Source organism: Microplitis demolitor, chromosome 2 (assembly GCF_026212275.2).
Source record: "Microplitis demolitor isolate Queensland-Clemson2020A chromosome 2, iyMicDemo2.1a, whole genome shotgun sequence".
Taxonomy (NCBI): domain Eukaryota; kingdom Metazoa; phylum Arthropoda; class Insecta; order Hymenoptera; family Braconidae; genus Microplitis; species Microplitis demolitor.
Genome location: NC_068546.1, coordinates 23291495 through 23363073, shown reverse-complemented (window position 1 = coordinate 23363073; position 71579 = coordinate 23291495). Strand labels below are relative to the sequence as shown.

The 71579-nt window shown below is 30.5% G+C and overlaps 7 protein-coding genes and 1 long non-coding RNA gene across 11 annotated transcripts; 3 read left to right on the top strand and 5 right to left on the bottom strand.

The window, feature by feature from the left end:
• Nucleotides 1–7072: 7072 nt before the first annotated feature.
• LOC103578055 (troponin C, isoallergen Bla g 6.0101) lies at nucleotides 7073–9501 on the bottom strand. The gene is made up of 5 exons (XM_008558998.2): nucleotides 9411–9501; nucleotides 9257–9284; nucleotides 8135–8278; nucleotides 7761–8012; nucleotides 7073–7682 (listed from the first exon to the last, which is right to left on the bottom strand). The coding sequence occupies exons 1-5, from the start codon at nucleotides 9411–9413 to the stop codon at nucleotides 7648–7650; spliced, it is 462 nt and encodes a 153-aa protein (XP_008557220.1). The 5' UTR covers nucleotides 9414–9501; the 3' UTR covers nucleotides 7073–7647.
• An 8862-nt stretch (nucleotides 9502–18363) lies between these two features.
• Nucleotides 18364–33601, bottom strand: LOC103578071 (leucine-rich repeat-containing G-protein coupled receptor 5). 2 transcript variants are annotated; one of them, XM_014445265.1, is made up of 8 exons: nucleotides 33523–33601; nucleotides 23345–23844; nucleotides 22416–22638; nucleotides 21971–22110; nucleotides 20347–20499; nucleotides 19046–19226; nucleotides 18827–18966; nucleotides 18364–18750 (listed from the first exon to the last, which is right to left on the bottom strand). In XM_014445265.1, exons 2-8 carry the CDS (start codon nucleotides 23691–23693, stop codon nucleotides 18473–18475), a joined length of 1464 nt encoding a protein of 487 aa, XP_014300751.1. In that variant the 5' UTR covers nucleotides 23694–23844; nucleotides 33523–33601; the 3' UTR covers nucleotides 18364–18472. The 2 variants fall into 2 exon arrangements, with proteins under 2 accessions (XP_014300751.1, XP_014300752.1); XM_014445266.1 differs by lacking the exon at nucleotides 33523–33601 and adding an exon at nucleotides 24063–24139.
• Nucleotides 33602–37857: 4256 nt separating this feature from the next.
• Nucleotides 37858–42210, bottom strand: LOC103578054 (sodium- and chloride-dependent GABA transporter 1-like). Its single transcript, XM_014445261.2, has 10 exons — nucleotides 42138–42210; nucleotides 41136–41586; nucleotides 40706–40834; nucleotides 40474–40609; nucleotides 40041–40412; nucleotides 39744–39960; nucleotides 39415–39567; nucleotides 39124–39327; nucleotides 38802–38972; nucleotides 37858–38295 (listed from the first exon to the last, which is right to left on the bottom strand). The coding sequence occupies exons 2-10, from the start codon at nucleotides 41572–41574 to the stop codon at nucleotides 38158–38160; spliced, it is 1959 nt and encodes a 652-aa protein (XP_014300747.1). The 5' UTR covers nucleotides 41575–41586; nucleotides 42138–42210; the 3' UTR covers nucleotides 37858–38157.
• Nucleotides 42211–44503: 2293 nt separating this feature from the next.
• Nucleotides 44504–50222, bottom strand: LOC103578053 (uncharacterized). Of its 2 annotated transcripts, none has more exons than XM_008558996.3 (8): nucleotides 49978–50222; nucleotides 48026–48125; nucleotides 47648–47768; nucleotides 47350–47560; nucleotides 46236–46979; nucleotides 45917–46150; nucleotides 44979–45194; nucleotides 44504–44784 (listed from the first exon to the last, which is right to left on the bottom strand). In XM_008558996.3, exons 1-8 carry the CDS (start codon nucleotides 50051–50053, stop codon nucleotides 44633–44635), a joined length of 1854 nt encoding a protein of 617 aa, XP_008557218.1. In that variant the 5' UTR covers nucleotides 50054–50222; the 3' UTR covers nucleotides 44504–44632. The 2 variants fall into 2 exon arrangements, with proteins under 2 accessions (XP_008557218.1, XP_008557217.1); XM_008558995.2 differs by lacking the exon at nucleotides 49978–50222 and adding an exon at nucleotides 48346–48741.
• A 1103-nt stretch (nucleotides 50223–51325) lies between these two features.
• Nucleotides 51326–53304, top strand: LOC103578051 (cell cycle checkpoint protein RAD17). The gene is made up of 5 exons (XM_008558993.3): nucleotides 51326–51630; nucleotides 51705–52267; nucleotides 52331–52922; nucleotides 52984–53102; nucleotides 53186–53304. Exons 1-5 carry the CDS (start codon nucleotides 51610–51612, stop codon nucleotides 53292–53294), a joined length of 1404 nt encoding a protein of 467 aa, XP_008557215.1. The 5' UTR covers nucleotides 51326–51609; the 3' UTR covers nucleotides 53295–53304.
• Nucleotides 53305–53672: 368 nt separating this feature from the next.
• Nucleotides 53673–56990, top strand: LOC103578052 (WASH complex subunit 4). The gene has a single exon (XM_008558994.3). The coding sequence runs from the start codon at nucleotides 53673–53675 to the stop codon at nucleotides 56919–56921; it is 3249 nt and encodes a 1082-aa protein (XP_008557216.1). The 3' UTR covers nucleotides 56922–56990.
• On the bottom strand, nucleotides 56989–59129 carry LOC103578050 (CUE domain-containing protein 1). Its single transcript, XM_008558992.3, has 4 exons — nucleotides 58751–59129; nucleotides 58510–58674; nucleotides 58052–58454; nucleotides 56989–57984 (listed from the first exon to the last, which is right to left on the bottom strand). The coding sequence occupies exons 2-4, from the start codon at nucleotides 58609–58611 to the stop codon at nucleotides 57770–57772; spliced, it is 720 nt and encodes a 239-aa protein (XP_008557214.1). The 5' UTR covers nucleotides 58612–58674; nucleotides 58751–59129; the 3' UTR covers nucleotides 56989–57769.
• A 411-nt stretch (nucleotides 59130–59540) lies between these two features.
• On the top strand, nucleotides 59541–62469 carry LOC128669003 (uncharacterized). Of its 2 annotated transcripts, XR_008404552.1 has the most exons (6): nucleotides 59541–59741; nucleotides 60016–60132; nucleotides 60361–60898; nucleotides 60972–61054; nucleotides 61367–61503; nucleotides 62007–62469. It is a non-coding gene; the product is annotated as an uncharacterized LOC128669003 (long non-coding RNA). The 2 variants fall into 2 exon arrangements; XR_008404553.1 differs by lacking the exon at nucleotides 60972–61054 and having other exon boundaries at nucleotides 59546–59741.
• The last annotated feature ends 9110 nt before the right edge of the window (nucleotides 62470–71579 follow it).

Genomic DNA, 71579 nt, shown 5'->3' with positions numbered 1-71579 from the left:
ATCGATCCTACGAAATTTTTCATTGATACTAAAATTGTAGGAAATTAAATTTCCTACAATTTCGGTTTCAACAAAAAATATTCTAAAACCAATCATTAAAGAGTTACAGCTGATTGAAGTTTTTAATCATTATAAAAGATTATTTCCAAAAATTAATCTATAGCTTACACCTAAAATAGGGATATCTTCCAAACTATCGATCCTAGAAAATTTTTCATTGATACTGAAATTGTATAAAATTAAATTTCCTTTCCAGTGAGCTGCCTAAACTCCTGTTAAACCCAAAAAATCACTCCCACATAAACAAATTAATTTTTTCTCTATAAACGATATAATAATAAATGACTGGCAATATTGCGGTTTCTTACTTTTCATAAAACTTGTCATGATCGCAGTTAAACCCATAAAATATTCGACATATATTATAATGTCTACTAGATCATTTATTGAGGAGAAAGTAAAACTGCAGCTAGCCAAGCGTGGCCAAGCATATGCTGTGTTTATAAATACCAATAGTTTAAAATATCTTCGATTAAGTACTTTTAGTCCATAGCAGCTCTGCATGCCCCCTCGGAGCTACGAAAATAATAAAAAATAAAATTAATGGTATTGAGGCATAAATTTGATTATTATATATTACCAGTTGAATGTAAACCTGTTAATCTTGCCGATTGTTGACCATTTATCACTTGCGTTTGGCAATCTACATATTAACATTAAAATAAATATAATACTAAAATATATTTTAAATTATATAAATAACTATTTAATTGTTAGGAGATTGTTAAGTCTGTGTACCGTTAAATACTCTGTTGCTTAAGCATTTATCAAAACTGCTAAAGGCGCTCATTGTCCTCCTTGTTTTGCCCACTACCCGAACTTAAATTTATTACTATTTTTTTTTCCATTTTTAATTTAAAAAGTTAATAATTGCAAATTATAAGGCAAATGTTTCTGACTTTGCTATTCATTTGATATTAAATTACATATTATTTTGAATAGAATAATAATTACTCTTCAACTGTAGCACTTTCACCTCAACTCGGTAGTCGGTGGATTAAATGATAAATTACTGGGTTTTCTCAAATAAATATTATTCATTATTTTATTGTACTTTTTTCCCGCGGTCGGTACTTTGAGCTGGGAAAATAAAAATACCTTATTAAAAAAAAAAATCATTTCATCAAAGACTATTTCTTAAAATCTGTATAATTTACAATAAATTACTTTGATTTATAGCTTTATTAAAGTAAATATATACAATTAGTATTAGAGCATTCTCTCAATAATTAACATTCATTTTACATTAAAATATCTGCATTAACAGTAGCAGCAGTTAAATTTTTTTTTAATGAATTTAAATAAAAATTCCGTCATTCTTGTCAATTACCAAATAATTCTGTTCAAAGATCAGCAACATTAAATATATATGAGCATGAGATAATATCCTGTTGCGCGAGATAATTCAAACAAACACACTTTCGAATATCAAATCTACTAATAACAAGACATTAAATATATGTCTATGTACATAAAAAAATGTTTATATTAGCAGTTTTATTTTAAAAATAGCTCCTGTCAAATTTATCTATCCACCGACTCCCGACTACTAGATCAATGATAATTTGAATCAATTAGATTAATAACTAATATAACAAGCAGAATTCATTACAAAAAAAAAATATATATAAATATATGTAATGGTGTGTTCCAAGTACACGCTTTCTGAAATAGAATGTCTAAATATTTGACGTTGAATATATTATGAAATTATAACCGTAGCAGCAATTAATATTTATCTCTTAATATAATATTTATCTTTCATGTTTCCTGCTCTCTGGTATGCTCACAACATATACTTATATTTATATATGTGTATTGACGACAATACAATAGACAATCGACCGAATATGTCGACTGATCATTACATGATTAGTCAAAAAAAAAAAAAAAAAAAAAAAAGGTGCGTTGGTATTTCTTATTGGCGGTGTCCTTCGTGTCGATAAATTACTTAACTTGCACTTAAATGTTACATTATGGCACTTGTTGAGTATCGAGTATTATATTGAGTGTAATAATTAAATGCCCGAGGGCTTAGTCATCGAAAAATTAGTAGAACCCTTGAGTTTTTGTCGGAATTACCTTTCACTGTAAATTAAAAATGAAACCGCGAACCGCGGAATTGTTAAAGAAAAAAATTGCAATGCATATTTGAGGGTTTTAATTAAAGAACTTGAGAGGAAGTTTGCATTTAAAGTTTAAAGTATTAAATCGAGATAAAAAGGTCTTTGAAAGAAGTTCTGGCGTTTGGTGGTCGGCTGTTATTCTCATAAAAAATTCATTATGACACCGATGCAAGATTTATGGTAAGAATAATGAATTTTCGCAATAATTTCATTGGTTTTTATGTATTTATTCTTCAAGTTGAGTGTGGAGAGTTGAGTCTGTAGATTGCTGAGGAATATTAATCAATCGGTGGACATTTTCCTTTCTAAGATGCAGTTGTTTTATTTTATGGGTGATGTCGATGTCTGTATGGGTGGATAACCAGCCGCGAGCATGATAAAATACCTAATGAAAAATTTACTAAGACCGCAAGTATCTGCTCTTAATGACAAGTCCATTTAATTTAATTATTAGCTCAAGTTATGCTGCTGATAAATTCATGTTTATAAATCAACGATCATTATTTGTGGAAATTTATTTTAAAACTATTTAAGGTTTTAATTTTTAAATAAAGGCAGAGTTTTATTTCTCATTAAAAAATTTTTAAAAAAATTCTTTAATAAAAACGAAAATTTTCTTGATTTAAAAATTTTTTTTTAACCAAGTAAATCTTTTTTCCCTAATTATTTTTCAATTAAAAAACAATAAATATTTAAGAATATGAAAAAATTTAAATTGAAACGGCTGTAACTGCAAAACAATTTATTTCACACTACACTTTATTGATACCAAAATTATAGGAAATAAAATTTCCTTTCCAACGACCATACTAGACATATATTTATCTCATATATGTACGCTAATATTAGCAGCTAATAAAAGATGATGCTAAATCCTTATATTAGTGCAGAGAATTGATTTAACTTTTTAAATTAAAAGATGGATTTATCTTGATGAACATTGTGTTTTTATGAGTACATTTTAGAGCCGGTGCACCTTTCAAGGCGTTAAGGAGTGTATAAATTATCCATTTGTATCCATATAAAGTTTTTACTATTACTATTACTATGAAATCGTGTAACTAATAAGAGACAGAATAACATAACATATAACGAACAACTGACTTAACCGCGTATATATATATATATATATGTAATATGTATCTCGCAATGTTTCTCGCATGAGGTAAGATAATGAAAACAAAACAGCACGCCCTGTATTGAGACTTGCTTTTCACTACATAATAATAATAATAATAATATATCTTTCTTTTTTTTTGTATTTTTTATTATTTATACCTTTACTTACTCCGAGAATAATACATAATGCGGTGCTAATTTTGACCTCGAGAACCGCATAACTCGGTTTACTTCAAACATCTACTTATAGATATATATGTTCATATTATAATATTTGAGTACTTGTGCTAGTAATCTATACTATTTAAAGTATTTTATTTCTTGGTCTTAGTCGTCAGCAGATCGTGCTCTCACGATCGCTCCCATCGGGATTAAGTCATTCACTCATTCACTTATCTCCATTGAATAAAACTTTTTTTTTTACTTTACACAGCCGATGTATCAAAGATTATTTCATGCCACTGATCGTTATGATTATCAGTAGAAATTTACATAAATATTTATCAAGATCCTGATTGAAAAAATAACCACAGATTCAAATTTTTTACAAGGCCTATTTTTCCCGCCTTTTACTTTACGTCTCATGAAAATTATTCAACACAGTATATGAACTATTATATATAAATATATATGTATTTGTAATAGGAAATTTTATTCGCCAATTTTTTCGGCGGTAATTTTTGAAATTTAAATCGAAAGCATTTTTAGCTCGGGTGTGTCAAATATCCTGTGAAATTTTATACCGAAAATGGCCTAGTAAAAATTTATAAAATGGCCGAGGACATTACTGATGCATACAAAGAATATTTAGCATTGACGGAAACATTCTGACGATTGCTGGGCTCGAACCCGGGCCCTTCCGATTCCAAGTCCTCGCTACTGCCCACTGCGCTGTACCTCATGCGAGATCGGGTTTCTTATATATATGAAATATTTTCAGCTACAAAAAAGCTATATATATATATATATATATCACTTACATTATTATCGTTAGTAATTATTATTATCTAGAAATTATTCAATTTTTTTTTTTAACAAGTTATAGCATGAGCTGTAACAAGTAATTTTTATGATTGAATAATCCCGTTAATTTGATCGATTATTTTATTGAAGACAGGTTTGATTTGAGAAAGAGAGAAAAGTACCAGGAAAAAGTTATTCAAGCACGTGTGTATAATATGTGTAGTGTACGATTGAGTCGAGTTGAGTAGAGTAGAGTAGAGTATATGGAGTATATATTGAGTATGTTATGTGACGGTTGAACGAACAATTACGACATTGCTCAGTAATGTAGATACGATATATATAATATTGAATAGTGAGGTGTGTAGGTAGAGATAGAGTGAATAGTCGTAGTCGGGTGGTCAGCATACCGGGATTTCTTCTTTTTAAGAATATCAAGTAAAGAAATCGGTCGTCTGACGGATCTAGGTAAATCGTTCGGCCATTACGACCGATTATCTATGGGCAATACGTAATAATTGCTATTAAATAATACTTCAGAGAAACTTTAATTAATTATTGTTGTAAAAAAATTAATATTATTATTATTTATTATAATAATAATCTTAGGATTAAATTGTTATCATTTTTAAATGATTAGACACTGACTAAATGACTTTTATCAACCCTTTGGCTCTAGGCTGCATTTTATTTTTCATGTAATTATTATGGAAATGAGCTTGTAATTATGATAATTTATTCACGGAAATTGTTTTATAATTGTTTTATTACCTATTTTTTTTAGCCGACTATTGGATTTAAATTGAATAGTAACTCGGGTTCAAATCGCCGGATTTGAATTTTAAAAATAAATAAATTATACCCGGTAATTATTGGAGATAAATTTATATCATGGGGGGTCATTAGAAAGGTAATTTAATTTCATACAATTTTGGTATCAATAAAAAATTTGATAAGTTTAATATTTTTACCGTAAAAGCTATTTTCAGCAAAAATTCAAATTCTGATATTTTTCAAAAAATTCTAAACTTTTTTTACAGCCGTAATTTCCTAATTTTATCAGAAATTATTATTGAGATCCAAATCTACATCTTTATACATAAAATTATTAAAACTTTTTTTTTTACAAGGCCCCGAACTTTTTAAAATTTAAATTTCCATAGAAAAAGTTTTTTCTAGGCCAGTATAATTTTCTAAATTTTTGATTAATTTCTCAATAGAGCCAGTCCCTTTTACTTGTCAATAAAAAATGAAAAATCTAATCACAGATCTATTGCCAGTAATTTATCAAAAAATTCAATGCTCCCTAATTTACATATTTTTTTTTTTATTGTAAATTAAAAGCTGAATAAAAATAGATTGACCTGATATTCAATAAAAATAAGAGACAAGGTCACACAGGTGTGTCTAACTCCCGCAGCGTAATTTTAAAATTATTGTCAGTTACCTAACAAAGTCATAGCTAAGTTTTTAAAATAATGAATTAGTGTCCTGATGCAAGCAGTAAGGACTCAATTGTCTCACGTTGCACAAATGTGAGTCACGAAGACGAAATGTCAGTTCCGTCCGACTTTCGATATCTTACATAATAAATAACGAATCTCCGCCCTAATGCACATTAAATTATTTATTTATTTTCTACTTTTTAACGATTAAATTAATTAAACAACCGATTAGCCATTTGAAAAAAAAAAAAAAAAAAATATTTTTTAATCTCGGTAAAAATTTATAATTACATTTGATGGGCAAACATACATGTGGACTCGTTACACATTATTTAATTGCACGTTTAAGTAAGCTAACGAAGCTCAGCTGCCTAATTGATGGAGAAAGTATTACTAGACTTGGCTTTGGCTTGTGTTTATGTTTGAACACAAACTAGATGTTGATTTGACTTTTGTCCGTCGTTAGTTCAATATTATTATTAATATATTTATGAAGAGACGGTGGATTATTAATTATAAATATGTAGAAGAGTTTTAGAGTACTAAATTATGTTATATCTGGAGCATTGAATTTATACATACTAGATATTATCTGTGTATGTATGTAGAGCCAGTAATAAGTGTTTGTATAACGTGGGAATGGTTCGCTGACCAATATCATTACGGTGTCTCGCTCAACGATTCCTATCCCAATTTGGACAATTTCTCACTGCTACAATTATCATACTGTAACGTGTACGTTTATTATTAACCCTATGGTTTTGTTGATTAACGTACTGGATAAAAATAATTACTGTTCTTAAAAATAATTTCAATTGCAAATTTTATTCCTATTTTTTTATGTCGATAGTATTCTTAGGAGTCAAAGAAAATTTATTTTCTGAGGTCTGGACATTTTATTAAAGGAATATGAGGGTGAATTGATTCTGAGTTATGGTATTTTGTGATTTTTTGGATTTTTTCAAAATTTCGAAATTAGGTTATAATTAAAACAGCTGTATCTTTTTAAATATCGGTCTTATGGAATTTTTTGTAAATACCAAATTTATAGAAAATTAAATTTGCTACAATTTTGGTCTCTTTGAAAAATACTCTAAAACCAACCGTTTAAAAGTTACAGCTGATTAAAATTTTTGATCATTATGAAAATGATTTCCAAAAATTCATCTATAGCTTACACTTAAAACCGCCATATCTTTGGAAATATCAGTCCCACAAAATTTTTAATTGATACCAAAGTTGTAGAAAATCAAATTTCCTTTCCAGTGAGCTACCTACAAGCCCACTTGTCCCCATTAATTACCACATAACTTAAAAATAATTTTTAAAATTTAAATTGACAAAATAATAACAGGAGTATAAAATAAAATAAAATTTATTCAAATTAAAATAACATGAATTATAATTTAAATTGAAGGTTTAAACAGTGGTGAAGAATTGTTTTAAATACCCATTGAATTATAAACATAAATGGAGATCATGTACAAGAGTTGAATCATTGCATATTCATGAGTCCGAATAAGTAACCAAAAGTAAACCGACAGTGCATAACATGTCCGTCCTATATCCACATGCATACGTCAGACATGCAAGTACAGATGTCAGTTGATTAAATGATACCCTTATGGTAAAGCCCAAGAATTCGATTATTCAACAGATCGGCGTTAATTTGACGAAGGACCTGACAGCCCCTCCGGTTTTGTTGCTCCACTGCTTTGGCTTTCCCTCTTAGGCTTTGTCCATAAAATAATATAACACGAATTCATGTCACTTTAACAAAGATCCATGACACTGCCGATTTTTAACCGGCAATTTGAGTACCCGGTAAATTTAAAAATCGTCATTTTAATTTATCTTGTGCTTAAGCTTTTTAATTATTTAATTTATATGCGATGACAAGATTTCTCTCACTTATATATTATTTTAAAAGATAATTAGTCATCACCACCAGTCATCACTTCCATAAATTCTGTAATAAAACATTTTAATTTTACGCAATAAAATAAATAATTATAATAAATAATAAATAAATAAATGAATAAATTACCGTCAAAGTCGAGTGTGCCTGAGCCATCGGCATCGATTTCTTCAATCATTAAATCGAGCTCCTCGTTTGTTAATTTGTCATCTAACTCGTGTAGAATATCGCGAAATACGTCTGTTGTTATGTAACCGTTTCCTTCTTTGTCGTATAGACGGAAGGCTTCACGTAATTCTTGTTGCATTGCCTCGGTGTCTTCTTCTACTAAAAATCTTGCCGCCAGGGTACAAAATTCTTCGAATTCCAACTCTCCGGATCCTTAAGGAAATAAATTAATTAACTAATTAATTGGCATATTAATAAATCATTATTACCGGTTGGTTTTTTTAATAAAAAAAAAATTATATAAGTATTTATGGTGACGACAGAAATATATTTACCATCTTCATCTACCTCCGCAATTATTTCGGCCAGTGTGTTTTCACTGAGCTCGTGGCCCAACATCGTTAAAATTGTACCGACCATGTCGGTGCCAATGCAGCCTTTTTTTTCGTGGTCGAATGCATCGAATGCCTTCTTCAAGACTGAAAATTTTTGTTTTGACATTTATTTATTGTCTGAGAATTATGCGGGCTTAAGAAATTACCAAATAATGTGTTTTTTTAAATATTATCTCGAAAAAAAAGTTTTTTTACTTTTTATTTATATTGCGATTAAACTATTGAATTTAAATGAAAAATGGTAAGAATACTTTTTATAGAAAATTTTATTTCCTACAAAATTGATCCTTATCATTTTTTTCATATCTCCAGTAGTTTTATCAAAATTTCGATTTAAAAAATTTGAAAGTGAAAATTTCTATAATGATCAAAAATAAATTTTTTGTAATTCGCTTTAAATTGAAATTCTATCGAAACTATTGAATTTACATAAAAGTCAGTAATGACTTTTTTGTAGTAAATTGGATTTCCTACAAAATTAGTCCTCTTCATATTTCACGTATCTCCAGTAGTTCAACCAAAATTTAAGTTTAAAACTTTTGAAAAGGAAAATTTCTATAATGATCAAAAATAAATTTTTTGTAATTCGCTTTAAATCGAAATTCTATCGAAACTATTGAATTTACATAAAAGTCAGTAATGACTTTTTTGTAGTAAATTGAATTTCCTACAAAATTAGTCCTCTTCATATTTCACGTATCTCCAGTAGTTCAGCCAAAATTTAAGTTTAAAACTTTTGAAAACGAAAATTTCTATAATGATCAAAAAAAAATTTTTTTTATCAACTTTAAATCAAAATTATATGAAAACTATTGAATTTACATAAAAGTCAGTAATGACCTTTCTTGTAGGAAATTAAATTTCCTTAAAAAATGCATTCTATAATTTTTTCCGTATCTCCAGGAGTTTAACGATAATTTAAATACAAAAAGCGAATTAAAAGTATAAAATAATAAATCTTCATGTCAGAGAAATAAATTACGTATCACTATAAAAAAAAATAAAAATTTTCAGCTAGCGGAAGCGTAATAACATAAGTAATAATTTAATGATTTAACTTACGGACGATTTGATCCTTCGTCAAGTCATCCTGTATGAAAATAAAAATAAAGAATAATTAACATAAACACCTTTCACTAGATAATTTAAATAAAATAAATTCTATTAAATAAAACATTATTACACATATGTAACATAAAATTATCGTGGCACTTACCATATTAGAATCTAATGAATATTACAAGTAGTATTAAAATAAAAATAATAAAAAAAAGTAAACCCGACTACTTATAAAAGTGATAACTGGCCGATATGTGCGACCGCGGTTTTAAATCACTCGGTTTTAAAAGACCGCGGGAGCGAGAGCTAAAATACATGATTATAAAATTTAGCCAGTAATTCCTGGCACAGTTGACATATTTTAACAAAATAACAAATATAAACGACAGAAAATCTTATAGTGGTTTTCAAAATTCTCGAGGACGTCTGCTAATTTATTACCACAAAATTCGTTTCAATCATTCGCGCATGCACACTAAATTAATTTTTGGCATTAAACAAGTTCCGTCAAATAAACCAGACCCACACTATAAATTTATACGGATTTAACATATTTTTTTTTTTTTTTACTTAAAAGCTCGAAATAATAAATTAACCGGCGATTGAGTAATTAGCGATTTCTCGGTAAAAAAAACATTCAAATGAAATCGAATGCGATAAGAAAAAAAAATTTACTAATCATTAGAAAAAAAATGCGGTGAATAAATAAATTAAGGAAATGTGGCTTAGACTAAATACATATTAGTTGAATCAACTTTTTTTTTTATTTATCATGAAACTGAATAGGCTCTAAGATAATTTTACTGGTTGTCATTACATAGTTATGCCTTCAAAACCTGGTCTATAACTGCGAATAAATAAAAATTCCAGAGTTGAGAAGAGTGATGTAATTAACAGCTGCATGGATTAATTGCATAACAAAGTTACTCGGGTTATTTTTAATAGACTTGTTCATGGTTATGATTTAAATTATTTTTACAAGATTATTGTGTTCTAATTAGTTGCTGAAATTCATTAGACAGCTTACAGGTTATGGGAGGTTTTTGGAAAGGAAATTTTATTTCCTACAACTTTGAAGCTCATGAAAAAATTTGTAATTTCAATAATTGGAAAGTTACAGCCACTTGAACAATTTGATAATTTTTTTCAAAATTTTAATTTTTGACGAACAATAAAATCGCCATATCTTTTGAAATATTGGGTTTACAAAAATTTTTATTGATACTAAAGTTGTTGGAAATTAAATTTCCTTTCCGAAAACCTCCCATAACATCTATTTATTTCCAATAATTACAAAGATATCGCCTGTTAACCAAAATAATTAAAAAGTTGGAATGAAATAATATTTGAATGAGAAGGAAAAAGAAAAATGAATAAAGTAAAAAGTGAAGGGAGATTGAAGGCAGTCTTATCAAATATTTAATCAATATAACATAATATTTTAAAAGCATATTACAACCCGCGAAATTGTCATATCAAATGCAGGTGCGTGCGAACAATCTTGAATTAATTAATTAATTGAAATGACATTTAATGGCCAATTGCATCAGATATCGACTGATTGACTTATCAATAACTTATAATCGAATGCTTTGAATTTATTGCGCCGGTTTATCATTCATCAATTTTTAGTTTTTTATTTATTTATTTTTATTACAAATACAGAAGTGATATAATATATATAGGTATTTATATTTATGTGGTGTATAAGTTATATTATACGATGATAATTAATGAGTTGTTACAATTTCTCCAGTCCAGGGACAATCAGTGCGTCATCGCCTCCACGAATTCTAAACATACAAAAATTAGATTGTGAAATAATTCTTATTAATGGAATTTTTTATTACGTCATTTAAAGACCTTTTAAAAATTGATCATAATCAAATTCAAATATATATATATATATTTATTTTTCAAACTTTTGACTATGGTCCACTTTTCTCTATTTACAAGGCTACCGACTTCCGTTTACGTTAAAAAATTTTTTATCACTTCCTCTGTAATTTTTTATGTAGAGGAGATCGGGTAAAGTCACAGCGGTCATAATAGACAACTTTTCGAAATAAATACGAACATTGATCAGCGTCGAAAAGGAGGCTATGCCTTCGCGATTCTTCGATGCCGATCTTTACAAATTAACGCTCTGATAATTATACCCAGTCTCCCCTAATTCGAAAATTAAAACCCATAAAAATAATAACCTTCGAAATCCAAAGTCCCGGAACCGTCGGCGTCAATTTCTTCGATCATCATATCCAATTCGTCATCATTTAAATTCTCATCAATTTCACTGAGAATTTCTCTGAAACACTCAGTAGTAATATATCCATTGCCTTCACGATCGTAGAGCCGAAATGCTTCTTTGAGCTCTGACTTAAGTGCCTCGACATCGACGTCCTCTTCCATAAATCTCGATACTATCGTACAGAAATCCTCAAATCTAACTTCTCCGGCTCCTTTACAAAAAAAAATATTTTTTTTAAAAATCACTTCCTTTATAATTAATATTAAAAAATAAATAAATAAATAAATTACCAAAGGTATCAACTTCCGCAATCGCGTTGTCTAAATCCGCAGGAGTTTCTGTTTCAATTCCCATCATGCCTATTATTGTACCAATATCAGAAGTCGCAATGACTCCTTTTTTTTCTTTATCGAATGCATCGAAAGCCGTTTGAAGTTCTAATAAAAAAAAAATTTAATTAAATCTCCATTACCATATTACCCCATTATTTAAATACATACGTTTCTTTTGATCTTTGCTCAACTGTCCTGGTTCCTGTTAACAAAAAAAAAATTAAAAAACTATCACTTCACAAAAAAAAAATGTAATTAAAAAAAAAATACTTTACCATTTTTTGAAAATAATTATAATTAAAAAAAAACTGTAATAATAACAATAACAATAATTAAAGTTGACTCGGGCGTGGATTAAATGAACATAAACGTTTTTCGATGAGCGATCAAACTCTTAATGGCTTTACGATCTAATTGATACGTCAAATTGATCGATTAGAATTAACGCAATCTCGCATACCTAAAAGACAGCTCATTACAAATCATCAGTTGACATTAGATTACTCTTAACTATTTCACAACTAAATTAGGTGAGTGAGACAAGTGCATGACCTACTACCCAATTTGTCAATTTAAATCGATTATCGGTACTCTATAAGTCCTCTAAGAGATCATCAAAATACCGATCAGTTAATAAATTGATAAATTTATTGAGTAATTAATTAATTAATTAATTAATTCGCTGAAAAAATAAAAATATTCGGCGGAATTAAAAATAACATCGAGTGTAGTGTTAAATAAAATGTACAAACAATAATACAATTGTTATAGTTCATTACTGTCATTGTTATAATAATAATGATGATAATAATAAAAGTCAGTAGATATGTAGCTCATTACCAAGTTCTTTTCCTATACTCAATAGACGCGAATTTACTTTGGCAGATTGCCTAAGTTTTAATATATACCAAACTCGACCTGCTTTGCCAATCAAGATTAAAAAATATCAATATATATATATAGACATTAATAAAATATCTTTTAACTTGATGACTAAAATAGACATTAGCAATAGACAACATTTTGTTAATAATTATCTTTATATTTTTATTTTTAATCTTGTGCAATAAAATATTCTATTTTGTCTATTTTTGATTTTGGACATAAAAAAAAAAATGATCATTAATTATTTTTATTAATTATTGATTTTTATGAATTCTAATCAATTAATGGGCAATAATAATTTGAACTTTAATTAAAAAAAAAAAAATTTTATCATGCTCAAAAAAAATATTTTTTCCCGCTTTTTAAAGAAAAATTTGGAAAATGAAAAAAAAAATATTTTATGCAAATAAATAAATTTATTAATTATTTTGAATACATATAAAATTATAATTTCAAAAACCCGACGATGAACTCTCGCTCTCTGCCATCAACAAAGAAACAGTTCTCACACCGTGTAACGGATGTGGCGGCAATGGCGGCGGGCAATTATCAATCCCACTTTCTTCTCTAGCCCCCCCGGCATCTCGTATCGATTCATACTCATTAGCAACAATACCTATCGGCGTCAAATAATCAATTTCGCAGTTGTCTCTCATCTCAAATTTCACCGGTTCACCACTTCCGGTGGCCAAATTACCCACCTTGACGCCTCGCGGCAGTACCATGGCCTCAACGCCCCCGTGTTTAACCATCACCACTCTGCTGCTGCCTTGCAATAAGCTTGGATTGTTTCTGACAATTAAAAAACAACCGGCCGCGCATCCGAGACCGAACAAAACGCTCACTATTGTGTACAGAGACAATACAATTGCTTTGTCTTCATTCGACAGCCACAAATTTTTTTTCCACCCATCATCATCATCACCATTATTATTATTATTCTTTTTAATTAATATACTTTTACAAACGCAATTAAATCCACCAGAGCTAATGTTTCCTTGCTCTGCTCCCATTGCCTCTAATTTCGTTTTATTTAAATTTATTTCTATTAAATCTAACGAATTATTACAAATTATTTTAATTAAACTATTATTATTATCATTATTTATTATTTCTGTGGTATCAGTAGAAGAATTGCCACAAAAATCAGCATCCAAGAATGACAAATTTCTATTTCTATTTGGACCGAAACATTTTGGCATCTCGGTAACCAAATTTGGAGCCTTGATAAGAAATTTTTGCATCCAAATAAATTTACAGTCACATTCCCATGGATTATTTGTCATGGTGACCTTAAAATCCGGATTGGCGATCAGTAAATTAGTAAAAATATTATCCGGAAGTGTGGATAGTAAATTGTTGGTTAAGAAAATTTGCTTGAGACTTTTGCAGGCATCGAAAGTGTCAAAATTTATGTGAGTAATTTTTGAGGAATCCAAGTAGAGAGATCTGAGATTAGGGAAACTTGAAAAGATTTCTTTAGAGAGGATGGGAATATTGTTGCCTTGTAATGAGACTAATTGGACGTTTGATAATTGTCTTGCTTTTGTTGGTTCATTATCGAGGATGAGGCTGGAATTAGAATCAGGTCTGGGACTGGGACTGATACTATAGCTGGTAATGTTGAGAAGAACGGCTAGATTATCAATAGATCGATCCAATTCGATTGTCTCGAGAGTTTCAGCGACATTCGATAGCAAATACCGTTCGGCGGCGTTAATTATGTTGTTCTGTACAGCAAAATTACGCAAATTCGAAAGTTCTTTGAAGACGGATTTATTGAGAACCGAGAGTTTAGTATTCACGAGTTGGAAATTTCTGGTTGTTATAAATAAGTCGGAGAGAAAAGCTTCGGGCTCGATTTTATCCAGCTGACAGTCTTCGAGTCTAATTGACTCGACGGCTAGATTTACGGAGGGGCTTAAATTTATCCAGGATTTGGTCAATTTATTTGAGGGAAATCGGGCGTTTTTGAACACCAAGTCAATTGATCTTCTGAATCCGGGACTCGGGCTTGGGCATCGGTCCTTGAAGAAGAAAAATTTATTAGAGCGTATTGTATTAAATACAAGACGACTTTTATTTTATTTAATGGATGACGTAAATAAAGGAAAAAAATACCTGAAAGACGGATAAGCAAGAACCGATTTGTCCAGGATCGGACGAAAAAATTGAACTAAAAGTAATTGTTTTACATGAAGTAATGATGCAATAACTCTCGGAAGACATTTCAGATCTTGCAATAAGACTTTTTGTGGGAGACGTGATCAATGTTGTGGTAACACCAGTTTTTTCTTGAACTTGCACTTCTTTGCAACAAGTATCCTCATCGCGTGGTCGAGTTCCTGTGCGGTCGTGGCTCCAAAAAAATATCAGTAACAGTCCAATTACCAAGCCAATCATTCCAAAACCAATGGCTTTAAATTCTTTGAACCTTCAATTTCACTTCTTATTATTATTTTTAAATCAATCAGATATTTTTTTTTCAAATATATATAATTTCGTAGTTATTTGAGATAAATAGACGTTATAGGTAGTCATTGGAAAGGAAATTTAATTTCCCACAATTTTTGACTCATTACAAAATACTCTCAGATCAATAATTCAAAAGTTACAGCCGTTTGAAAAGTTTTCCAATTTTTTCGAAAATTACCACAACTGCATTCACAGTAAAAACAGCTGTAACTTTTGAAATATCAATCCCATGAAATTTTTTACTGATACCAAAATTATAGGAAATTAAATTTTCTTTAATTTCGGTCTGATTAAAAAATTTCATAAAATCAATATTTAATGAGTTACACTCCAAGTAAAATGACTCCAAAAATAAAATCACGGAAATCACAACTCTGACGTTAATTCCTGCACTATTTTATATTTTCATCAAACAAGCAGTAAATTAAATTCCTTTTCCTCACCCCATAACGTCAAATTATCAGCTAATTATAATTAATTATCTCAATTAACACAAATTACCTCACGGTACGCATGACTCTGTCAGACTAGAGCATCTGCAGTCCGATAAAACAAAAGTATCTTTTTTTTTTTTTATATAAACTAAAATCAATAAATTATCAATGCCAATGAAATAACAATAATAATTATTGCACATATTTTATTCACTTGGAAGTACAGATAGACAATTTTAATTAATAAGAAACAATTACATATAAATATTTTTGCTGACATTGGGCGATCGCAAACTTGTTTAATTCTTTTAATTAATCATTATTTTAAATATCAGTTACCCAAGTAATCAGTGATCAGTAATAATCACAGTAATTATCATTACTGCCATAGAGTAATTACAATCAATTTAAAATCTAATAATTGATATAATTCACGTAAAGAACAAGAGTAAGATAAAATAGATAAATTTTATATATTTAATAATTTTTTTAAAATTTATTCGTTAAATTATTTTTTATTCAAATACGATCACGCAGATACAATTCACGTGCGCAACAAGCGTTAATTTATAATTTCACTTCCTATTATATATCTGGTACTTATATTATTTATTTATATTTATTTAATTGGGGAGAGGGACGTTCTATCTCAAACTAAAGGAAAATAATTATTTTTATTTAAACGTAAGTATGCAGCCATAAATGCACACTTGGGCATTTTTCATTTATATTTATAATTTATTAAACACTTTTTTTTTTTTTTAATAATTGTAAGACTGTACAAAAATACGCTTATTTAATAATTATAAATTAATTAAATATTTATCCGGCGTAACTCGGGTCCGCCTACGGCAATTCGATATGTCATGACATGGTTCTTATCCTTACTCGTAACTATTTTCCATATTATATTTTATCATATATATATTTTTTTTTTAATATTTAAATGCAACTCGTTATAGATTTGAAACTCACTTATGGAACTAGTTTATTTTTTATGGGATTGTGGGTTAGATAATATGCCGCGTGCGTTTCAAGAATAAATAGGGCCAGCTTGAAATCGCAGTTGGCGTATTTACAAAAAATACATTTTTTTTTTTAAACTAAACCTGGTAAAAATTGTAAACCCTTTGTGACGTCATTCCGCGAGCGTTTGAGAAAATAAATTACAAGGGCTGTAACTTTTGAAATACCTGTCGTATGATAATTTTTCAAAGGACCTTTTTTGTAGGAAATTCAATTTACTAAAAAAAATATTCACAAGTTTTTTTTTAAAACTCAATAGTTTACTCGTGACAAGCGTTCATAAGCCCGACGAAATTTTTTCCAACTTTGAATACAACGAAACTTTCTACCATAACTTATAAACTAATAATCCTAGGGTAATTTTACTATGAACTTTTTTTATTAATCATTAAATTCCCTACAAAATATTCTTACGAATTTTTTTTCTAAAACCAGTAGTTTAGCCTCGACGGCCATTTGAAATTTATTTTCTCAACCTCGCCCTTTTTTATGCGACTCATACTTGGGAAAATAAAATAAAGTTTTCACCCATTTCTCGGGTGAAAATAAAAATATACATTATTTATATATTTTATTATATATTATAATATATACTATACTATATATTACGGCGTAGATAAAACAGATAAATTTTCACGGTTCCCAGTACCGGGAGATATGTTTATGATTTTTATGGTCAAGGTAACTATCATAACTATATTTATCAGACTACAATAACAATATATTTATATTTATGTATATAACGTACTGGAAAACATTTAATGATATGTATAATCGTCCTCGTTTATTAAAGAGGGCTGTGACTTTCATTAAACTCTAAAGTGCAAAGCGTGCTATCCAAACTTTTTTCAAATTTATTTATAAATTACTGATTATTTATATAAATCAATAAACATATATATGTATATAAGTACAAAGTACTTATATAAATATATCGGACTCGTGTTTATTTTAAAAATTAATACCTACGCAAATAAAATCCAGCTGCAAGTATTCGTTTCCTGTTGATTTAAATTATTGAGAGTACAAATGTTACAACTCACGCGTAATTATGTCATTGCTACATATCCAGTACTCTATATATTTATATATTTATTTAAACTTATACTTAATTTATAAATAATTGCGTAATTTTCTTGTTTATTAATTGAGGAGACCGCTAACTTTTTAATGCTACCGCGCGTACGCTTACGAGACTCAAAGGGGCAAAATGGGCCGAGTATTTTCTACTAATTATTTTAATGTAAATTACTGACAAAAAGTCAGGGTAAAATGGGCAGATTACATTTTTTTATTTGATTTTTACTGGCCCATTTTACCCCTTATTTTTGTTTTTAAAGCAGCCTCCAAAAATATCGACTGTCAAAACAAAAATGTTTTTTGAAAAATTGATATGTAGGAATTTAACAATTTTACTAAAAGAAAATACATTTTTTTAAAAATAGTTGGCAACCATTTGATATGTATACGACTTTGTATTTTTTTTTTTCTCTAATTTTTCTTAAAATTTTAATAATTAGTTGCAGATTGTCCGTGTAAATTTAATTGTAATCGTTATGTATTTAAAATGGTATAATTTTTCACGTTAGTTTCTCATTGTCTAGTATAATTGCTTTCTTTACATAGAGGTGAAAGTATCGTGAGAAATGAAAAATTCATGAATGTGTAATAATGATAAATAAACACAAGTTAAGTGGAATATTTGTTTTTGTTAAGAAATAACTCAATAGCATACTAAAGTATTTGTTGAAATAGTAATTGCAACTATAATTGTTGTTGCAGAGCTATTGTTATTACTAAATATATTTATTTAGTGATGTTACTGAAGTAATTTTGAGGTTATAACGTTAACAAAATGGAGTACCAGTATGTGGAGATAGTGAAACGCAATAACATTTGAAGATGATGATATTTTACCAGTTTTACTAACGCAGCCCATTTTCTCGAGAGGTAAATTCTGAAGCACGTACTCACGTCTTTCATTTAACATCATGCAGACTGTACGTTTTTTCGACATTGTGTCGTCGTCTTGACCTTTTAAATTTTTCAACCAGTAGGGAAACCATTGGAGGTCACATGTACAAATTAAAGGATTGTCTGTAATTTAAAAAAAAAAAAAATTCAAAAAAATTCGCGGTTTTACAAAAATGACATTTTTTAAAAATTAATTTACCTGTGATGTCGATCATTACGAGAGTATCGATCATCCCTTCGGTTATTTCTTCGGGAATGTGAGTGAGTTTGTTATTTCCCAAGTTTAATGACTGGAGCGAATTCAAATTGTCAAATATTGTGGGCGGTAAAATTTTAATTCTATAAAAATAATTATTTTAGTTGGAAAAAGTAATAATTGGGTTGGAAGGAGCAGGAAAATGTCTTTTGAGATAATCACAAATTTTTCTGAAGATTGAGAAAGGATATGGAATCGCCGTATCCTGCAAAAGCGTCCTCCGGAAGATATGTTATGTTATTAGATCTAAGATCCAGGTGCCGGAGACGGTGAAGACGTCGAAGTGCATCGCTTGGTATTACGTGCAGATTATTTTCTCCCAGTCTTAGATATTGAAGATTTTCTGTGATAAAAAAGTTTTTTTATTTTAACTCTGAAAATACATTTATTTTGAGATAAGTAGACGACATCGGTGATTACCAAACGGAAATTTAATTTCTTAAAACTTTAGTTCTTATTATGATTTCTTTAGCATTAATTTTTCGATAGTTACAGTCGATTAAAGATTTTGATTATTTTTTCAAAAATCTAAACTTGATTTTACACTTAAAATAGCCATATCTTCTAAAATATTGATTTTACGAAAATTTTAAATGATACCGAAAATGTAGGAAATTAAATTTCTCAAAACTTTAGTTCTTATGAAAATTTTTCTAAAATCAATTTTTTAAAAGTTAAAGCCGCTTAAAGGGTTTGATTATTTGTCAAAAAATATAAAATTTATAATTTTCACTTAAAATAGCCATATCTTCTAAAATATTGATTTTACGAAAATTTTAAATGATACCGAAAATTTAGGAAATTAAATTTCTCAAAACTTTAGTTCTTATGAAAATTTTTCTAAAATCAATTTTTTAAAAGTTAAAGACGCTTAAAGGGTTTGATTATTTGTCAAAAAAATATAAAATTTATAATTTTCACTTAAAATGGCCATATCTTCTAAAATATTGATTCTACAAAAATTTTAAATGATACCGAAAATGTAGGAAATTAAATTTCTCAAAACTTTAGTTCTTATGAAAATTTTTCTAGAATCAATTTTTTAAAAGTTAAAGCCGCTTAAAGGGTTTGATTATTTGTCTAAAAATATAAAATTTATAATTTTCACTTAAAATGGCCATATCTTCTAAAATATTGATTCTACAAAAATTTTAAATGATACCGAAAATGTAGGAAATTAAATTTCTCAAAACTTTAGTACTTATGAAAATTTTTCTAAAATCACTTCTTTAAAAGTTAAAGCCGCTCAAAAGGTTTGATTATTTGTCCAAAAATATAAAATTTATAATTTTCACTTAAAATGGCCATATCTTCTAAAATATTGATTCTACAAAAATTTTAAATGATACTGGAATTGTAAGAAATTAAATTCCCTTTCCAATAATCACCAACAATGTCTATTTATCTCAACTCGTAAAAAAATATGATAATCGATTAAAATGGAGTATTTAAAATTTATTTACCCTCTAATCCGATAAAAGCATCGGGATCAACATGAGTAATTCTATTGCCTTCGAGTTCCAAAGAGTTTAATTGCGTCAAGTGTGAAAATACTCTAGCCGGTACTTGGCGAATTTGATTATGCGCCAATACCAGCGAGTCCAAACTTTTTAATCCTGCGTTAAAAAACAATTTTAATCAACCGCTAAAATAAAGTACCGTTATACCGTTACAGTTTACACTCAAGAAAACGCTTAAATTGATAATTATTCGAGTTAAGTAACAATAAAACTATTTTTTAGCCGTAATAATTTTAACTATCGCATAAAAAGTCATAGCTCTATTGTGGTATAAAAGCGAATGAAAGATAAAAACAAAAAATGCGAGATAACCCAGAACAGGGATGTTTTATAGAGCTTTTTGTAGGAGTAGTTTATCCTGCACTCGCTTAAAAAAATCCCTAGTTGTTTTATTTAATCGCATTCTCTATCCTCTCATTTACATTCTGTCTATTCGAGTTTTGTTGAATTTTTTTTATTTTAATCTACTTATAATGGTCATAAATATGAAAATGCAATACCAGAGTGCATCTTATGAATTTGATGAAAGCTAATTTGAAAGCACTACGTCTATGTGAGATCAGTGACCGAGATAGTAAAAGTTCATTGAAAAATTTACGTTCGCATGAGAGTAAAATGGCTAAAGCTTTAACTATACTTTAAGTATCTTTCATATATAGTAGTTTATATATATGAGGATGAAAAAATGAACTATAAACTAGAAAATAATGTCCGCATAAAAAGTTACACATACAAGAATGAATGTGATGTTGGGTCATGTTACCCGAGATTTAAAACCCGTGAAATGGTTTCTCGCGACCACGCGACATGTAATCTACACTAATAAATTATGTCTTTTTTTACCTCGGTATTGTCAAACGTTATCTGACATCAAATGATTTACCTTAAAAATGCCCCATAATTTTTTCTATTGGGAATTTTACCTTAAAGTTACCCAGGGTCACTTTTCGTAGAGTAATTTTACCGCAACTGCTTTTTTGCAGCATCAGATTTTGTATATCGAAAATCTGGAGTTTATTTTTTTTATCAGTAATAAGGATATTAAATTTTAATATGGATACAAAAATATCCATAACAGGAACGAATATTCAAATTTTTATTGGCGTCAGTATATTTCTTTACTGATTTATTAAAAAAAAAAAAATTTTAAAGTAAAGTTATAATTTTTTAGTTTCACAACTTTGGTCGATAAAATATTAACGCGGAATATTTAATTTCAGTTAACCGAAAAATAATAAATATTTGCTTAAAAAAAAAAAAAATGAAACTGAAATAAAATATTTACCTAAAAGTATAACTTGTATGTACAATATTTATTTTGAAATTAAACTTTTCCCGCTTTCTCATTTAAAAAAAAAAAATTAACTGTAAATATTCGAAGAATTAAAAAAAAAAAAAAGTAAATTTCCTATCCTCGGGTTCCGCCCTCTATAATTTGATAAATTTTTCATTCCTTTTCAGTAGAGACTGTCCCTTTTTCTTGTCAATATAAACCCATGAAAACAAGCAAGTAAAAATAAATAAAGTCTAAAATATATGAGAAGTTATTTATTAAAAAATATAATACCTTCAAAGTCTCCTTCTTTGATAGTTGAAATTCTGTTTTCCTGCATCTCGAGTTTTTTCAAAACATCCAGGGATGATAGCGCAGAGGTCGGTATATTTGTCAGAAGATTTCCTCCGAGATTCAGTCGTTTTAATTTCCGACTTGGTAAATTGTAAATAAACAAAATGAAATTTTTGGTTTAAATGAAATAGTACCAGTAGCAGTAACAATAATAATAATAATAATTATGATAGAGGTAGACAGTGCGAGCAAGGTAATGAAAGCTTTAAATTGCGTTACTCATATACGGTGTAATAAATAATAAAATACACGAGTGCCGAGAATATTTAGTCCTTTCAAATGGAATTTTTTGACGACATACCAAAGCGGTAATGCAATTTTAATCATTCTCGCGACATATTTAAATATTTAAATTTTTAATGTAAATATATTAGTTTAATCTTACTCGTCAAGGCCTTTGAATGCATCTGGATCAATTACGCTTATTTTATTTTCATATAAACTCAGTATTTCCAGAGTGTCCAGTCCAGCAAATGATTTGCTACGCAACTCACGAATTTTATTTCTATTTAAATTCAGAATAATGAGGGCGTGGAGGTTTGTCAGCGCTGATGATGGAACAGCTGCCAGGGAATTTTGTGATAAATCTAGTTGAGTAAGTCCTTTTCCTATAATAATAATTATTATTATTATTATATAAATAGGGTCTACATAAATGTAAATTGAAAATTAAATTGAGTTAATGAGGTCTAGGTACATTTTAATAATTAGTTTTATTATAATGACTATAATATTTGATTTTATTAGAAATAACTTGTAAAATATATGAGCTAGGTATATATTGTTTATGGTCATTAGAAAGGGAATTCAATTTCCTACAATTTTGGTATTCATGAAAATTATTGTGCGACCGATCATTAAAAAGTTACAGCTGATTAAAGTTTTTGGTTATTTTTCCAAAAATACAAAATTTTTAATTTATACTTAAAACGGCCATATCTTTTTAAATATTAACCCTACGAAAATTTTTATTGATACAAAAATTGTAGAAAATTAAATTTGCTATAATTTTAGTTTCTATAAAAATTCCTCTAAGATTAATAGTTCAAAAGTTACAGCCGTTTGAACAATTTGATAATTTTTAAAAAAGTATATAATATATATTATCAGAATTTATACTTAAAACATCTATATTTTTAAAAATATCGATCCTAGAAAATACTTAGCGGATACCAAAGCTATAGGAAATTGAATTTCCTTTATAAAGACCTCCCATAACGTCAATTTATCTTAACTTACTGATAAACTATAAATAAAAGTAATTTCATCTGAACTATTTTTAAAAATATTCCAAAACAAAATTAAATAACTTACCAATCGAACTAAGCGAAGACTCTTCAACCGTAGCCAAACTGCTGTTGTGAATCGCCAGATGCTGTACCACCAGTCCCAGAAAAATGAACCCCTGTAGCTTAGGCAAATTGTTGTGTCTCAATTTAAGATAAAAAATAACCGCGTTCTGTGTTTTTAACGCCGTCAGCGCGGAAGTGATATGCACATGGTCCGTGCTCTCGCAAATGACATCCAGTCCATTTTTTTTAACCGAACACGAGCACGGTCTAATGTCAGCCTGATTCGGACACCTCGCGATTGTCTGCCCCAGCCCTCTGCCCACGCAAATAATTAGAACAACCCACGTCATCCATGTCATAATCTTCCTCATCTTCACTTTCGTGTTAAACTTTTTCGAAACTTCCTTACTTTCTTCTCAAACGAATTATTGTTCTATTTATTTCAATTCTCTTATATTTTTTTATTTTTTTTCTTATCTACAACTACTGGTTCCCATCTTCATTATTTATCCCACGGCATATCTATTATTAAAACATAATTAAACACAATATTAATACTAATACACAAGCTAATTACAATTGATTTAATTAATAATTAATTAATTAATTAATCATTGTACGTAATAAACTTCATTGCATGATAATTATTATTTCCATTCACTCTACACATCCGTAAGAAAAATAAATATATTAATGTGTATGAACATGCATATATATATATATATTTCAAAAGATATTACAAAATCACTTTATCACTAAGTATTAAAAAGTAGTGTAATAATGATTAACTTTCATGATTCAAGGACGTATTTTAAAATGCGAATTTTTTTTTTATATTTAATATATTTAAAAATATGTCACTTGTTTATTACTAATGCTAATATTATTATTATTATTATTATTATAAAATAACGATAAGAGACGAATAGATAACAAGGTCAATCAGATTAACGGAGATAAACATAAAGCGAATGTATATTATTATTATAAATATATATTGGACATGTGATGTGACACTGGTGTTACTGGTACGTATTGCCAGAGGTATCTCTGGTTATGTACCGAGACCTGGGTTACTCGCATCGTCATTTGCCTCTGCTCTGCGACCGGGTAATGGGTTGCTTCCGTTTTATACAATTATCAGATGTGCGTTCTATGATACTGTCATATATTTTTATTTATTTTTTTCTATCAGCAGAAAAAGTTTTTTTTAAGAATAAGGGATGAATTTTTCTGATTTTTATTTTTTGCGGAGGATGTGAGGATGCAAGGATTGTAAATGTCTAGGGAATTCATATACACTCGTTTAAACTTTTTGCAGCTATAAAAAGAGTTTAATGGGCTTTAGGTCTCTGTAGGCTACGAGATTAATTGAGGTGATAGTTTACTGGGTATTAAAAATGAATGGAATTTTTTTGGCTTTATGATAACGAAGGAGTAAAATAAAAGTGGGGAAAAATAGACATGAAAAAAAATTCGGATAATTTTACCTAGCGTCCAATTTGCTAGCTTTTGAATATTCTTTTATAAAAAATATTCAATGGCGTTTTGCCACTGGGCATATCAAATATAGAAATTTATAAAATAAATTTGTTTGCATTTTCGGCAAAATGTAAAGAAAATGTTATTTTTTTCAATAACCCAGTATTTAGTTTACCCGGTGAACCGAATTTTAATAAAATATTTGATTACTTTTTTCAAACAAAATTCTACCTTTGTACCGCAAAAAAATTTAATATTTAATTGAAATATCAAAGGACGAAAATTAAATTTTCAATTTTTTCCAATTTTCATTTAACTCTTCATATTTTCGAATATTAAAAATTTATTTATTTCCATTTTTAATCTCCGAATTTCAAATAATAAAAATAATATTTCCACATTTTCCAATACCTTTTTGTCCACTCAACCGAATTTTTTCAATAATTACTAAAAAAAAAACTCATATTCCAAATTAAATTTTTTCAATACAAATTTTTTGCAGTAATTTAAAAAAAACTTTATTAATTATCGATTCTCCCATTATCTTGTAAATTATTTTTCTCGCGTGAATTAAATTTCACTTTAAATTATTTTTCTTTATTTGAATAACATAAATTTCCATCTCAAAAGTTCTAAATGTCCAACATGAAACAATGAATGTCAGTATAGTTGGAGACACGGTAAAATAATAGAAAGATAAGAGGAAGTAATGACGATAAAAGTTTGGACATTTATTGAAAAACCCAGAATGGGACAAAACTTTAAGGGCAACTGATTGCATCAAAAAAAATTTCAAGTGCTAACAATATTTTCTTGTATGACTTTAATTATAAAAAAAAACCCTTTGACTTTGAGATATTTTCACTTCGCGTGGGTGTAATGTATTCATTTGTATTTTTTAAAATATTGACTGAAAAAAAATTTTTATTGACAGAACTGACGATTGGTAAGCCGCACACGTATGAATGAAAATTATTTATATAAAAATAGTCGAGCAGAACAAATTCAAGTAGACCCGAAAATTGGATCGAAAGGTTTCCACTCTTAGAAGGCATGATGTGAATTTTTTTTTACTTTGTTCCACGAAATTCTTTCAGCACATTCAGCAGTGCACTTATTTTTCAATTTCTCGTTTACTTATTGAGCTTGCGTTGAAACCACTGGGGAGTATGTGCCATTTGTTCAAATTGCCAACTACAAAAGAACAAAAAACCATGTCGACAAACTAAAATTGCTTTTATCTCAGGCGATCGAGTTATTTAAATCGAATAAGCGAAATACTAATGGAAATACATTTTTTACATTTAATCTCACTAGGTTACTAAACTTACTTGTTACTTATTTCGATTGCGCGAATTCCTAATCGTGTTTTGCTGCTCGACCTATTTTTTTTTTTCATTAAAAAAATTATTTATAAATTTATTAGATCGATAGATTTAAACAAAAAAATGTCTAAAAGACAATTTAAAAAAAAAAAAATAAAAAAAAAATTTTTTTTCTAATTCGTTACAAAATCAATTAAAAACTTGAAAGCTTTTATTTCAAAACCAACTGCAAGTGCACTGAAGTTTGAAAAAAAATCACTTTAACTTACACTTGAAATTTTTTTGTCAAACAAAAAGTAAATCGCAATTTATACAATTCAATCCTGATTTATTGCCTGGAAAATCTGTTAAATTTTCCCGCTCCAATGTATGTCAGCACTTCCATTAAAAAAAAAAAAATAATATAAATAAATAAATTCAACTCGATAGAATTTTATATCGAACAATTCCAAAAGAAATTTTCTCTAGAAATATTTCATGTTTATGAATAAATTTACCATTTTCCCGCGTTAATAAGAATATATATAATATAGTAAATACTCATAAGTTTACTGGCGCTCTGAGTACCCGAAGGTTTTCCTCAAAAAATTACAATAATAATTCCCGTGGAGGAAATTAACTAGAGTGTAAATAGTACTTAAATAAAAGTACACTTAGCAACGAAAAGTACACAGATAAAAAGTTATGTGCCAACAATTCAAGTACTGAATGCTATCCCGAGTACTTGGATATTTTAAAAATAATAATAATCGCAATATTTCAGAATTAATTTTCCTGATTTATAGCAGAGCCAGAAAGTGAAATATTTAAGCCGTAAAATATCCATTGTTTATTATTTTTCTTTTATCTATACATTTATTCGTTACATCCATTATCGGCTTTAGCAATCGATATGTCTCACTTTAGCCTCGAGAACAGAAGATAAGCCTATCCATGAATGCACTTCCTCCGGCACAATTACCTCCACTCAAGAGCTGGATCTTTAAATATTAAATCTCCCTCTACTCCATTATATTGACAAGACGACACAGAAAACACATTGTTTGAAATAAAATTGTGGAATAATGTACATCCGATTTACGTCAATTGTACTGAGACCATTTTAACTCCCCGTTCACAAATAGTCATAATAAATCCTTCGAAAAAGAAAAAAAAAGAAAATTCGCGCCAAGAAATTTTTAACGCGATTTTTATCGATATATCGTAAAATATATGAGATAAGTATACATAATATATGGCCATTGGAAAGCTAATTTAATTATCTACAAGTTTTGTCTGAAAAAAAATGTCATAAAATCAATAGTTTTAAAATTGTGGCTCTTTAAACAATTAAATAATTTAACCATAAAAAGCAAATGGTTTTTTTTTCAACTAGATATTAAAATATCTCTTTAACTATCGATCCTACAAGATATTATACTGGAGCATTATTATAGAGGACAAAATTTCCTTTCCAGCGATCACCCTAAACGTCTAATTATCTCGAACAATAATCAAGATTCAGCAGAAATAAAAAAAGTGCACTCAATAAATCATAATTTCGCCATAGCCAGCAACCATTGACACGCAATTAATTATAAAGGAAAAAAATAAACGCGAAGGTCATAGCATTCTACTCACGTCTGTGTACGCCCAGAGAGTACTAAATAAAAGCCAGCAAGTTTGTGAGACATGTACATGTACATATAAGTCTATGTAGCGTTGACTAAAACATAAACTATTTACATTTGGCAAACTATTCATACAGCTAACGTCATCTCCAGCCGCACATACTCCTCGATCGATAGCTCAATTTATTTTAAGGGTATAACACGAAGCTTACAGGCGAAACCAGTTCAATCCAGGCACTCTCCATCGGAAAATCACCTTCCAACCTCTGCTATAACTCGGCTCTAATGCTATCAATACAACATTTATTATCATCTTCCATCCGTGCACACTTTAGCTCATTCCTGCTGTTCCAGTGCAGACTGTACTCGGGTGTGCATTATTTAATTTTCCTTGTTTATATCATATATGCACACCCGACATATTCCTGACTATCAATAAATTGCGACAGCACAACCCACACGTTTTGTATTATCCGAGTTATTAACCAACTTTCGATAACGACCATAACCGTAAGATTGCTTTTAGTTTTCCTTTTATCGTTTGTATCAGTAACATATTATGGGTGTTAATAACTATCATAAAGTTAATTTAGTTACACAATATTTAATTGCTGGAGAGAATATGTAATACATTGTGTGTGTGGAGTTTAATCTGTGATATCGATAAATGATACTTTTTTTTGCTAAATGCATTTGCATTTAAATTATATACTGAGCTAATAAGGCGGGTATTAATTTAATTAATGATTTGAAGGCGGGAGAAGTGGACCGTTATTAAACCGACCTTCCAGTTGCTGAAGAAAAAAATTTTTTCCAGGGTGAGAGAAACGGAAAATTACGCGGGCTATGTATTTTTATGGAGAGAAGCGAGTAAATTTTTTTCTGTTGGGAATAACCCATCACAACATAAACGTTTTTTGTTCATTATGATGCCCTCGAGTAGGAAAAGCCATAAAAAGTTCTAGGAATAATTTATTTTTTGAATTCAGACCCGTATGAGCGTTGGTAGAGATGATTTTTCACGAAGAGTAGCCCGTAACTTTGCTCCTGTTGGGAATAACCCATCATACCATAAACGTTTTTTGTTCATTATGATGCCCTCGAGTCGGAAAGGCTATGAAAAGTCCTGGGAATAATTTATTTTTTGAGTTGAGACCCATATGAGTCATGGTGGAGATAGGTGGACATGGGTAGAGATGATTTTCTATAAAGAGTAGCCCGTAACTTTGCTCCTGTTGGGAATAACCCATCATACCATAAACGTTTTTTGTTCATTATGATGCCCTCTAGTAGGAAAAGCCATAAAAAGTTCTAGGAATAATTTATTTTTTGAGTTGAGACCCATATGAGTCATGGTGGAGATAGGTGGACATGGGTAGAGATGATTTTCTATAAAGAGTAGCCCGTAACTTTGCTCCTGTTGGGAATAACCCATCATACCATAAACGTTTTTTGTTCATTATGATGCCCTCTAGTAAGAAAAGCCATAAAAAGTTCTAGGAATAATTTATTTTTCGAATAATCGACGTCGGGCAGATACGGGCAGATGACACTGTCTATGCAATATTATAAGAAGTAGCCCGTAACTTTGCTCCTGTTGGGAATAACCCATCATACCATAAACGTTTTTTGTTCATTATGATGCCCTCTAGTAGGAAAAGCCATAAAAAGTCCTGGAAAATATTTATTTTTCGAGTTTTCGATGTTGGGCAGATACCGGCAGATGCGGGCAGATGACACTATCTATGTATTTTTATAGAATGTCTTCTGTAAATTTTCTTCAATGGGAAATAACTGCAATTACTTTTTTTTTTCTCAATTCCAGAACTAATTAATATTTGTATCAAAAATAAAAATAAAAATTTAATTACTCTTTACTTTAGAATGTAAATAACAAGAGAAAATGAAAACCGTAATATTTAAAAATTTTTAATTGCCTTGTAAATGGGCAAGGATATTTCTAGCAAGCGATAAAATGGGATTAATTATCTATAATATTAAATTTAAATTTAGCACATATTGATTACAATTTAGCTTAGCATTTATTACCTCGTAAAATGGTTTATTGTTTGAGCAGCCAAAGGTACTTGTAAGTAAATATTTTTATTGACCCATTAAATGTCAATAAATTTTTTTTATTGTCATTAGTTTCAAATTTTAACGTCGATTCAATTTAATTTATTTATTTCCCGTATTTTCCCTCGCAGTTTTTTTACGCGGACATCATGTCATGATTTTTTGTGGGACCGTACGAGAAAGTTAATATCCTAGTTTTAAAACTGTTTTATGGAATTAATTTATGGGGACCGATGAGACGCTATCGTATTTCGAGGGCAGCTAGTAAACTCCAAGTAAAGGAAAAAGCTTTTTGAACCGTGACTACGCTGTAAAGAAGCTTTCAGGACTGCAATTACAATTCTACTTTACGTTTTGCCCTTAGGAGATACACGGTAACGAAACAGGAAATGAAAAAATAATTCTAGGTATCCTCAATCTGCGTTAAAGTTTTGTTTTTTTTTTTTTAACCTCATGCTGTACGTATGGAAATTTTTAATGTACGAGTTTATAAAATATTTACTTTGATACCGCGTATTATGTACTCGCTAGTTTTCAAAAATTCATCTGACGTTTTTATGAGATTATAAAACGCAAGAAAAATATAATAAAAATAAATATATTATTTATTTTATCAGATTTATAAAACCATGATTTCGAATATCAGCAAAAAATTCAAAAACATAAAAAACTAATTTTTGAAATTTTATTTTTGAATTTATTCAAAAACTACTTGACAGATTGGTCTCAAAATTTTTGAAGACCTCAAATTTGGGAAGTTTTTGAAATTTTCTCATACAGTATTTAAAGTGATTAATGAATTTCAAGAAAATTAAGAATTTATGAATTTGAACACATGCGCACTTGCTCAGAGTCATTAAAAAAAATTTCATAGATAAAATACGGAACTTAATATACGAAATATGTTTTCATAAATTAAACGCGAGCCAATAAAGTTATCAAATGGCTCATCTGAGGATTATACTCGCTCATCACCAAGATTTACCCATTAACTCACAAATCACGATTAATTTCCAGCTCTATAGGTTTTAATACGCTTGGTATCGTCACCGTCAAGTGTAACCCAACGTCAGTCCTGATTAAAATTTTTTTTCATTTAAAAATTTAAATATATGAATTAAAAAGTCATAAAACTTTTATAATTTTTAATTTGCTGTTATAAAAATAAATATCATCTATTTCATTTTAGAGCAAACTTACGCACTTTATTATTTTTTTTATTACCGTTATTACCGACAAAAAAGTGGGTCACTGTCGTTAACGAATGCCGTTTCAATTCCCCATCTACTCTTTAATCTCTAGAGTCAATTTTTATTTTTAAATAATAACGAAAAATGAACATTTTCACCCACGGATTGTTATTTTCAGTCTTATCGTCTCGTGCTCACTCGTCCCATTTTTTTATTTATGTCCCTGCTCGAATTGAAAAAAAAAAAAAATTCAAAAAAAAAGAAGTCACCTCATTAATTTCAATTTTTTAATAAAGAAAGCAATTTTTTAAAAATAAAATAAAATGTATCTTGTCATTTAGAAGGACAATATTTATTATTTCACATAAAAATATATATATATTTATGCTCGGACTTGTCATTGGTCTGAGCGACGTCACGAGAGCCAAGGGATGAATGAGTTTTTTACATCCCGTGTCAAAATAGACGTAAATTTGACCTTAAAGAGCTATAAATAAATAAAAACGACGGTAAAATATTAGTAAATTATATAAATATATGACAGATATATATACAGTCAATTAAAAATAAAATAGAGCTAAAAATATGATAATTTTATTATGGCAAAATTTTTTAATTTAGTTTAGTTGGGTTCAGTTTTAAAGTCGGTATTGAATTATATCAAAGAGCAGCCGACTTTGAGTTAAAACTCAGGCCATTGGTTTTTTTTTTCCTTCTTGTTATACATTTCTGAGTTTCATGAATCCAAGCGCAAGTGCAAGTGCAACTATTTTCCAGATAAACTTTCCACGACATTTAAAGACTTCTTGGAATATTATCTTACTGAGGAATGAAACTAGTGCAGACAGAAAAGTAAACGCGTGAAAAGTATGCGCGTGCTTGTGGGTGGAGCATTTTATGACGCCAAGTTTCAACGGATCACGCGATATAACATAACGTATTTTATTTAAGTTAGAAACAAGTATAACGAGTACTAGTGTATAGTACAGTGAGTTCTGTTCACTGATTGTACGCACGATTATTTAAATCTCCATGAGTCTATTCTTGTATTAGATTTATCTTTTAAATTATTTTATTCTGCAACATTCACTTTTATTCCGCGCTTGTACAGAAAAGGGGGTAAAGTAGTCATACGAGAATTTTTTGCAGGATTTTATTTTAGTCACTAATTATTTTAATTGTTTTCAAAATTCTACGATTTTTTATCTATTGGAGTAGTTTACAAATCTGGGGCAAGATGGTCAGGTCAAATTTTTAATTAAGGAGAATAAAAACGGCGACGTGGTTCTAGAAAATAATTTGCTAAGACATTAAATTACTAGAAATTGTTGGCAGGTCATTTTACCCCTGTTGTAACAAATTACAACTTTTGGACGGATGAATTTACTTCAAGTGTTGTTGCGGCAATCAAAGAAAGTTATCTGATTATTTTTCTTGATCGACCGCTAGAGTACTTTCCAAGTTATTTTCAGAGTTCACGATATAAAAAAAATTAAATTTTGAAAATTTTCAAATTTTTTTTTTTTCAAAATCGTAAAACCAAATTTCGAATATTTTTTAGACTTAAGACCCTTCCCCATAATTTTCTAAAATAATAATTGCAATGTGAGGCAAATCGGGCCATTTAAAAATTTTTTAATAAAAATGTCACGTTGTTCAATTTCCAGCCCAATTCCCTCAGTAAATTACAAAAAAATGATAATTGGCCCATTTTACCCCTAATAATAATTATTAGTTCACTGAATAAATTGAAATAAAATTCCATACAATAAAAATAAGAGCTGACATAAAAGATTCCGACACTGTAGAGGAAAATACTTAATAAAATAAAAAAAATAAAAGTATACTGGATATATAGAGAAAGATCATACAACAAGTGATTCAACCCGTGCGCTGGTGAAACAGAGCCACTTGTTACGTGCTCAGACTCACCATTTACTCGATTTAACACCAGCGAAAAAATGTTAAAAGCAAAACAAAAAAATACATGAGTGTATTGATTCCATTCTCCCTTACAATGGGTATTTTTATCACGTACTTCAAAGACACCCGTTTCCTCTAATGTATCTGGTTGTACTTTATGCTTTACGCTCTATACTTGTTCATTCATGTCTCAAACAATTCATTTCAAACAACAGAGTAATCCAACTCAAAAGACAGATTAAATCCGTAATTGGAACCACAACTTTAGATGTTAGAGTTCTGAATCTTAATCATTAGTCCCTGGATCTCAAGGACTAATTCCTGAATCTAGATCAATCGAGCCCCAGACACTCGAATCTAGATCGAAATTTTTTACAAACAATTAAAAATTAATTTTTATCTTGAGACAATTCTAAAGTAAACTGACTTTATGATAAAAATAATAATCAGCTGATAAAATTGCCTTCAAGATAAAATTTATAATCTCTTAAAATAAAAATTTCTTGAGAAAATAAATTGCGGCTTAATTAAGAGAAAAAAAAATAAATCACAGGAACACTTTCACTGGCGCATAATTTAAATGAAATAACTAACCTGAGATTTATTAAAAATATAAAAATGTCATTGGTAACCGATCGTGAACACTCGCGATGGACAGAACAATAGAAATCGCGTTATCACCTCAGACTGACTTACTTACACAACCACTCAGACTTGTGTCAAAGTGCAAGTTTGTGTGCTCGGGGGTAGTATTTTTTGGCGCCGGCGCTGTAATTTCGCGCACCTGCGCCCTCCAGGTTGGCATACATACCCACTAAAACCCCACCCGCACCTTCGTCTCTTCTTGTTCTTGTAAGAACACCTGAGTAAACTATCCGTGTAGTATTTTTTCCCTTTGTTCGAGCTTCCCTAGCTAGCGATTCTACTGCCGCTGGAACCACCTCTACGCCCCCAACTTCCACCTTCGCAAATTTACTTTATTTTATACTTTTTTTACTAAAACTATTTTTTACAATATAATCTTGATGACACAAATGGTTACATGATTAATAGACAGTGTGAGACATCCGGTAAATAAACTTTTTATTCAAAATATAAATAAACTCAAACGATGTTTGTGTATTTTGAGACCGAGTATATTTTTTTAAAATGCAACTGAGTAAATAAAATATTTGAATTTCAAATAAAGGAAAAGGGAGACTTATTAGAAAAAAATCCAACTTTAAAAATGCCTTAAATTGACCGAAAATTTGTAAAATTTCAAAGGTCATTTGATTTAAAAAAAAATACGATGCTCGAAAAAAGGTTGACTCAATTTGTTGGCCTCTTTATTAAGAATAATAAAATTTCGGTGTTCGGCCTCTTACGATAAAATTATACGGCTTCGACGTGATTTCGCCGAAATTTAGGTCTCTTAGATAAAAATTCTATGGTTTCAGCGTAATTTCGACCAGATTTAGCTTTTTCGGCCAGATATTTTTACCCGGGAATAACAATTATAAAATAAATTCTACCAGCAATAAATTTAAAAACATATCCGTCCAATTTAAATAATTTATTTTTTTTAAAAAATCCCGGGCTTTGGTAATTAATCTGATATCAATAATTTACAAAATTAAAATTTTTTTTTTTTTTACCTTTAATTACAATTAATATTTTTTCTCAAAAGGATTAAAAAAATCATCTTAAATTTTTGACAGAAAATTAAAATCTCATACATTACACCCTCGTCACTATTGTGACTCCTTGCTTCCCTTGAGAATAGTAAAACCACTATAGCGAATTTGATAAGCCAAATATTTCCTGGTTAAACAGTTATCGTAAATGAAACCGTAATCACTATTTGAGCAGACTCTGGAGACATTGAACATAAATTATAATTAGTTAATTTGTTGCGTGTACGCTAATTACGTAACGCTGTCGGTTGTCATTGATAGGCGTATGTGTGTGATTGTGGGGTAAACTAGGTCAATACATTCTTGTTCGTCCCTTGGAATCAAACTTATATTCTCATTACTTTGTTCCCAAGTTCTAAGTTCGGTAAAGACAAGGAACTTTTGGTCTTACGGAACTTAACTGGCGCTGTTAACTTATTTTCTCTGTCTTCGAGCGAAGATGCAACAGTTAAACTCGTGATTGTTAATTCATCAAAGTCTCAGATACTAATAAAATTCTGTCTTATATAAACTTTTCCTTTTTAATCTAGATATTTAAATAACTTTTTATAACTTCCATATTACAAATTACTCCGCTGAGTATTTAATAAATTAAATATGAAGTTTATGTGCAAGTATAAATTTTCGAAGAATGAGGATTAAAATTTTTTTTTTTAATGATTAAAACATAAAATTAATGATAAACAAAAAAAATATAAATTTAAAATAATAAATATTTTTTTAGTAAATTTATTACAGCGTAGATTGCTAAGGATCTGGATAAAATTTACCTGTGAACAGATGAAAATTGTATGAGCACTAGCTAAAATAAATAATCTCGCGTAAAAATATATAGCGCAATGCAATTTATGAGCTCGAGTTCCGGATTGTGGTTATTCGTCTAGGGGAAAAATAATTTTAGTAATAAAAAGTAAATAGAATTTATTATTCTATTTTCCTCCGAGGGTTCAATATTTTCTTTATTCCAGTGAATGATTTTAGATTAAAATTGAAAAAAAAAATTTTTTTTTATATGATTAATATTTTATCTGAAGATCCATATTGCTCATCGCTTTTACCCGACATTAAAATTGACTGAAAAAAGTCTCGAGTCGGCTCGTTAATTATAGAGAGGGTCCAACTTTATTTTTTATTCAAATCCCGATAAAATCACTCACGCAAAAGTTTTTACTTTGCATCAAAAATGTAAATAGCTTTTTTGTTGAGAATTTTATTAACCAAAAAAATTTCTGTAGTATAAATCGATAAATTAAAAATTTAAAATTTAAAAACTTCTAAGGATTTCAAAAACGAAAACCGAAACTCAAATATTTTTATCGATGCCCTAGAAAATTTATAGATAGATTTTTTTTAGTTTGCTAAAACCGATAATAAAAAAAAAGAAAACGATTTGTCTGTCATTTAAATGTCAAGAGATAAAATAGTTAGCGACCTTTCAAAATTCCAGTTGGAAAAATATTATTTTATAATTAAAATCAAATATTTTCTACGTCACCACGGGAAAAAATTTATCGGACTCATATATTTGCATAAATACATCTATGTATACATATATATAGAAGTTTGATGGATGTACTTCAATCAAAATGGTAATACAGTACTCGATATATCAAACTATTGATCCCGTCTCCAAAAGTTCAATGATACGAAATAAAATTTAAAAACAATTAATTAATAATTACATAATAATTACGTTATTAATTTATCAATATATATTGCATAATTTCAATGTGAGGACGGAAAAAATGTTATCTTAATTAAAATAGCAAATACCCTCTGCGCATCCCGACAATAGGGTGTCGCCATGACAACGGTCGGTCTCCAGGAAAATGGTTAATCCTAATACCTAAATATATTTAATAAAACGAATCTTAAATAATGTAAATACACCAATTATTGATACTAACAGCTGAGTTGACTTTGTACATTAATTACGGTTGCAATTATTTTTAAGCTCAAGTTTGTTACATTTCTTCTTTCTCTGAATTTTTCATTTTTTTTTTAATTATGAATAAGCCATTATAATTTCGTTCTAATGGAAATTAATTCCATTAGCCGTCGAAAATTTCTTTTCAAGATAAAATAATTTTATAGCTCACTGAGAATTTATTTTTCATGGGAAGACATTCCATTAATTCTTTAAAAGTTTTTTTTAACAGACATTAATTTCATTAGCAATTAAAAATTTATTTTTCATGGAAAATCACTAAATCAGTCATTGAAAATCCATTTTTTTAAAAAAATACTTTTATTTCCCATTGAAATTTTATTTTTTATGTCAAAAATGTCAATTACAAAATATTGTATATGCCTCTACTGAAACGACAATTCTAAATCTAGAGTGAAGTTGACTAGAGCCAAAGGCGAGTGCTGCCATCATGTTTTTATCCTCTTGATTTTATATTTTTCATAATAACCTTTGTAACTTTAAATTAAATGTCTAAATCCCTCGAGACTAAAAAATTCAAAACCGATAGTCCATGAACAAATTCAACTGTCACTTGGTTTGTTAGAATGACGGATGACTATTCTGAGGTTACGATTCTGATAGAACTGAAATGAATCCCGAAACTAATTTAGCAGACAGAAACTAGACGTTTTCCGCCCTTAGGAAGAAACTGATCAGTTTCTACCCGCCAAGTCGCATCACTCATTTAAACTCACAGTAACAAAAAAAAACATCAGAGTAAAACAGTTGGCTGTTTGTAAAATAAAAAAATTCATAAAAAATATTAATTATAATTTATTTTAAAAAATAGACATTTAAACTTAATAAAGATTTATAGATATATATTTCTTTAACTACAATTTTCATTACAATTTGATTTTTAATTATATTATAATAAATAATATTCGTTCAAAGTACAAACATTAAAATGTCATCTCGTTTATTTTTTAATTTATCAAATTAATATTACCTTTTTTTTTTTTTTTTAAAGTATTTGGCAAAAAAGCTGACAAAATTACATTTCATTATTTAGATTGATAATTTAATCAATAATTTAATTACTATTAACTAATTAATATCTCATTAAATATACATACGTATTTAAATTAATACCGTCGGTAAAATATTTTTATATTTTAAATATATAGCAAAGCATATTATTTATATAGGAACTCCAATACTCTTATTTGAGCTGTCCATTGTGGATTTATTATTATTAACTTACAAAAAAAAATATATTCATTACAAAACAATGAATTATTAAATAATAAATAAATAAACAAATTTATGTGCAACAGTAAAATATCTAAATTTTAATCAATTTAATTATTAAAATTTTGTGCTTAGGCCAACTGATTCGTATATATTCTAGTCTAAACTTCAAATCCAAACGTCTAATAATTTTTTTTCATTATAAACAAACAATTAATTAATTTAGAAAACGCATAAATTATAAAAATGGAGTAATACTTACAGCAAATATCACTCTGTACGTTTTTTACAATTACTCTATACAGTACCTATTTAATACATTATTTATTATTATTATTATTAACCTAAGTTAATTAGATTATACCAACAAAAATATAATTATAATACTGGTGATCATGTTTGACTTAAAAAACTACTGTTTTTTGTAATTAATCCCGCGCTGCTCTCGGACATTGGGATCACGGCTGATTTTTCTCCTGTTGGTAATTTTGTCCTCGATTTGATGTTGGGTTTTATTCCTTTTAAAATATTCTGCAACGGTAATTATTAATCTATCATTTTTTTTTGTATTTATTGACGAAGCTTTCGAACGCTTGGTATCGATTTTCAGTCAGACAGTTATTTTTCCGGCAATTTCAATTTGTTTTATGGTTAAAAAATTTATTCAAATTCCAATCTAGGGATGCTTTTATATATGCTTTAAAAATTTACTCGCTTTTTTTTTTACCAAACAAATTTTCCTGATTCCTCTGTCTCATTCAAAAAAAAACGTACAAGTAATTTTTCTAAGTCACGAAAAAAAATATACAAGACTAAAAAAAAAACTTTTCAAACTTTACTTTGCCTTCAGAAATAATTTATAAACTCTAGAAAACATTGAAACATAAATAATAAATCCGTAGTTCGGGACAAAACCCGAGAGAGTACGGAAGATAATATAAAAACATCGATACGTATTACAGGTGACAGCTCCAATCTTTTCCGACAAAAAAATCAATTGACGTATGACATAAAAGAAAGCAAAATAAAAAACGTACCTCTTTGATTGATCCAGGTGTGGCCAGAACGTAGTAAATAGCGTATGCAGGGATCCACATCATCGATGAGAAACTCAGACAAAATCCCACTACTTCAGCCCACGTCGGGTACTCATATTTGCTTCCGTATTTTAGGGGCTTGTATTGGACACATTGGAAGACGAAGATAAACTTTTGGTAAAATAAAAAAATTTAAGTAAATATTTACCAGTAGTAAATTATTTAATCTACAAATGGGATCTGACATGATATAATATGCTATCATGTTCCCTATTATTATTATTATTGTTAGTTTGTTTACTCAATATCACGAGAAACTTACAGCCATAATAACCGGCGCAAACACAAGCCAACAAATGTACCAAAATTTATTGAGCCGTATCCCCATCATTTGATGAATACAGTCGCAGAATTTTTGTGCACCAAATATCCAAGATATTGCTATTGTTTGGAAGAAACATACCCACAGTATTGACATACCGCTAGCCGAGTAAAAGTCCATCAGTTGGAAAATGTAAACTCCGCCCTGTTTAAATTGTTCCGAGTGATTGTTTTAGAATCGAGTGAATACCTTTAATTGATAATGGATTGATAGATAAATATATTTACTAACGTGAGTAACCATGGGAATACCTAACAGGAACATGAGAATGCAAATAGCTACGGTGAACTTGTTACGATGAGGTCGCAAAGTGTCAGGCCAATTATCGACGACTCCGGTGATGAAAGACTCGACTATACAGAATTCACTGTCGAGCCCCAGGATCTATTAACATTTTATTCAAGTTGCTTTTTTATTTATAAACTGATACTAATTGAAGCAAAAAATTACTAAAGAAAAAAAAATTAATTATTTCATTTCACCAAATTTTTTGGTCATTATTAATTTTTTTTTTTTTTTACGAATCAAAATTTGTAAAAATTTTATGTTAAATAACTTACAATTAACATGAAGAAAAAAATAATTGCCCAAACAGGAGCGCCAACAAGTTTCAAAACAACTTCAGGATACGTTAAAAATACTAAACCAGGACCGCTCTTAACAACATTCGATACTTCAGTGCCTTGTTCGAGAGCAATATGACCAAGTATCGAGAATGTAACGCACCCACCGAGTAAACAAGTCAAAGTATTTACTACGCATGTTATAAGTGCATCTCTAAAAATAATAACCGACACAATTAATTAATTAATCTATTACTTGAATATTCATTAAAAAAAAAAAAAAAGTAAAATTACTTGTAGCAGTTATGATGAAATTTATTGTAAGAACCAAGAGCCGGTAATGCGCCAGTCCCGATGCTGTAGGCAAAGAAGATCTGGGTCGCACCATCAATCCACGGTCCCGGTTTGAGAAGTTCGTCCCACCGAGGAGTCACGTAGTAAAGAAGACCGGTTTCAGCTCCGTCCAGAGTGACAGCTCTTCCCAAAAGAATGAAAAGCACGACGTACGGGAACAATGCTGAAAACCAGATTATCTTACCGCTCTGATGGAGACCCCGCCGGATTATGAAGTAAACCAGCAGCCAGCCGATCAGTAGGCAGCCCAACAGTTCCCACTGCATCCCGCCGATTTCTTCAATGCCGCCAGTTATCCCCAGTACTCTTCGTCTGCAAAAAGTCATTATCATTAGATTGCACATCAATCAACTAATTAATTAATAAAACTTACTCCCAATATTCTTCAACTGGAGTAGTGTGATGGTAACTCTCATTATGGGTCAAATTAACCGAGTGACTTGCTTGGAATTTTTTCAAATCCGTGCCATTGGAGGCGTCGAAACAGTCATCGGTATTCCACCAGTTGTCTAAAAGTTAGATTTTTAATTAATTTTAATTAAAAGTTATTAACAAAATAATAAAACTACAAGCTAATAAAATATGTTAATGAATATTTCAACAACCGCATGAGCTCCAAGGTAAATTTGTCAGCCTGGCAAATGTGCTGATGAGGTAGAATAGTGTCCACGCAATAATTATACAATAATAGACATCAAGGAAGAAGACTATCGTCATTGTGGCATATCCAACACCTGTTTCAAATAAATAACATCATTTTATTTCAATATATTCCTCTATTTACCATGAATTCGTTGGCTATTTCAATTTCAGTGAATGGTGGGGGGTTAACCAATCACAGAAGAGAAGAGTTAGTGTAGTCAGAGTGGGGGTATTTGTAATCAAAAGCACATGAAATTTATGTAAACCTTATTGGTTAACCTCAACTCAAAAATGTATACAATAAAAGTCGCGCGCACGCGCCTGCGCGGGAAATATGAATTTGTAAATTTTAATTTAGTAAGTACTGGGGTTATAAGAAAATTACAAGCTTACCTTGAAGGATAGGACACAACTGTCCCACAAGTGTCATTCCACCGGCCCCGAGGTACTGGCCAACAGCGACTTCTTGGAAGAAAATAGGGATGCCACAGAAAATCATGGCTATCCCATAAGTAACAAGAAAAGCACCACCGCCATTCTTGTAACAGAGGTAAGGAAACCTCCATACATTTCCCAACCCCACGGAGACACTGATACACGAGAACAAAAAGTCTAATTTATTGCCCCAGCCGCCCCTTTCTTCGTCATCCTCGCGGCTTATCCCCACAACCGGTTCATTACAACTCCTGATCTGCGGAGACGTCGTGATTTTTTTGCTACCAGCACGCGATGACTCGCCTGCCGGAGTTATTTTCGCCTTGAACTCTATGAACGTCTGCTCCGGATCAACCGGCTCACGTTCCTCGCCCCAATAATACATTTTTTCAGTCATATTTTTTTTTTTCTGAAAATAATCATCGATAAATTGATTAATTCTAAATATATCACTAAAAATTGTCAGAAGAAATAAATAAATACGGAAATTATATTTATTGCAACACACAACTACACGTGTATCACACAGTTAAATAATATGTCGTAGCAGAGTAGTCGGGTGAGTTGGACAGAGATAAAGATAGAAAGAAAACCGCGAGAGAGAAGGATGCTGGACTAAAATCAATAGTTACGTTTGCATCATATACATTTGCTCACGTGGAACTTTGTAATTTAATTTTATTTTTTTTTTTTATCACCTGCAATCGATATCCTTATCATTATCGTTATAAATATCAACAATTTTACTATACTTGTTATTTAATTGCCCACTTTCTAATCACTTTTATCAAAACACTGTTAATGACGCACTCACCCCCTCTCTGCATTTTTACATCAGTTTTAAATTCAAAATCAGTCACTTTACAATAAATATAGAAAAGTATATAAATAAATATCAATAAAAAGTATAAGTACAGGTATAAGTATAAGTATAAATATAAATATTGGTGAATAATTTACCAGGAGTAAAGCCGGTTCACCGCCTCGACATTAATTTCAAAAATAAATCGCTAGGACGATTATTAAAAAATCTAAAATTTCAAAAAATATTTTTTTTTTAATTTTTTGCGGATTATTTTATTTATAAATATAAATAAATAAGAGTGACCTACCTCACAGAGGTTACCGTTGTAGAATAACGCTCGAATGCAGGACAGGGTGCCAAAGAGTCAGGGAGTGTTGGACGCATGCGCTCTCGAGGGGGATGAAACTGTTGTAATTTTTTAATGTTATGTAACATAATTACTTTTTTCTTTCCTTTTAATTTTTTTTTTATTAAATAAGTTACTTACAAAATACTATAAATTAGGGTAAATATATATAGATATAGATATAAATGTAAATTATTAATTTTCAATAATTAGAGGGCAGATTTTTCGCTGGAACTGCTAGGAACGGAACACCCGCGACGACTTCGCAAATTTCGGTGATTACTTTCTATTGCGCGATTTGCTTCGCGCTTTTTTTCGGCAAATGGTCGAGATTGCCAATTTGTACCATAGGAAATTGGGGTAACTTCACGCTGCTGCATGTAATTTCCATAATCCGTTGATACTTCAGACTTGCACTCGTCGCAGTAAGACCCGGCTTCGCTTTTATCCGTCAAGATATCTTCGATTTCTTCATTTCTTTTGGATATTTTTTGTCTGAAATAAATTATTTATGTTATCAATAATTAGGCTGGAAAAATTTTCGGATTAAATTCGAGATAAATGGGGAGCGGATGACTATTTATTTATTTAATCCCCTCGAAGTAAAATTCATTTCAAAGGGGAGTTTATTTTAATGTTAAAGCTCCGAATCAGAGTGACGGAGAATTCAAAATAAAATTCGAATTCGCTCCCGATTTTTTACTGTGTAATTATTATTAATTAATAAAAATAAACCTAAAAGTTCTCATGGTAATCAATTGAGTTAAGTTATCCCATAGACAAAAAAAAATCTTTGCACAAATATATGTAATATGGTTAACATGTACGACAAGAAAATAAAATATCGTTGCAAGTATCATCGATAATATCCAGCTGATAAAACTCGCTGACAATAATTTCGGTTCGGGTGACAGCGGATCGTACGATGCCCAAACTTTTTTCCACCAAATTGGGTTATCATCTTTGCCTTCATCCTACGAAACAATCAATAATTATAATCAAAATTAATTACACTAATTAATAAAATACATACGTCCCAATAGTTATAGACGGTGCAGTAAATAATTCTTTGGATAATCAACCAGTACCACAATGCGGCGTTTATTATGACCCAGCTGAATGCAGCCTGAAAAAATCAAATTATTTATTTACTGAATGGTAGACGAGTAATTGAAGTGAACGTACCTGAAGTATAGCCTGAAGAAATGTCTTGTTAGTCGCAATAGGCAGCCATCTGAAGCTCAGACTACGTCTCAGAGCCACGCAGACCGCGGTGATGAGAATAAATGAGGGAAACGTGTGGCTAAAATCGGGTCCCAAAAGGACCTTGGCATACTCACGCAGGACTTTGTGACGCAATGACAGGATTTCATGGGGCACTGATACGAAGGTCAATATTTGGGAGCTCAAAGCTGTTAAACAGGACATGTCAGACTCTCATAATATGACACCAGGCCCTATTTGGTTAAAGTATAAATTATAAATAATGAATAATGTTAAGGTCGGTTTTAAATGCTAAGGAAAAAATAAATGAACGACTCTTGACATTTGAAATAATCGAATGCTGCTATGATCTACTCGATCAATAAACGTTTCTTCATTTTTTTTTTCCACTTATCTGTCTAATTATCTAATCGTGCTGTAGATATTATAAATAATAAATTAGTTTAAGAAAGATTTTTTTTTTAACTCTATTTAATTGACAATACGGTATAGGTAAATGTTATATAAGATCGTTGGAAAGTGAATTTAATTGCCAACGACTTTTATAAAAATAAAAAGTAACAAAATCAATTGCTTTTAATTAATTACCGGTTAAAGTTATTTTCTGACAAAAGTTTTTATTAAATTGATCTAACTTTTAAACGAATCATTTTACGACATTTTTCAATGAGACAAAAATTGCAGGAAATTCAATTGTCTACAAGTTTTGTTTGAAAAAAAATTCTGTAAAATCGATAGTTTAAAAGTTATAATTATTTAAATATTAAAAAAAAAATTAATTTACATCATCGTATTTTTTTTTAACTTTAAATGAATGTAAATTTTATGAAATTTTTTACTGAGAAAAAATTTTTAGGAAAAAAATTAGCTTTCCAATGACCACCTATAAGACCTAGTTATCTCAAATAATTACAGAGATAAATTAAAAGAAAAAATATATCAATTATCAAGGTAAAGTATTTATTTGAATAATTATATAAAAGCGATATATATATACAAAAATATTTACAGTTAATGAATAGAATAAAAAAATGATTGAGCTTTAATTATAAGTTATAAGTTATATATGATAACGTCAGTCTAGATGAGAAAATAGTCAGGGCCAACGAAGGATCCGCACTTGGGAAAGTCTTGCGGCGGCGGTACCATGTCACCGGGCTCTCCGACTTGCAGAATAACATCCAGACCGCGAGTCCACTCGAGAGCATTTTCGTCACGCAACATCCAGTAGCCTGCGAACGACAAGGACATACATTTACGTTTATATATATCTGGTCATATTATTGAATAACAAGCAACAACCAACAGCCGAGCAGCCGACAGCAATTTACTATCCCCGTGAGAGCGAATATATAATAATGCCGGTATCATTTTATCGATCCCGACCTTGAAAGCTAGTATGTACGCAAATATTAAATTAAATTACCTGGATTGTCGGCCTTGAATCGCAACGCGACAGCGCCGAACTTGGGTACAGTTATCGTGTCTTTAATAGCTGGTGATTCAAAATTACGTGAAAATAATAAATTTTGTTTGTCTAATTTTTTTATTTCATCGAGACTCTTCTCTTGTCCGAATCTACGGCCCGCCACTACGTAGAAATTGTATCCGTGAAGATGGTAAACTAGGTCATCACGTCCAACTACGGATCAAGTATCAAAAAAATAGTATCTTATATTTATAACAATAATAATTATGATAATGAATTGTGGTAATTCATTAGACAGTAGGCAAGGGCGCAATGAAGCTAGGGATGAAGAGGAATGTCTGGAAGCTGAATCAATACTTTAGTGGTGCGAAGGTCCTACAAGGGAATTTGGATCGAGGTTCTTTTTGGAAAAGTGCTTTTTCTCTCTTATTTTATGTTACTTTTGATTTTAACGATTAATATTATAAAACAATAGAGGAGAACACTAGACCACTGGATTAACTCGAGGGCTCTTTAAAGACGTCGACGAGCTTAATAATTTTTTAACGAGTAAGGATTTTTTTAATGCTTGTATACTAGAGATAAAAATAAATATTTTAGTTTTTCAAATTTTTTCAGTTATAATTTTTGATACTACGAGGAAACAGGACAAAATGAGCAGCCTATTTTACCCCTCTCTTTTAATTTAAAATTTGATAAAATTAAAAAAAAAATTTTTACCCAATTTCGTAAAAAATTTTTTTGTCAAAACTTTCAGATTAAAAATTCTTTTGATGTAAAATAAAATTTACAAGATTTTTTGCCTCAAGTATCAAAAACTAGACCGTTGATAAAAATAAATTCTGTTTTCCCTCCAGTGCATTTTTCCTAAAATTAGTTTGCTCCAAAAAATAAATCAATTTTATTCCCTAGTCTCCGGGCCACTAAATCAATACCTTGGTCAATTAGAATAATCTCAACACTGGAACCCAAGGGAATGCGACGAGTATTGACGCATTCACACGCAGTAATACCATTCAGCTGACGACAGCGTCCAGATGACGTTTCGGAATCATTTTCATTGCACAACATCTCCTGAGGGACATCCGGACCTTGAGTCAATAACGGAGAGGACGGGTATGTGAACGTCGCATTCCTAATGCTCATAACACGAGTTTCTAGATCAGAGCCTGAAAATAAATATAAAGTGAGAAACTTAAATACACAAGAGACAGAGTACAAGTAAACGATGATGAGTTTGTTTGTAAAACTAACCCGCAATCTCGGATGGATGCATCCTCTGATTAATAGGAAGATAAATAGTTACATCTGGTTGTGTGTCTAGTGCCGGTGGTAAATTTGATATTGCTTTAATCTCAGTTGAACAAATATGACCAGGTGTGTTGCATTTATCTGCTGGATTTGTTGTCATTTCAATTTCATCATCTTTATTATTACCACCGACGTGATTTGTTGCATCGTCATTTAAATTAACGCCATTGTACTTCAACAATGCTGATCCAATCACAGTTGCATGGCAGCCTTTGTTGGTATAGACATTAATATGATAAGCTGAAATTACTCTGTCCGCTCTGACAACAAAATCTGCACGCTCTCCTTTTGCCAGAGTTATCGACTTAACTTGCTGAGGGACCACGGGACTCCCATCAAGTGCAATGACAGTCAGCGGATGCTCTTGGATCTCGAATGTTATGGGACATGCACCGGCACCACCCGCGTGGGCGAGTCGGAAACGATACCTGACTCCCTGGGTGACGTTGAAGGATGTCAGTGGGACTGGCGGTCCATTTGGTTGCTGTCCTCTGCCGTTGATAAGCAACAGCGCGGGTTTTTTGTTCGCCTGACCAGCCAGAGTGTCGGTGACTATTGAATGGTGCCATTGGGATACCAGTAATACGTGATCTGGGTCGTCGACATCGTACAATGAACGATGAGGCTCTCGCACGTCGGCTTGACGGACAATCAGCGAACCGAAGATACCGTTCGCTACATCAACACCTAAGTATAAGAAAGATGTTTAGTGATTGTAAAGTCATGTCTTATTTATTTGTTTTATGGCTTTTGTGTTTGCTTTTGTTGATATTTAAATGACGTTGTTTTTTTTTTACTTTTTAATTTTGATTTCTAAATTTTTTTTTAATGTCATTGTTATTATTATTTTGGAAAGTATTCTATTCACAGAGTTTTGACTTTACAAAAAAAAGTTTCAAATAAATTTTGTAGGAAATTTAATTAGCTACAAAAAATGTCCTTAACAATAAATCGATAATTTAAAAATTTAAAAAGTTATAGTCATTTTAATATCAATCATTTAAAAAATCTGTTCAGAGACTGGAGTAAATTTTGAAAATCCTTAATAAGAGTTAACCAGAATGGGAATGCCAAAGGTGAGTCCCAGGTACAGCAGCCCGGAATTTGTATTGAAAAGTGGTATAACTTGGAATAGGACATTGTGTCACTAGTGGTACACCATCCATACACGGAGTTTCACGTTGCGTTTGCCCGCGCCAATGTATCGACGCTGCTTTGCCCGGAAGCCTGTTTACAACATCCACAACCAGTATATCGTTCTCGCAGACCTTGAATAATTTATAATTATTTATTATTTAATCCAACATTTCATTTTATTTTAGTTTATATAACTTCATATGCCATGACGCAAGCACCTGAATACTCGGGCCAGGCAGCTGCCTATTCGCCGTCAGGATTCCCCGATGATGCCCATCCGCCGACACGCAATGATTCCCAAGACAAGCGGTCTCATTGGCTGGGCAGTCTCCACAGGACCTAAAAATTTCAAGCCATTAAAAAAGTTCAAATGTCATTGGTCGTTGCTCGGTTGCAGGTTTTTTCGTCCACACACGCTTATTACATAACGGTTTTTGCAACGGCACCAACTATCTAATACCTAGGCACAGATTGACTGGCAACCCGTTACTACATTACAGTCTGATGCAATTCATGACATAATATGTGTAGTAATAAGTAAACAAAATAAATAAAAGTCTTAATAATAATAACAATAATAAAACAAATTAAATTACTTGCTGAGTGTGTGGAAAGGCTCCAAAGTTAATTTAACTCGGCAAATCATCGGCCAGTCTAAATGATGACACGGTCTGTCGCATGATAAAAATGTTTGTTCTGCAACAAAATAAATTTATTATAAATAATATAGAAATGAAAAAAAAAAAAAATAATAATAATAATATTTAATAGCTAACGACTAATGATGTCCGATTTAATAACTTTTACTATTAACCTCAAGCTTTCACATCTTGGTGACAATACAAGTCACTTATTTATTTATTTAATGGCTTATTTATTTAAAATAAAAGTCTCTAGAAATTTAGCTAAAACTTACGCGGCAAGTAATTAAAAACATGTAAAAATCCTGCCGCAGATAAAACCATAAGGACGACAACGGATGTTCGTAGAAAGTATGTCAATGCAGGAACTTTTCTCGTCATTCTGTCTGACAGCAGACGATTCGACAAAAAAAATAAACTTTTTAATTGATTTTCACTCAATCTAGACAAATAGTCTGCGAATTTATTTCCGGTAACGCGAAGACATTTCGCAAATCCTTTCGTAGCTCGAGGGTCAGATGAATAAAAAAATGTAGCACAGAATCATTTTAATTTAAAAAAAATTCACTTATTAATTTATGAAGTAGATTTATCACTAACGCTCCCTAACGAACCGGAGTCGACGCCTGACTAATGTAATGCTGAAGTAAGCGTCAATGCGGACGCAACTGCTCAAAACCAGCTAATGTAACCAAAGGAAAGGAGACTTTGTAAGCATTTGACCATCAATGATTCGTGACATTCAATTATTACTTGCTTGACTGGGTCTTATTTATGTTTTAATCTCAAAGTGTCCGTCAATGCAGTAGTTGAGTTTGCGCTGGGACTTAAGACAAAGACAGAAGCCAAGACAAAAACCAAGACAAAAACAAAGACAAACTAAGTAGTGAGACTAATGTTAGTATTACGAATTTATTTGAATAAGAGTGAAAGTTCCGTTGCCAGAGGTCCCGGCAAGAACCTCTGACTTTTTCTCTTTCTCAGCTTATCTCAAGTATACCTTCAAGGTATATCTTTCTCTCTTGTGTCAAGTACTAAAACACTTTCATCTTACGACCTTTCTCCTTTTTATACATATATATATATATATATTTTATAAAATACATACAAGCATATTAAAGAGTACCAAGTTTAAATGGTAGTGGAACTTTTCTTATATAGATTAAACATAATTTCGCTTTCGCTGTTGGCGTGAGTCTCGTTTTGTGTCTGGTCTTACACTTGCATGTGCACTTACACTTTACGTACATATAGACTTACTTGTAATGTACACCGACTTACGCTACATGTATGTATACGTATGAACACTTTTTTATGTTTATGTTTATATTTATTTGTGATAGACGCCTGGAAAGCAGGTTTCGTTTTGAAATATTCTTTCTTCTTTTTAAAAAAAACATTCTATTGATTAATGGTTCAGTACTTGCTTTCACACTAAACATCAAACGATATATATTCATATAAATATAAAAATATGAGTCATTAAATTTTGTCCATTAAAAATTTACTTTATTTTAAAAAAAGAGCAGAGTGAAGAAAAATATTTTGTTATCAATCATCTAAAATATATATAACGTCGAAACCGGAAGAAATATTTTTTACATCAAGTGAAACTACATAATTTTATTACAACTTATTGTTATTGTTTTTACCGCATATTCGTTATCGAGTCATCACTTTCACCTTTATTGTCATGGTTTAAAGACTATTTTTATAGCGCCTTAAACTTTATGACAGCAAGATACAAAATATAGTACAAATATATGTTTTTAAATTCAAAAATATTTTACTAGATGATCGTTAATATATCAGATAATTATTTCTATGCCAGATAATTGGCAGTGTGTCAGTTTTATGGTACGTAAATGTCAGAGCACTAAATTTAAATTTATAAAAATTTAACTTACCAGGAATTGGAGTCAAGTAAATAATCGTTGCGACGACAGATCCCAGTCCTACGAAAATCGCAAAACGGAAAAACATTTTCCAAATTTAATATTGATGATTTGTCAAGACGGAAGAAGATTTGCGTGGTTTTAACGTAAGAATAAGAGAAGTAAAGAGGAAAGTTACGGTATCGCGAGTTAAAGACCTGAGGTATTATAAGGAGTGACCGGTATCGTAGTCGCAGGTATACTAGCAACATGCTGGCAAGTTCATTGCCAGAGAGAGAGTTGATGGTTTGTTGATTCTTGATTCTTGATTCGAGGATTTAAAACGCTACTGCTAAATATCAACTAATGTTAAACTGAAAAGAAATAGAAAGACCGCTAATTTAATCTCTTAGACAGACTTATGGACTCTTAATATATATTCATAGATTTTTTTTATATTTATGATGTTGAAGAGAAGTATATGACGTATTACGCAGTGATATTTAACTCGATTAATTGACTGTACATCCTCTAATATCTTGTTTCTACTTAATATTATTTTTTTATTTCGTCATGATTTCTCGACTTTCTGATATCTATTCAAAATGGATTTAAAAGTTATCACGATTATATTTTATTTCCTTGATTCAAACTTTATTTTTATATAAAACAGATAGCAATCAAATTTATTCAATTAGATAATTATCTGGTTTTATTTATTTATGAATACTTCAGATATTTCCCAAAATCGCCGACAGGTGGCAAAAACAAAAAATATTTTCGTAAGTGAATTTTGAATTAAGCATATTTAAATACATGGGGAATTGGTTTTTAAAATTGAAAACGGGCGGGATTAAAATCTAATTGAAGCCTGGGAAAAATATTAAAAGTGGTCGTACGTTTTTATTATTTCTTAATAGAGATCAAATGTAAATATAGGTCATTAGCAACTATTAGAAAGAGGAAATATATTATTTGATAAAATTAAATTATAGAGAAAGTAATTAGATTTTTTTGTAATTGCTGTGGTTATACAAAATGGGTTCATACCACAAAAATAATTTAGTTAATTGTAAATTCTGTAGATATTTGAATACTTTTCTCTTTTCATTTGTTGATGTCATGTCAAATCTATGTCTCAGTAGAAAAGTCTCGATGTCTTCCCTTTGAGTATCAATCGGACATATTTTTTTTCTATTTTGCCTACTAATTGATGTCCCACATTATTTTTTAGTCTCTCCCAATGTAAAATATAAGAAAATACTGGAGAAAAAAAATATTTCTGAGCGCTACACCCTTCATAGAACCATGACGATGGACATGTCATCGAAAATAAAATCGCCTGTGATCCTTTAGGTTAAAAAAAAAACTATTCTCCGTTTTTAATTTCTATCTTAATTATTAAATCATTTATTAAATTCTATTAATGTAATCATTTCACTGGTGGTAAAAATTTAAATAATGGCGGGAAAAATTGAATTAAAAAATTCCCACAAGATGGCAGAAAGAAAATAGTAAACAAGTTTGTAAATATTTTTATTATATATCATGTAATTTATAAAGTGTAATTACAAAAATTAAATATAAGTATAATTAATTCAAATGTCAGTGATCATAGTTAGTTTAAAATTATAAATTAATAAATGAAGTGAGTGATTAATCAAAATGCCTCCGATAAAAAAAATGGTTGGTTATAATTTTTTTAAAAAAATAAAATTCTTTATTTGAATTCAAAATAAAAAAATTTATTTACATTTTAGAAAAGTAACAGCGGATGGCTGGATCTGGACATGGATTTCAGTCCAAGTGACCCACCACCGCGGAAGGAGACCAAGAAGCCCAGACAGGAGCCAATGGACCTAGATTACATTGATACTCTGACAGTAACCAGACGTAGAGATCAAACCAGCAGTCTAGCGGCACTTCTCGAGGCCTGTGATCCCCAGAAGTCATCAGAGTTAGCTGTCAGTAAGCAGAAGCAGAACGAACTGTCAGATTGGCTGATAGAGAAAGCTCTGCCTGGTGTTCCTCGAATCCTCGTGCTCTCCGGACCCTCTGGTTGTGGAAAAACAGCAGCTTTGAAGGTCCTCGCCAAGGAGAACAAGTTCGACATCATCGAGTGGATCACTCCCGCCGACTCGGCTGCTAACATCAATGACAATTACATGACAATCAAACAAGCTGATAAATTTTCCGATTTTTTTATTCGCGCTACCAGATACAACTCAGTTCTGAGCAACCAATCAAACCGCAAGCTCCTGCTTGTCAAAGATATTCCAAATGTATATTTTTTTGACAAGGAAAGCTTCTACGATCTTCTAACGTAAGCTTCTAATTTAAAATCCCCAGCATCCAATCAATGATTAACTTAATCTTCTATCTGCAGGCAGTATTACGAACTTGGAACCCATCCCCTAGTATTTATTTGTCCAGACTCAGAAGCCAGCAGAGTCCAGCAGTCGCTATTCCCAGCTGAAATAGTTGAAAGGTACAACATTGACAAAATAAACGTCAACGCAACGACTCCAGCGGCAATGAAGAACATGCTGAAGCGGGTCACCGCGATCCTCAACGCGAAAGCCCGGCATATGTTGCACGTAACTCAGCACAACATTGACGAGGTCTTGTCTAACAGCATCGGCGATGTCCGGAGCACGTTGCTGAATGTCATCTTCACCTCCCTCAAAGTTCCCGGTCGACAAGCGACCAGTCACTGCGAGCTCCGCGAGGAAAGTCTGGGTCTCCTGCATGGGGTCGGGAGAGTAATCAACCCCAAACGCGAACCCAGTGACAAGTCACCAGGGTCCTGGAAGTTCGTTCACGATCCTGATGACATCGCCTCGTACTTCCAGTCCCATGCCAGTGTCTTCCTGCACTTTTTGCATGAAAATTATTTGAACACAATGGAAAAAATAGAGTACGTTGATGTCGCCTCAGATATTATGAGTTTATCTGACACTTTGTTCAGTGAATGGCGGGTAAGTTTTTCAATTTAATTATAATTATTTACAATTCATTTATTTTATTTTAAAATTCCAGGATCCAAATCTTACTAAATTAAATTTATCACTTTGTATTCGTGGGTTGATGGTCAGCAATGAGACTCCAGTGTTGCGATGGAATCCCGTACGTAAACCAAAATCATCTGAAACTAAACAGTAATTATCATTTTTTTATTAATTAATTAATTAATTACGAACTTTATTGCCTTGTAATTAATTGCATTAATAAATTTTTTTAGTCAAAGAGACCTGAATGTCGCCGAAGAACGTTATTACAGATCAATAATACGCCCCAAGGCTGTAAAAGATCCACCGAACCTAGAGACCATCATCGAAGCAGTTGATTAAATTCCCCAACAGTAAACCCATCAGTAATTAGATTTTTTATCAGCATTAAGCCACCAATAAATCAAAAAAAATATAAATAAATTATTTACCAGTATTTTAAAAAATTGTTTTTTGAAATTGGCGCCACTAGTCCCTGGATCTGTCACCTGTCATCAGCTCCCATACACTCATATTACACTAATTAAATAAATGTAAACAAATAACCACCCACTTGTCTTTAACAATTAGTTAGAAACAATTACTACTAATTAATTAAATTATTTATTTATTTATTTATTTATAATGAAAAAACATTTACGAGTTTATTTGTGTTGATAACCTCAAAGTGCAGTGCAATAATTATTTACAGACTGTTTTTATATAAATATTTAATTTAAAATGATTGAATCACCAGGATGGAGCACCGACAGGGACAAGGAGATCCATAAAGCTGCTGGTAATGTGCAATTACGTAAATACAGTAAATTATTTAATCGCTTGAGTGAAGACTGGTACGAGAGTAAGTCTTCAATAAATTACATCATCGAGGGGCCAATCCGGTTGACCTGTCACTGCAATGAGGAAGAAGGTCTGATGTCTCTAGTAGAAATGGAGAACAAGAATCTGTCAAAATTACTGGCTACTGTTGCGGCTACTTGTCGAGAAATCCGGTTGCTTAAACAGGAATCGGAGCATCATTACACGAAACTCTTCAATCATGGGGAGAAAAGTGACAAGGACACTGATAATTACAATTTCAATTCTCTGCTGACAGACTGCCAGGATTTGTCGCTGTATGTCAACAGGATAATGTCTGTGATTCATCTGACAGTCCAGCAGCTCTCGAGCTTGACCACCAGCACCAACGAGATCTACCTGCCGGCACTGATTGAGCACCTGGTGGACTTGTTTGTCATCATGGTAACCTTGGACGAGATCGTCGACTCGCTTCCGATGATCCTCGACCAGTGGAAGAAGTACCGGATCCAAGTGCGCTCGGTGATGCACAACCCCGGCAAGTTTTCGATAAACGAGTCCAAGCTACTGACCTTCGATAAGCTGCTGAAGGATCTGCACAATCAGCTGCTGACCAGGAACTTGTTTTTCAAAGCCATTGATCATGTGATGGACGTGAAGAAGAGCCCGACGATGAATGATCATCTGATAAGTTATTTGAAAAATATTCTCAGTGACGTAGAATCGAAACTAACGAGCGTTTGTCTGATCAACAGGTCCTGGATACGTTTGAATGTCGGGCTGGTGGTTTCTGTCAAGCTATTTGGAGTCTCTGATAAGAAACTGATCAAGAAACTTTGCGATGTCAACAAAAAATTGTATGCGGTGACGTTGGTAGGGAACATCGTCTGGGTTCCGAGCAAGTTTCTGGCGGATTATATTGGCAGCGAAGCGGGGACTGTAAATAATACAGTGGGAGAGCGAGTTCTGAGTGTCAGGATGCAGAAGTTATCAGTAACTTGCGGGGGATTAATAAACAAATCAATGCAATGGTGTGTAGAAGCTAAAAATTTACTCTGTGGGACCGAGTTCCAGATATCTGATATAAAAAAACAGTATTTGCTGATAAAGGAAGTGGTTTCTCTGATGGTGCAGATAAACGAGCAGGTATCGTTCATCACGAACGTCCACGCGGCTCTCGCGAAACCCATGAACAGAAGCACTGTCCAGCTTATTTGCAGAATGATTGAAGTCCAGCGTACTCTGGAGATGACTGTGCACTCGCTGGGCCCCATGGTGGTGCAGGCGCAGAGTCGCGGGCTTCAGTATCTGAGCTACGAGATCCTGGTGATACTGGAGAATGCGCGCAAAGGACTGATCCAAAAAGACCAAGGCTACAGTAGAGAAAAATTGGACGCCTTGTCACTGACTTGTCTGAGCATGAAACTGGTCAACGGGCCCGGCTCCGCTGATCGCAGACTAATCGTCAGATGCGCGCTGTCCTGCGTCAGACAACTCGCGGACGCATTCAAAGATGAGGAAGTGATAAAACTAAAGCAGAAGCTCGATGACTATGACATTATCGCTGATTTGCATGCGAACATTGCCGAAGCTTGCGATTACTCGGTCTTGTTGCATCACCAGTCGATGATTCCCGCATATTTCATGTGCGTCGCCGAGAGCACGCAGGACATAAGTCATCTAGTCCATCTTCTTAATGCCTTCAACAGCGCAGTGATTCGCCAGGAACCCTCAGAGCTGACCGCGACCCGAGTCAGCGAGCTTAAGGAGGCCGTGGTAAAGTTTATCCTAGAACCAGCTTGCAGGGAAATAGAAACAAGTCTCCGGCTTCACGTCCACGCCCATCTGAAGCTCGACACCACGAACCCCTTCAAGGTGGGAGCTAAAGATGCGGGGAGAATCGTCAGATCTCTACCGCTACCGATCGCGGGCAACTTGATCAGCGCCAAGAGATTTGTTGAGCATTACCTAGATGACATATTTTACAATCTTACCACCGTTGCTCTGCACGACTGGAAGACTTACAAGACGATGCACGCCCTGGCTAAATACAAACTGGGTCTCGACTCGGTCCAGAACCACTTACCCACTCAGACTCTGGAGCAGGGTCTAGATGCGCTGGAGATAATGCGCAACATCCATGTCTTTGTTTCAAAGTATCTTTACAATTTAAACACTCAGACATTCATCGAGCACACTAGCACGAACAAACATTTGAATACAATCGGGATTCGTCATACTGCTAACTCAATCCGCACACATGGTACGGGAATAATGAGCACGACAGTTAATTTTGTGTACCAGTTTCTGCGCGTAAAGCTTCATACCTTCTCCCAGTTTTTGTTTGATGAGCACATAAAGTCTAGACTGTTGAAGGACATCAGGTTCATCAAGAGTCAAAGGGAACGTGACTTGACGCCGTATACTTACGAGCGGGCTGAGAAATTTCAGAAAGGGATACGTAAGTTGGGAATGTCTAATGACCTCAGCTACCTGGACCACTTCCGTCAGCTGATAACCCAGATCGGAAACGCCCTGGGATACGTAAGACTGATTAGATCTGGAGGACTCCATGCTTGTGCCAACGCGGTGTCTTTCCTCCCGGACATCAACACACCGGCATTCGAAACCGCAGCCAAGGAGTTGAAATACTCGGAGACCAGTCAAGCAGCAGCTAAGAGACTGGACGACGACATTGGAAACCTGGTAAGGAATTTCACTGAAGGGATTCAGTACTTTAAGCTGTTGGTTGATGTCTTTGCTTCGGCGTTCCGGGATACCAAGTCCCATCACCTGCAGCAGTTTTACGCGATAATTCCGCCGTTGACGCTGAGTTTTGTTGACAACGCGGTGGCGAACAAGGAAAAAATATTCAAGAAGAATAAGGACGGCGCCGCGTTCACTGATGACGGGTTCGCGATGGGCATTGCCTATATAAATGCTCTGTTGGAGCAAAGTGCCGAGCTGGACGGGTTGCAGTGGTTCGAAACCGTCAATGCACACTTGAACCGGGAGAAAAAACTGGCAGAGAGCATCGAAGGCGATGATGAAAAACTTCAGCAGACAAGAGCGCTGACGCTAAAGAGACTCGCGGAAAGAAGTGCCGAGTTCCAGTTGCTCTACTACAGTCTATCTGGTGCAAGAGTTTTTTTTAAGCAGTCAGATTATTAATGATTAAGAGTTTAAAGATAATTATTTTAATGGTTTTTAAATACATTTATTGTTTTCATAAAAGATAAACTTGTTTCATATTGATTTATTTTTTTTTTTAATTTAAATTAATTAAGAATCACAATTAAGCTTAAAGTAGATGATAAAAATTCAAGATTATCTTTGGTCATAAAAAATGTTACTTAAATTTTTTAATTAACAAAAAAAATATTAGAATCTACTCAAGCCTATAAAAAAATTTTTTAAATTTTATTGCTTTCACTTTATATCAATCGCCAGCAGATTTTTTATCACCATCAGACCGTACAGTTAAAAAAAATTTTGATTTTAGATTTTTGGCGGCCCAACTTGCCGCTTTGTAGTTTTAAAAAATAATCTAGGGGTCCATTACACCCCGTGTCCTTTACGTAAATTAAAAAAAATTAAAAAGTGTCTCAACTTTTTTTATGACCAACAAAAGTCTCCAACTAAAAAAAATGGCGTAATAATTACAAATAAATCACAATAATTAATGACTAATATGACTAGGGCGCTGGTATATCACTGAATATAAAAAAAAATAATAACAATAGTATACAACTCAGTCTAAATGTTTGTACGATTACGATTAAATAATAAAATAAAAATCAACGAGCCGGAGAAAAAAAAATGCCGATTGATTCAGTCTCTCAAGTGCTAAAACTAAATAACCGTTTGGATTTTACCTCAATTTATCTACTTTAATTATTATATTTTAAATATATAATGAACGAATTCGCTCTGGAAACAACTCGGAGTTTGGAGTCTAAGTCAGAGCTAGAGCTAGACATTTTTTTTATTGCACTAGCCGCCTGTTGGATTTCAGTGATTTAACTTTGAGACCTCGAGTCCTCAGGGTCAAGAAGATCGTCACAGGATGCTGTCGGTGGTAATAATTGACGTCCGCCTCGTTTCTTAGTACGTGTAAATACTTTAGTCAATTGAGCAAATTTACGTCGCGACACTTTTCCCATATTTTTTAAACGTTCTCTGAATAAATCTTCGTCTGTTCCGCTGCATTTTTCGGATCCATGTAACTTTGAATCTGAAATAATAAACTTAGACACCAAAAATTCAATTAAGAGATTGAATAATTGGCCAATTAAAATTACCATGCTCCAGAGTATTTAAAAAGTCTTCATTCCATCTCAGCTCACTCATAAATTCCTCATTCTGTAAAAACATGGCGATCCTCTCGTCTTCCAGTAAAGAGTTCTCTTGAGCCACAGGGTCATGCGCGTCTTCGAGAATCTGCTGGGGAATTCTGAGAAACGAATCCGGCAGCGGTCCCAGCAGTGGAGGCTTCCACTTGTTGCTGCTCTTTGATTGCTTTGCGTCAGGGGCGTCGACACCAACGAGAACCTCCTGATGAACGGCAGCTTTGGGCGATGAGTCTGTGGAACCGTCACTTTGTTCCAGTTCGCTGCGGATCTTTTCGTTCTCATTGTCTGTGCTCATTGCCAGCAACTGATCAATAGTCGTGTCTACCGCTCCCTGATTCGACCTCAGCACGGCCTGAAATTACACCAATTAATTATCAACATAAACAATTAAATTACTTAGTAATTACTTCAATGACATCATCATCCATTTGAGGAAACATATTTTTGAAATCAGCCATCGCTTGATAAAATTCAAGTGTCGTTTGTTGTTGCTCAGCTGCCGATGCCATTTTATTTTATTAATTTATAAATGTCAGTAATTATCAAGATGCTATTAATCAAATCACGTGCATCTAAAAATAAATTTTTTTATTTTGTAATTAATTATTATTATTATTAATAATCAATAAATAATTAATTAATAAATACCTATAGATATTTCTTGCTAGTCAATTCACTTTCGGTAAAATACTAGCTGTCATTTAACTTGTAATGAGTAAAGTCACTTGTCATGGCACTAATTATTATTATTACTTTTGAATAGTCGTTAATTGTTATTAATTGTCAGTGACAATGAAACAGCTCCCTTAAGTTGGCGGGGGGAATTCGATTTTTGGCAAATTTTTTTTAGCAATTCGTTTGTTCGTCGATTGTTCGTCAATGTTCGCTATAAATAATTATTTGTTCGTTCTTTATTTTTTTTTAAATAAATTTTTAAAAATTTATTTGAAGTTAGCGGTGACTATACTCATTTTCTATCTTTTTTAATTTTTTTTCCATTTATCTTGATTTGTTTGTTAATACCCCACCAAAAATAGCGTTTGTTTGTTTGTTTTTATATTTATAATTAATTATTAAAATTTTAATTATGCCCGTTGATCTAATAGTAGTTGTGCGCATGCGCAAGTGTCTGCTCTAGGTTTAAAATTTTTTATTGTTTTCATTATTATTTATGTTTTAATTAAATTAGTAATCTTATCAAGTAATTATCAAATCCTGTTGATCATCTAGCACATCGTAAGAGTATCCAGGTATTTATCGGAGAGAAATGTCAATAAGCCACAATAAAATATGAAACGAAAGAGTCCTCAAAGAATCTTAGAAAACCACTTTTAATATTATTATTATTATCTTTATTTATTTAATATTTAATACACTCGACTAATTATTTTGTTTTATCAATATTAATTATGTATTAAAAATACTGAAAACATTTTAATGTTATTTTCATTTACTCTTTTATAATTTACCGCTCTGTTTTGTAACTTACGTGGTGTGTCACCTATTATCAAGTATTTTAACTTGCCGTTCAACTAGTATTTTTGTGTTACACAGTTGGTCTCATAAATAGTTGGTAAACCAATTACTAAATTACAAGTATCATCGAAGTCAATAATAAATAAATATAATATTGGAGCAGGTTTGTAAAATTAAACTAATAATTAATTATTTATTTAATATTAGAGTAGACTTATACAATTGAAGTTATTAATTATTCATTTGCGCAATTTTTATAAATTTATATTTTGCGTCTACATTGAGACTCAAAATAACTTAGCCTAAGAAATTTGATGAAAATTTTAATTAATATTTATTATTAAACATCATTTTATAATTAAAGATGTTTTTCTAATTTTTTTTTTTTTTTTTTTTTTTTTTTTTTTCCAAATATTAAAATTTTTTTTATTTTTCAGTTTTGAAAACAATATTTTTATACCACTTATCAAAATGGAGCTCAACTCTATAATGTTTCACCAATCGGATGTGATTCTTTCATCTAATCTCCAACATTATTTGTCCTTCATTTATATGTAAGTATATTACCATTAATTATTAGTATTATTATCAATAAGTTTTTGAACTCTGAAAATTTTTTGATCAGTACCCTGATTAAGAAAAATGATTTGCTTGATGTTGAGTGTATATCTATATATTAGTCGATTCAAATTGTTTTGAATCATTCCAAATTATTTTTGTTGATCAGGGTAACAGTTATATTTTATGATTATATTATTATATCGATTATTTTTTCTATACAGAGTTGACTAGAGAGGCTATGCAAACTGGAATCCGGGATGTAGACTCACTGAGTCACTGGTGATAATTGGTACAGTAGATAATATAAGTTGATCGTTGATGATGGACCGATCGGAAAGAGTTTTTTGGCTATTGAGACTATTATTAATTAAGAGCGTTTCGATTATGCTGGTGCGGAGAAGAAAAAGTTCTGTATCTACATTGCTATCGGTCAAATGAGATCTACAGTAACTTGGATCGTGAAAATAGTGACGGCACTGCTATTAACTATTCTATCATCGTATTCGATACCGTGTCTGATGCTGCTCTTTTCTTACACTTTTTTGCCATGTGCCATGGCAGAACTTTTTTTTTGTGACAACGGCAAACATGTCTTCATTATTTATGATGATTTGTCAAAATCGGTAATTGCTTACCATTAAATACTTTTATTTTTGAGACGACCTTTAGGAAATGATGCTTAGCCTCGTCATGTATTCTATATTCATTCTCGTTTTCTTGAAAGAGCAGTAAAATCCATTAAATGTACATAAATAATTGGTGAGTGAAATGAATAATTTATTAAATGAAAAACATGAATAAAATACGTTATTAAATAATCATATGATATTAGAGTTCGGACCGTCAATAATTTCCAGATGTTTCATCAAAAAAATAATAGTTAAAAAAAAATGCCTTTAGTTTTCCAAATTTTCAGTTAAGTATTTATAATTTTTTTCATAAATAATTCGTAAAAACAGATCAAAAATCATTATATAACTGTCAGTTTTTATTACTGAGTAGTATGACATTGAAATTCATAGGCCTCGACCATTTTTGGATATTTTGGAAAATGAATTATTTAAAGAAAAAGTTGTTTTTTGGAATATCTAGATGTATACGTTTTTATTAAAAGTTTTTTATAAATTTTTTCTGAAAAAACAACAAAATTATTATGTTTATTTGTTTCTATTGCTGAGTAGTAAATACGAATCATATTTTTTGTTAATAAAAGAATTTTGTTTTAAGTTTGATTCAGAATTACAATAACCAAGTTAGTTTTTCCATCCATCATGGCAAAATACGAGGACTCGTCAAATTACTTTAATCATCCATGGGATCCAATGACTTTGAGGCATACGTAAACATAGTTGCATTTCAACAAGGTAAATTTTAAATTGTTTATGAACCTGACATTTACAATCTAATGATAATCATATTTGTTTTAGCAAGTAAATTATATCAAGAAAAAATTTATTTTTTAATTCAACTTATAAATATTCAATTTTGACATGTATCCATTTCATAAATTTTTTTCTTTATTATAATTTATTTATTCAAAAAGAAAAAAAATTGTTTATTACATGTCTATACCAGTAAGATAAAAAAAGTCTCAGATCATTGTAATTGTTGGCTGAGGCGAAGCTGAGGCTGACAAACTTGTGATCTGAGACTTTTTGTATTTTACTGGCCTAGGTATGTAATATATATATATATATATATATATATATATATATATGTGTGTGTGTGTATATATATATATATAAGTGCGCGCGCGCGTGTGTGTGTGTGCGTGTGTGTGTGTGTGAAAATTATTAGATATCGGCTATTTTCAGACACAATTTAATTAAATCATTTAAATAGTAGGCTTATGATTTATATTTTACAGGTGCAACGCTTTTACTGGGACTTCCTTGATAGTAAAAACTATTTGACTGTCTCCGAAGCCGATGAGTTACTCCAAGCGAGCAAACTTCGGATTAATATGTAGAATGATGATATCAAAGACAATAGAAATCGTTAGATTTCTATTTAAGAGTGATATGTAGATTTCTATTCATATTTGATAGTCGTCTATTAGTGTACGGTTGACTGAAGTAGTTTCTTAATAAGTTTTTAAATCTTTTAAGTATACATATTGTCATTATAACTTTAATGTCTCATTTATTCCTTTTTTTTTAACTTAATTAGTGTAACTAGAAACCATTAGATGTCTGTCACTTCTAGTTATGTCTTGAGAAAAAAAAAGTAATTATGTAAAATTATTCTAAAAATTTAGGAAAATCTAAAATAAATCTATTAAGTTTATGAAAATTTTTACTCTTAATAAATGCAATATTTCGTTAATTAATTTTATACTGAGAAAAATAGTAATTTTTTCAACAGTTAATGGAAAAAATTTTCTTAAATTTGCTTGTTTTTTAATTACTACCCAATTCATTCATTGTTATGTATCAATTAATATGACAAGAATCACAGCTTTAAATAAAACACAAAAGACACCCAATAACTGGTGCAAACTATTTGACATTTTTTGGACAAGATTAAAACTATATGTTATTGTTTTAGAGTAAATCAGTAAAAAAAATATATGTATATATTCATATAATATGGTTTCTTATAATGGTTTTTTGCAATTTATTATCGATACAAATTTATATCAATTTACATTCTATTGTTATAATAATAATATTTACTTATATTTTAGATGATGAAAATGTCCACATTTTATATTATGCGTGACGTCAAAATTAAATCTATTGGTATAAAAAATGTCATTGATGATCAAATCATATTGTGTTGGTGATAGTTATTAAATTTTAAGACTTTAGTATAATCAATTTTTATAGTTTCTTCGTCATTGATCCTCAGCTATATTACTTGATTATTATCTATTGAAAAATGATAAGCAATATAAATAGTAATTAGTATGCGGCTAACGACAATAATTGATCAAAAAAATTAAGTTTAGTTACTTAAATTCTAACTATCATTGATTATTTTTCTAATTCTCCTTTACGTTACCACCTTAGCCACATCAATTTCAACAAAATTTTATGTTTGACATCTTTTTTTTTTCGTTAAAATTTGAAATAAACAAATGTTTGTACTGATTCTATGCTTTTTTATATTGGTCTATTCACTATGAATTTAATATTTACAATGGCTTACTTTTCAAAAAGACATGATGGTTTCGAAATATCGAGGTGATTCGACTAGTTGTAATTTCTTGAATAACATAGTTTTATAGGTCTAAACATTTATTTATTTTTTTTTTTTTCAATTAAAAATATCTTTTTTACCTTTACTGCATTTATAGAAAGTGGATCAGTTCATTAAAAATGTATTTGAAGTTTTATGAAGTACAAATAACAATGAAAAAACCTAAATTATTTACAAAAGCCCACTCAAAAGACCCCCTATAATATATATTTTACATATACATAGGTGCTCTACATAGTTAAATTTCCAGGTAAGAATAACGAGCGACTCCAAAGAATTAGATTTTTAATTATTAATAAAATTAATTTATCTTTAATAATGTAAGACACTAGATAACAATGGAAACATTAAAATATCAAAGAATGCACAATTCTTTAAAAAAAAATAATTTATGTAAAAATATTTTATTCACAATAGTCTAATTAATTATCAAGTATTTCAATCTGAAATTATTTAATTTTAAATAATTAAATACGAAATCGCATTGGTTATGGTAGCCACGTGGTTTACTTAGTAATAAATGAAATATTTTTCCAATTCAAAATTTAGCTATTTATATAGATATTGTACCTATTGTTATTGAAACTTTTATAAAAAAATTATTTTAATTGAAATTTTCAAATATTGAGTCATGCACTTGTGCAATGAAAATTAATTAATACATTAAATGTTAGACAGGAGTGTAACGACGCCTATAACTTAAACAGTTTATTCATGTAAACTTTAATGCATAATTTTAAACAAGAAGTATTCAAAATTATTAAAAATCAACTTAGTATCAGAAAGGAATGTTAGTAATTAAAAACCCTGAATGAAATTCTTAGTAGTTGATTGACAGCTAGATAATAAATTAAAATATCAATGAAGGTCTTTTTTTCTAACTGACATAATTAATGCAAAAATCTTTTACTTATTATGATCAAAATGATGTGTTTTTTTTTTTTTTTTAATACAAATTATTTTTTTACTTATGATCAAATTATCCGCTGCATAGGTTATGGTTACCACGTGGTCGTTACTTTTATATGATTATTTTCCCAGATTCAAACCAGAATAAAACAGAAATGTATCAGCATAAAAAACGAATAAAAGCAAAAGCTAATACAGTTTAATGTTCTTTATTGATTAGATCGATAAGATTTATATATGCATATAATTTTAAATTAACACTTACTAACATAATTTATAGCAGGTGATATTTATCATTTGATTGTTGTATTAGCAGCTTGTGCATGATAAAATAATCGGGATATATATTTACATCTATGGTTTTTTCATAAATGTTAACACTTAACTAATGCAAGTAAACATTTTTTCAACTATTCATTTTATTGTATTTTTCTTGAGTCTAAAATTTTCATTATACTAATTAATTTTGAGATTTTAATTCTGATCCATAATCTGAATCTAAATTTACGTCAAAATCTAAAAACTCTTGAACTTTTTCCTTATATTATTCTTTGCAGTTCCAACAGTATACCAAATAACGGAGTATAAAATGAAAATATATTAGTTAATAAAAATTTGTAATATTAATTTATATTTAATAATAAATCAATTACCTTGCATAAACGTTAGAAATTAACATTGTATTTTACAGCATTTCCAAATATTATATTCATATCATCAGCTACTTAACTAACCGTAATATACTTTTTTTGTATTATAAATGTAATTTGTAATAAAGTAACATCAGTTTCATAGTTGGCTCTTGTTGTTTTTTACTAATCCGATAAAAGTACCTCATAATTGAGTCTTATCTTACTTTTGATTTCTTCTAACATTACAGAATAGTTGGCACAAATCATTCTGTAAAATATTGAATTATTTTAGTCCTAATAAAAGACAGTTTTTTCTTTCACTTCGAAGGCTCAGATAATACTATCTCCTCTGGATCGTTCTCTATACCTCTATTATCTACAAACGATGTTCGTCGTTTATGCATGACAAATTAACTGTACAACAATTATTATTTAAATTAAAAAACAATCATGATATAGATTATTTAAATAACGACAAAAACAGTAATATTTAACTTAAAAAATAATTTTGATTGTATAAAAAAAATGATTAACAAAGACCTACGGCTTCCTGTAAATATAATAATTTAACGATTTTGTTGATGTCTAAAATGAATCAAATTTATGAATAAAAAAAAAAGAGATTTAGTATTTCTATTTATTAACTGTTTAAAAAACTTACTCATTATTTAAAAAAATGAAATTATTTATTTATTTGTTTAACATTATAAAACATTTATTTTTTCTGTTTAACATATTAATCTTGTAGTATAAAACATTTTAAAATTACGTCATAATATAATAATGATAATAATAATTTTATTTATTTTATAATCGTAAAACTTAAATAGATTTTACACTTAATGACTTTTTATTACTTTTGGCAACAACCTTAACACTAAGTTTTCATAAATGTAATTGAGCAAAAATATTAATAATAATCGAAGTATAGAGATTTCCAATATCACTTGTATCCACTTATTGCATTTTTTTAAATACTTGCTAAAGCTGCAAAAAAAGAGAAAATAAAATCTTTAATAATTCAATTACATGATTGACACTTAAAGATTATGATAATTTAAGACTAATTTTTATCCTAATACTAAGAATAGTCACGTAGTTCTTGGATTAAAACGAATGTAGTAAAAAAAAGAAAAGAAGAAGAAAAAAGTAGCAACCATTAATATAAACGAGTTTAATTCGACTATATGTTTATTAATTGAAATAGAATTTTAAAAGAAAGATTTCATTTAAATGGTAGCGAACAAAGTATGAATCAAATACTTTAATTAATATAAGTTTTTTTTTGGAGTTAGCAGTTATCTAAAAATTGGTAACCTACTTTATGACAAATAAATTATAGAAAAAAAAAACATTGATTTATTTTAAAAAAGGCTTAAACTAAGATAAGAGACCTAATACTCGATCAGGGAACTAGTACCCGATCACTCATGTATTTGTATATCTATATTTAGAACAATTTAGTAAATATAGATATACAAATATATGGAGTGATCGGGTACTAGTTCCCTAATTGAGTATTAGGTCTCTTACCTTATAAACAAAAGTAAAAAATTTATTTTTTTATGGTTTATTTGTGATAAAACAAGTTTCAAAACTTAATTAACCGTATTATTTTAATACCAATATCAAATAGTTTGAACATATCGATTCCGAGGATTTTTAACTTTTGAAATTAAAAAAATGAAATGTTTGAAGCATAAATTTGTTATTAGAAAATTTATATTAGAGTGGTAATTATGATTTAAATGTGTACTATAAAAAAGAGCTGAATTTAATTTGTCGTTATGAAATATTTTTTAGTCATAGAAACTTTAAACAGAAAAAAATAAAATTTAATACACTTATTAGTTTTTATATTGTTTTCAAAATTCAATATGAGCTGACTTTGTTAATAGTTATTTATAATTTTTATTGTGAACCGAAACAAAAAATTATTTTTAGTGTTACAATAAAAATTTCTCTTATAATATAATTGATCGAACAAATAAAAGAAAATTATAGAAATTTGAAGAAATTACCTGAAATATATAAATATATTTTTCTTTTTTACAGTGAGAATAAAGTGTAAAAAATCCCATGAGGTACAATTTTCGTGCGTTCACTAATAAATTTAGACTTTTCTAGTTGGTCATTGTAGAATCGCCAATTTCCTGTCAAGTTTCTACAATATGTGATGTAGTGAAAAGAGTTATAACCAATAACCCCTGTCAAGCTATAATTAAAAAAAAAATCATATAGAAACAAATCATTTGTATTTCAGATGTAATAAAGATGTACCAACCGATAACTAAATTTTTTTGATGAATGTGTTTCATTTAAATCCAAACACTTCGGTAATTCACCAAGTTTACATGAAGTTCCATCTTTTTCATTTACCGATTTTACGTCTAATTCAATGTAAATATATCGATTAAGTGTCGTTTTACAGGTTGTTTGTTTTTTTTGGCAGCTTGTGCAAAATTTATTATAAGCTATGCTTTTAAAATGTAATGCTTCTTGCAAACATTTAAACCCTTTTTCCATGATTAAATTATAATTTGCAGTCAAAACCGGTATATTACGTTGATAATCTTGGCAGCCGAATGATGAACATGAATTATTTTCGAATGCACTTGGTTCACTTGTAAATAATTTAATCCACAAACTATTCACGTTATCTACACAATTAATACAACGATTTACGTTTTTAGTTTTACGATTGGCAATATTCATTTGATTTTGTGTGCATTCAGTGTCTTGATAGATAGGATGTAAAATAGAAAATCGTTTAACATAGATATCTTTTTTTAATCCTGTTGACATAAAATCGGTAACAAAATTAAAAGTGGAATTTGAAGAATTGCTAACAAAATTATTAAATTCTTCATTTTGTAAACATCCATAGAAAATCAACTGAACAATACTGTCGAATGGGCACGTATTGAAAGCAAACCAGGATTCATTTTGAAAAAAGACAGGTCCGCTTTTATTACCATTTTGTAATAAAAATTCTTCTTTTTTGTTTGAAGGCGCCAAATTGTTTATTAAATTGATTTCGGGAAAACTTTTGAAGTATTTACCTTCCTTTTTAATCATTCTTAAATTTTTTTCCACAGCGGCATCGAAACTGTTTTCATTCAATGGTGAATTATTATCGGAACAATAACTGTGATCAAGATTAACTAAATTATTTAAATTCGGCTGATATAAATTTTCGTTATTTTCATTTGCGCTACAATCAATATTATCTAAAACGTTATTATTATCAATTTCAGAAGAATTAAATGACTCAGTATTAAAATTGGTGGGAATATCTTCATTGAATAAATGACAATCTGAATCTAACCAATCACAGTCGTTGTGCTTCATATCATATCCTTGTCCATTCCAATTTTCATTGAGTAAATTATCGTTAGGTTCGCAATCTTCTTTGCATAATTCGTCTTCAGGATTACTATTTATTTTATCATTTTTTTGCTTATTAGCATGGTAATTCTTAACGAATTTTAACAATTCGCGTTCAAAAATTTTGACACCACCATCAATAAGTTTAAGATGAGCTTTAACTAAGTAATCAACACGTGCAGGGAGAGAAATCATTTTACCTAATAACTCTTTCAATTCTTTAAACGCTTGCTCTATGTACGCAGAAGTTGCTCGTAAACTCGTGTAATGAATACAAACTTTCGTCCATAGCGGAAACTCTCTCACTTCTTTAAGTAATGAATCTTTAAATAGAGGTACATAAAAAGTGTTTAAATTATTAATATCATTACTACCATCAGAATGAACATTCAATGAAAAAGCGACAAGATTATTTATCCAACTTGAAATAGTAGTGTCTTTTTCTAATAAATCAGTATTGGTCTCTCGGCGTAAAGTTTCATTTTTTTCTTGATCAAACTCCATAGTTTTAATTTTGTCTTCAATATTATTAATAAAGTCTTGAGATTCATTTTTGGCAATCAATTTTTCCAACTCTGACCTTGCTGCTTTTGTAGTTATCATTTCGCCATCAAAATCAACAATAGAATCATCATATTCGGTGCCACAGACAATCAAAATTAATACAAGGATTCTTTCAAAATCTTTTAAATTATTACAATCCATCAATAATGCAACACTGTATAAGTAAAATGATTTAATTCTTGGATGAATAACCGATTTCCAACATTTCCAGCCACTTATAGCATGAATAAAATGAGCCGTATCCAATCTGATAAAAGTTTTTACAGAGTCAAGTGAAGCACCGTTTTTGACATGTTGAAAACACCTATTAACGTAATCAAATAAAGAAAAATTATTGCAAGCTAAACAGGAGGCATTTAAAAGGACACGAGATCCATCACAGACTACTTCTGTCGGAGGCGAAACTTTACTAAGCCAGTTTTCTAGTCCAAATTTGATGGTCTTAGTGTCATGAATTTCCGATAAAATTTGATAAACAGATTGTGAAGTATTACTAAAATTAATTACGATTTGGTATAAAAAAATACTACTCGTAGTTTTATTTTTGCTGTCTAGAAATTTTTTTGCAAGACCTCCTGTAGCATCAATACAAACAGAAGAATAGTGTCTGTGAAGACGCCTGTATTCGTTATAACAATGGATTTGTTGCGGTGAAACATAAAATACTGAAAAAGGCGTATCAATTACAACTTTTATAAAATTTTGATGAGCAGGATTATCGTCCTCGTTGATACGATAAATAGCTTTAATCAAATCTCTCCGATCTTCTGGCTTGACATTCAACTTTTCTTCCTTAGATTCTTTCTTTACTTGATATAAAACATTAGAATTGAATAGAACAGGACATTGAGTACTACCTGGTTTTAACAGATCTTTAGCTTGCTCCAAAATAGTTCCCTTAACTCCATTTGCATCGATCATAGTTTTAAACATTTTTCTTCGCTCGGCTTGCAGTGGCCTTGTAACTTCATCATGAACTTCAAAACGAGTATCCCGGCATCGAAAATTAATAAAAACAGAACCTTTGTCCCCAGGATTGTTTTCGATGTAACCAAAAATAGGATTATTGCACACTTTACTTTTGCACTTGCCAATAAATGTCGCATAATAATTTCCATTTTCATGAATTGTGCCTTTTTTAAATACAAAGGCACACGGTAGTTCAAACTGATGCCATAATTCAAAGGCAATAGTGTCAGTCCACACTTTCGGCTGTAACCTAGGATTTTTACAACTATTGTCTTTTTTATACATACATTCCCAAACACCTCTAGCAATTTCAACATGAAAACATGGAACATCATCCCGCTCTTTAGCATATAGTTTATTAAAATAATCCTTATCGCTATTATCATCACTGTCATCATTATCATTATTATCATTGCTGTCATTGTCATCATCATCATTATTACTATAAGTGAATTTTTTCTTAATTATTTGGGAAAAATATCCACATTCTTTTCTTGCTCTAGTCAAAATCCCCCTACGATTGTCTTTTATGTTGGTCCTAACTGCTGCAGTATTCCATTTACCCACAAATTCTGGTTCCTTGGACATTTTCGACCATACCTCAGCAGAGTATGCTGGCAAGGTATCTGAACAGAAGTAGCTCATATATCTTTTTATAACAGCTATTGAGTCCTCATCTGATACAAGCAGTGGTCTCGGCATTATTGAGTTAATGATTGATAAAACCTGAAATGAAAAGAAAAAAAAAATTAATTGACGTCCATACAGCATCAATTTATTTTTTACTTAAAATAATAATTTAAGTTAATATATTTAAGCAAATAATCCGTTTACCACAATTTAAGTTAAGTGATCAACGTAGAAAATAATATTTATTTTATTATAAATAATTATTATGTAAAAATAATTGTTATAAATAATTATTATATAATAATTATTTATAAAAGAAAGGAATTAAAATGTTTTCGTCAGCCTGATTACTATGCATCTAATAAATATTTTAATAAATAAATATTTCCTTGGATTAGATTTTAGAAATAATAGGTTGTATCACCTAATTTATCGACTGATAATAACCCAAGTGTCACACTTGCCTTTGTGACATCTATAAGATATCCCTGATAGCCAGGGTGGCGACCTGCCGCCAAGTTGGCCTTTCCATAAATTGATCGCAACTTTCCAAGAGACTTGTCGACAACTTGTAGTCAATACAGTTACAAAAGCTGAAAGTTGTCGACAACTCGTCGTCAAGTTGTTCGCAACTCATTTACACCAACTTTCTCGTCAGTAACTCTGGCTATCAGGAATCAGTTTTTAGGCAATTTTGTGCTACATCGATAAGGCACCAACATGTTGACAAAACGATCAGAAATTTATGTCACCGAAAAAATATCTACTTAAAAGACTTGACACAAATGACGACAAAAAGTGAAAAATTACAAATAGTAGCTAATAAGTCATCTAAACGACTTTTTAATTGACATAAGACAGGAAAAACAACACAAATTTTCGCTCCGGGACTAACATTTGCATGTTGTATTTACACCGAAAAAGGTGACTTTGAGACAAAAGAAAATTTGCTTTATCCTTTTAAAGACATCTTAAAGTTGGGTGTATGTTACTTGGGAATTAATTATTTCTAATAGAATTTGATTTAAATATTTAATTTTACTATGTGCAAAAAAAAAAAAAAAATTATTAATGATAATTTTTTTACTGTTTGCAAAACTAGCTACTTACCAATAAACTCCAATTAATAATTTTGCTGAACTTTTCCT

What these genes read in the sequence shown, in the direction of transcription:
- LOC103578055 (XM_008558998.2), bottom strand. An exon ending in TGCGGAGGTAGATGAAGATG is followed by an intron (nt 8,013 to 8,134) that starts GTAAATATATTT and finishes TATTTCCTTAAG; the next exon opens with GATCCGGAGAGTTGGAATTC. An exon ending in AGGCACACTCGACTTTGACG is followed by an intron (nt 7,683 to 7,760) that starts GTAATTTATTCA and finishes GTTTTATTACAG; the next exon opens with AATTTATGGAAGTGATGACT.
- LOC103578071 (XM_014445265.1), bottom strand. Translation starts at nt 23,693, where the DNA reads ATGAGGAAGATTATGACATGGATGACGTGGGTTGTTCTAATTATTTGC. An exon ending in GCATTCAAAGGCCTTGACGA is followed by an intron (nt 22,111 to 22,415) that starts GTAAGATTAAAC and finishes CAATTTACCAAG; the next exon opens with TCGGAAATTAAAACGACTGA. An exon ending in CTCAATCTTCAGAAAAATTT is followed by an intron (nt 18,967 to 19,045) that starts GTGATTATCTCA and finishes TTATTTTTATAG; the next exon opens with AATTAAAATTTTACCGCCCA.
- LOC103578054 (XM_014445261.2), bottom strand. Translation starts at nt 41,574, where the DNA reads ATGACTGAAAAAATGTATTATTGGGGCGAGGAACGTGAGCCGGTTGAT. An exon ending in TTTACCTTGGAGCTCATGCG is followed by an intron (nt 40,610 to 40,705) that starts GTTGTTGAAATA and finishes TCTAACTTTTAG; the next exon opens with ACAACTGGTGGAATACCGAT. An exon ending in CACCTGGATCAATCAAAGAG is followed by an intron (nt 38,296 to 38,801) that starts GTACGTTTTTTA and finishes TTACCGTTGCAG; the next exon opens with AATATTTTAAAAGGAATAAA.
- LOC103578053 (XM_008558995.2), bottom strand. Translation starts at nt 48,451, where the DNA reads ATGACGAGAAAAGTTCCTGCATTGACATACTTTCTACGAACATCCGTT. An exon ending in TGCCTGGCCCGAGTATTCAG is followed by an intron (nt 47,561 to 47,647) that starts GTGCTTGCGTCA and finishes AAATTATTCAAG; the next exon opens with GTCTGCGAGAACGATATACT. An exon ending in ATTCAAGGCCGACAATCCAG is followed by an intron (nt 44,785 to 44,978) that starts GTAATTTAATTT and finishes TGTCGTTCGCAG; the next exon opens with GCTACTGGATGTTGCGTGAC.
- LOC103578051 (XM_008558993.3), top strand. Translation starts at nt 51,610, where the DNA reads ATGCCTCCGATAAAAAAAATG. An exon ending in CTTTGTTCAGTGAATGGCGG is followed by an intron (nt 52,923 to 52,983) that starts GTAAGTTTTTCA and finishes TTAAAATTCCAG; the next exon opens with GATCCAAATCTTACTAAATT. An exon ending in AAATCATCTGAAACTAAACA is followed by an intron (nt 53,103 to 53,185) that starts GTAATTATCATT and finishes AAATTTTTTTAG; the next exon opens with TCAAAGAGACCTGAATGTCG.
- LOC103578052 (XM_008558994.3), top strand. Translation starts at nt 53,673, where the DNA reads ATGATTGAATCACCAGGATGGAGCACCGACAGGGACAAGGAGATCCAT.
- LOC103578050 (XM_008558992.3), bottom strand. Translation starts at nt 58,611, where the DNA reads ATGGCATCGGCAGCTGAGCAACAACAAACGACACTTGAATTTTATCAA. An exon ending in TGGATGATGATGTCATTGAA is followed by an intron (nt 58,455 to 58,509) that starts GTAATTACTAAG and finishes GTGTAATTTCAG; the next exon opens with GCCGTGCTGAGGTCGAATCA. An exon ending in TTTAAATACTCTGGAGCATG is followed by an intron (nt 57,985 to 58,051) that starts GTAATTTTAATT and finishes TTATTATTTCAG; the next exon opens with ATTCAAAGTTACATGGATCC.